General features: G+C 36.3%; 2 protein-coding genes and 1 pseudogene across 2 annotated transcripts; all 3 read right to left on the minus strand.

The window, feature by feature from the left end:
- Positions 1-15,016: 15,016 nt before the first annotated feature.
- On the minus strand, positions 15,017-17,000 carry LOC109790756 (class V chitinase CHIT5). The gene is made up of 2 exons (XM_083063423.1): positions 15,705-17,000; positions 15,017-15,218 (listed from the first exon to the last, which is right to left on the minus strand). The coding sequence occupies exons 1-2, from the start codon at positions 16,864-16,866 to the stop codon at positions 15,196-15,198; spliced, it is 1,185 nt and encodes a 394-aa protein (XP_082919549.1). The 5' UTR covers positions 16,867-17,000; the 3' UTR covers positions 15,017-15,195.
- Positions 17,001-22,190: 5,190 nt separating this feature from the next.
- Positions 22,191-23,730, minus strand: LOC109790757 (uncharacterized; annotated as a pseudogene).
- A 16,584-nt stretch (positions 23,731-40,314) lies between these two features.
- On the minus strand, positions 40,315-41,049 carry LOC145952020 (uncharacterized). The gene is made up of 2 exons (XM_083064240.1): positions 40,817-41,049; positions 40,315-40,744 (listed from the first exon to the last, which is right to left on the minus strand). The coding sequence occupies exons 1-2, from the start codon at positions 41,047-41,049 to the stop codon at positions 40,315-40,317; spliced, it is 663 nt and encodes a 220-aa protein (XP_082920366.1).
- Between the last annotated feature and the right edge of the window lie 31,040 nt (positions 41,050-72,089).

Genomic DNA, 72,089 nt, shown 5'->3' on the forward strand with positions numbered 1-72,089 from the left:
ATTTTATATAAAAGAAATAAACAATTATTCAAAGTTGGTTCTTATAAGTAGAAGAAGTAGTAACTACTTTATTTGAATTTAGAATACTTTATTGATTTATTATTTGTTTAAATATGTATAATTATTTGACATTTATGACATTGTTTAATAAAATTAAAATTAAAAATTAAAATTTTTTTAAGAAGTTACTTAAACATATAATTATTTTTAAATTATCTAGATTTTTTTTAAAATATTACAAAATAGTATAATAATAAAATATATTTTTTTATTAAAAGAAATTTTTTTTCCTATTCTATATAATTTATAAAATATACAAAGTAAAAAAATTAATGTTAATGATGAGTATAAAAAAAATACTCACATATTATGAAAATAATAATTTTTTATTGTAATTATAATATTAAAATGTTATAAAATATTATTGTAAAAATAAATTTTTAAAATTATTACTTTAACAAATATTTTTTTAAAATATTACAAAATAATATTATAATAACTTTTGTTTATAAGAAATATAAGTTTGAGTTTTAAAAATGAAGAAGGGTGAATTGGAAAACGCAAGAAAAAATGAGAAAAATTGAATGGATTTGAGCGGGAATTTTTTTCCCAGCTTCTGTGAATCCTTATTTTATAAGTTTTATTAATAGTAAGATTAAGCCCCAAAAATAAAAAGTAAAATTCAACCATATATCATTCGCAAATTTTCAAACTTTAGGTGTATATATATCATAACCATTACGACCATTACCTTGTTCCCACCTTCACAATGCAATTTATGCATATTTGAACGTATCCTAACATGAAATTAAATTTGACTTTAGTTAGCTACTATATCTAGTTGCATATGAAAGTCCTCGTACATAAAAAAAAGTCAAAGTTGGTTTTAATAATTCGATTTTAAAACCAAGTGTATGTCAAAGCACTCAAAACCCTACATCTTATTTCAAAGCCCTCATAATTAAACATTTTAAAATTAGGCAATTTCATATTTCAACTTATATGGATATGTCAAGTTCTAGTAAAAGTCAATGCAAAAGGATATTAAAAATATTGGGGCATAAGATGGCGGAATGGATCGACATGGAAATTAAAGAACAAAACTTAGTTGTTGACAGTTAGTATTTTTATGTTGTGTTTAATTAAAATTGAAATTGTCTTAATATTTTATTAATATATCTATATTTTAATTGAGAAACAACAATAAAATCATATTTTTATTAATAAAAAAAATTACAAAAATTACATCAAGGTGAGAGTCAATCCAAGGATGAGATCAACACTATCTTTATTTTAAGCCCTTTAAAAAGTTATATTAATGTTTATATAATTTTTTTTATAAAATTTCATATAATTTTTTGCATTCTTAAAAATTTACCTTAAAAGTCTTATCTCTAAAAAAAATATATAAATATAATTTTTTTTCTAGATCAATCTTTATAAATCTTTTAAAAACATCTCACTTTAAATTTTAGACCTAATAATGTTTTCGACATCAAGATTCGAAAATGGCGTATAATAAATACTACACAAATTTTTTGCTGAAGAAAAATAACACAAAAGTGATATCCTTTACTAGCATTTGCATGTGGCGCCTTTAACCTGCTTTGTGGAAATTGCAATTTTCTAAAAAGATGTACTTGGTAGACCGTAGACCTATATTTCCGTTACTCAAATATAAGGCTAGTAAAGCTTTTGGTAGATATTTTGAAAATTATGGAGAAAAGATACATCTAAAAAAAATTATTAATTATTAATTATTTTTAATAAACTATTATTTTGTGAGACTTGTACAATATGTTTGGTTGCAAGGAAAAAAAAGGGTGAGAAATAAAGGGAAGATAAATAAATAAAAGAAAAATAAAAAATAGAAATAAATAAGAAATGGAATAAAATTAAGAGTGTTTAGTTTTAGAGAAGTGGGAGAGAAATAATATTATAAAGTTATTTGACATGAATTGAAAGTGAATAGAAAAACTAAAATAATTAAATTACTATTTTGACCATTATTTATAATGACTCAATTGATTGTTTAAGTGATATAATCCATTATAATAAATTTTAATTTGTTGAAGATTTCACATTAACTATTGATAAGACTAACAAAGTTTATACAAGTAAAGAGTATTTTTTACTTAACAAGTCAATTTTGTAAGATTGAGTTAGTCATATAACAGATTTTCTAAAATAGTATTAAAACATATATGTATATATAAGAGCCTACATCCTAGCAATTATATTGTTGTTAGGTTATTGTGTCACCTATTATCAGATCACTACAATTGTTTAGTCTTACTAATTTTACGCTTAAGATATTTAATTATTGGTATGAAGGGATGTCTTGGAGATCCCATGTCAACTTATGGTATGACTATATAAGTGTATATAAGTAGGAAAAAAAATTCACCATACAAATCATTTTTTAAGGTTGAGTTAAACTAAAACCCACTTTCATAATATTGTATCAAAGCAAATAAGAGTTTATATTCTAATAGATATTGATTATTGTTGAATCTATCGTATCATCCACTATAAAATTATTATCGAACCACCCGCATATATTTAGTCCTTAATGCGAAAATGTATGTTAGAGATCTCATGTTGACTAATGATATGACCAACAAAGTGTATATAAGTGTAGATTAATCCTTATCTTACAAGATGATTTTGTGCGGTTAAATGAAGTTCCAATCCACTTTTTAAAGGCAAATATACATTTTTAATCAATTGAACATTTGCATAACCAATTACAATAGGAGCATGTCTTTAGATAAAAAAAACTTCTACAACTCATTAACACTTTTTGGAAGGTCAAACCTCTTGTCTGTAAAAAAAAAAAAATTCTCCAAAATATAATTTTTCAAAAATCATTTTTATCTCACTTTTTCACAAAAACATTTTCATGGGAATTGGAAATAACCCAACTTTTTTGAGTTAGGAAAAAAGTTATATATATATATATATATATATATATATATATAATTACAATATCCCTTTTTAAAATAAAAAAGTCTCTCCTTCTATTTCTCCTTCTCCCTCCCTCTCTATCTCCTTCTATTTCTCCTTCTCCTTCTCTTAGACTCTCACTCCCTTTTTTTTTTTTTCTCTCTCTCTCCCACCCATGTCTCTTTCTCTATCTCTCTCTTATATCTCATTACTTTGTCAATTTTAATAATATTATTAAAGTCTATTTTACTTTTACAGTTTAATTATATTTGTTAACATTTTTTGTTTTTTCATTTGAATAAAATAAAATAATATATTTTTATCCTTTTTAATAATTATATAGCATTTTCTTTGTTTATTTTTTTTGTTAAATTATGTATTTAAATAATATTAACTATAAGTTTTCAACTTTTTAAAATAGTTTAATGTCATATTTGTAATAAGATTTGAATAAGTAAATATATCTAATGAGTTTATTTTAATAAAGAATATTTTTGTAAAAAATATTTATATATCTAGAAACATACTATTGTAACCATAAAAATTTCTTTAATTATTAAGAATCTTGTATAAATATTCCTAAGAATCTCTATGAGTAACCAAACAGATTTTAACTATTTATGAATCATGATTTTTAAAATTTGTAATTCTCAAAAATCATGATTTTTGAGTACGGAAAAACTTCTTTCCTATTGAATGCTCCTTGAAAATATGAATGTTTTCCTTCAAATGATGGTTATAATGTTGATTTTTATAGTTATTATAAAATGAATTATTCATCAACCCATACCTATATAGCTATTACAACGTTTCAAAATTTGTGATAAAATTTTATTATAAAAAGAATTCTTATCATCTATAATTTAAATTTTTAAAACCATACTAGGTAAAAACCACCCCCATAATCATATTTCCATTCATAAAAAAAACTACACCATAGTTATATATTCATCCAAAAAGTGGTCGAAACTACATACAACTAACATGAAGGAAAAGTCTTATTTTAATACAAATTTTTCCTTCTCACTTATACTAATAGGTTTACATCCCAAGTTGCTATAGATTTTATAACACCTATTTATATAGTTCTTAAATTTAATACTAAATATATATTTCTTATAATTTATTAACGCAACTGTAGAATTAATAATATTTTATATAAAGACGATGAAGATTTTGTTAACTAATGTATATATAGTTAGCTTATAATTACATTACATATCATTATAAAATATTTACAATACATACTTATTTACGTACTATATATTCTCTACTTCTACTACAATATTTACATATTAGGTTGAAATAAATTTACAATTAGGTTAACATGATTGGCTGGGGTAGTAGAAGGTAATTATTATAGGGTCATCAATAACAGTGAGAATTTCTTGGTTTTGAGAAAAAGTAAAAGTTGATAATGTTACACCGTGAAAAGTAATAGAATTGGCAACTGCATTGACACTCCAATTCATTCCAGAAAATACGCCTGATATAACTGAAGGAAAAGGGTCAGGTATGTCGGATAGATCCGTCTATTTTGCATTATAAATGATTTAATTTTGAAACAAAGAAAAATAAGGAGTGAGAACAATTATCCAATAATTATCAATAATTAAATAAAATGCATAGAAATATTTTTAACCAATATTAAGTGAATATATAAATCCTTCTTGTTATAATAAAAATTTGAATTATTCTTGTCATGATTCGTCAAGATAAATGAGCTTATCATAATATCAAACAATAAAAGGATAATTCACCTTAAGTTCTTTATTCATTTAAATCTCCAAGGTCAAACCTCCAACTACAAATTAATTCAAACTTTCATTCTTATGGTCATAGATTAACATTTATCTTTAATGAATAATGATATAAGATGAGATTAAGAAAAAATTAACAATACTAGATTATAGTTAGAAAAAAATAATTAAGTTAAATAAATTTACTTATTTAGAATTTATTATAACATAGTTTACAAAAATGGGGTGTATTAAAGAATATTAATCTAGTAAATGACAGTTATAAACAACATGAAATAATTAAATAACACAAATTAGAAATACCTCATTAATTATTTAGCGTAAAAAATATCATAGTTTAAGCAAATAAATGAGGTTAAGGGTACCTCACTAAGTAAATACGCATAGATATAACATAAAATAAATAAATATAATAATATAAAAAAATTAGAATAAAAATCTTCTCCCCTTACCTTAAAATTGTAGAATTATCGAAAGTTAACTGCTAAAATTTTCACTTTCCTTCCTTACTCTTTCTCCCTCTTCTTTATTTTCTTTCTTTCCTACGTACACTCTCCCTCTCTTGCTTATTTTTTTTCTCCTCTGATGGTCCCCCCTCCTCTATTTATAGGCCCAATTTTATCATTAAAGTGTTATTCTAAAAACATTTATATTTAAAAAAAAAATTATTATAATGTAATTGAATTTTATATGTTTCCAAAAATTTTTTTATAACATTAAAAATAAAATATTATATTTCTATTTATTTTTCAAATACGGTAACTAAATATTTAGATTATTATTAAAAAAATAAGATAATAATAATAATAAAATTGAGTGTATTATAATATTATACCAAAGGTTTGGAATATTACAGATTTACTATTCGGTTAACGTGATTGGCTAGGGTAGATATAAAATAACCACTATTTAGTCATCTATAATAGACTAATAGTAGGGGTTTGCTAGGTTGGTGAAAATACAAATGATGATACTCATATGTCCTAAAAAGTAATGGAATTGGCAGATGCATCAATGCCCCAACTAGTACTCATAAAAGTAGTCGTGATAACGGAATTGAAAGGGTCTGATATTGTTGGCAAATCCATCTATTTTACATTATAATCAATTTAATTCTATAACAAAGAAAAATAAGGAGTGACAACAATTATTCAAAAAATATTAATAGTTAAATAAATTGCATAAGAATATATTAACCGATATTAAGTGTATATATTAGTTCTTCTTGCTAAATAAAAATTTGAAATATTCTTGTAGTGTAGTCAGAATAAATGAGCTTTATCATAATCTCAAATAACAAAGGATATTTCACCTTAAGTTCTTCACTCATTTAAATCCTCAAAGTCAAACCCCAGACTACAATTTAATTCAAAATTTCATTTTTATTATGGTCATAGATTAACATTTGTCTTTATAATGAATGTTAATATAATAATAAGAGCGTAGAAAAATTAAAAAAAATAGATTTTAAAAATAATTAAACTAAATAAATTAGGATATTTTTAATTATTTAAGATGCATTATAACATAGTTTACCAAAATGAGATGTATTAAAGAATATTAATCTGGTAAATGACAGTTATAAAAAATATAAAATAAATAAACAACATAAATTAGAGACACCTCATTGATTATTTAGAGTAAAGAGTGTCATAGGTTAAACACGTAAATGAGATTAGGAACACCTCACTAAATAATTATACATAGATATAATATAACATAAAGTAAATAAATATAACAATATAAAAAAAAACTTAAAAGAGATAAAAGTCTCATCTCTTACCTTACTACTTGAAGTGCTACTATGAATAGATTTGAATAAACAAAATAAATTTCTCCAATTTGTATTCCCTTTCTCGCAGCTCTCTCTCCTATCCTCTCACTTTCAATCTTCCAAAATTCCTATGTCACACTCTTTCTTCACATTTCTATTTATAAGCTATTTGTAATCATTACATTGTTAGTTTTTAATGAAAATTTTTTCCTTTTACTTTTGATCTCAACTATTCTTGATGCATATGAATCACTAGTACAAAATAAACATTTTACATCTGTTATTTTAGGGATTTTACGTCGTAAAATAGTTTGACGTTAATGCGGGAGACGTAAATTTACGTCGATTGAGTTAACCGACGTAAATTTACGAATCCGGATGCAACGACGTCATTTTTGGTGGCAGATCTTAACGATAACGTTGCGTTGAAGTGGCACGTACTGACGTGTGGGGATTGTGCGGGTCGTGGCAAGCTTTGCAGCTTCATCAGAGACATGATTCTTCAAGTTGGATGCTTCCTTGCTGCTACTACTCCTTATTAAACAAGTTCATGCAAGCTCTCCAATGGGAGCAACAACAAAACAATTCTTAAACTTAAACTCTCTCAGCCCAACACGATTCATACACAATGGAAAGAAGAAACCCTAAACTCATTCACATATATACTAACCTCAAATCATCCAAAACTCAGAAAATATCCAATCCAATCAATCAGAAAGATCTGGAATCACCCACGGATATCAAGAAGTCATTTACTGGAAAGCACTGTAACATCCCAAATTTTATTTAATGAAAAGAAATATTTTTTTATGTATTTATTATGTGAATAAGTATTTTATTTATGTATTTTACTATTTACGTATACGTATTTTACTATTTATGTATACGTATTTTACTATTTACATATACGTATGTATGAATAGTATTTCACTATGCAATTGCACAGTGAAGGGCGGCTGCACGAGGGACGCGGGTTCAAATTTTATAATAAATTTGAATATAATAATGAATAGTGCATAGTAATTTATAATATTATTTTAATGAATAGTGCATAGTGCATAGTAATTTATAATATTATTTTAATGAATAGTGCATAGTGCATAGTAACTTCAAAAATTCTATAAATAGGACTTAAGGTTTTGAAAATTTAGAATTCTAGAGAGAAGGAAATTCTGGAGAAATAGAGAGAGAAAGTAAGAGAGAGAGAAGGAGAAAGAAAAGGAGGTTCTGCTCTAGTGTCTTGTTTAAGGAGAAAGAGGAAGAGATTCTGCCCTAATTCCGATTCCTTTTAAGGAAAGATAGAGAGGAGGAGATTCTGCCCAAATTTCTGTAAACCCAGGTAAGGGGGGAGTGGGAAACCTCGCTTGGGGGTGTGGGAATAATTGTTAAATAGTTTGTTTGTTGGATTGGCTCCCGATCCCTTGCCTGTTGTTTATTTCTTTGAATATGTATTATTGATGTGTTTTGTTTTATATCTTATTTATTTACATATTAGAATCTGTTATTTGAATGGAAGGCTAAGCCTCCTAAGTATTTATAAATTTGTCATCTATTATTTAAATGGAAGGCTGAGCCTCCTTATTATCTTATATTACCTTTTAAGCTTCCTACTTTACTTAAAAGATCTTAATATATTATTATTGAAAAATATGATACCTAAGCAACCTCTGGACTGTTGGATTGTTGGACTGTTGGACTGTTGGACTGTTGGACTATTGGACTATTAAATTGGATTATTGAAATAATTCTTAATTATGAAATATGAATATAATATGTGTAACATGCTAAAGGTTGAGTCTGTGAATGTATGACATGCATCATATGCACATATTACTCCAGGTGTGCCGCTGAGGCCGCATACCCACGACTAACAAGGTGTACCTTTGGGTCACCCACGATATGCTAACGAGGTGTATGAACACCAATGATAGGTGTACCTTAGGGTCACCGACAATTGTATAGGTGTGCCTTCGGGTCACCAGTGATGAATTCTGCAACTTCCGTATGGCGCCACATGCATACATTAGTGAGTCAAGTCAAGAAAATCATTATACATAAGCATATATGTGAGATTGATTATTGTGTGCTATTTAACTTTTATTTCTATATCTGCAACTGAGTGAGAAGTTTCTCACTCCCTTGTCATTTTTGTGTATATTTAAATTATGATGCAGATAATTAGCATGAGGCTGAGGATGTTGGTGGTGAAGCTTAGGCTTCTGTTTGGGTTTCGCTCTGATAGGATGTGACATCGGGATTAGCTAGACTTATTGTTAAATTATTATTATTTTTCTTTTGTAATTTTTATGTTATTTATGTTGAAAGTGTGTATTTTTGTCATATTATAATTTTACTAAAAGATTATAAGTTAATTTCTAACTAGGAGGCCCTGCCACCTTTACTGGGATTAATCTATAATCTTTATTTTATTATTTCTTGACAATTTGATACTTACAGTTGAAAATTATGAATGTGCATCTTTTACCCAATGATACTTGAGATAATTATTTTATATTAGACTAAGAAAGAATTTATATATAGATGGTTTATATCTATTGTAATTATGTTGGGGTAGAGGGTGTCACATTTAGTGGTATCAGAGCAAGTCGATTTTATCAACCGTGTGTGTTATGTGCTTATCATGACTCTGTTGTGTACTCTGACTATGTCTTGTTTGTTGTGTACTATGATGATGATGTTCGTCCTGTGTTGATATTGTTGAGTTTGAGATTGTTAAGTTAGTTTGTAATCAGAGGAATGATAATCATGATAGTGTTAGCCAACTCGAATTATTAGAACCTTGGATGGGAGGTGATATATTGAGTGTACTAAGAGTTTATGATTGGTGAAGTTTCTGACATCTATAGTTGTAGCAGGTTGAATCTAAAGGTGGTTGTCTCTTTGGTGAGAGATCGAAATGATGTTAATTCCCTTAAGTGTTATTATTGGTATGTTAATTATTTATGGTTTAGGTAGCATGTGAGTTGTTTTGATTGAGAAAAGTAAGGAGAGACTTGAATGAGAAATTAAGTAGTGAATTTGGAAAAAGTTGAGGTATTTTGTGGCATTAGATATATTGATACATTATTGCTATTTGGTGTCGAAAATATTTTCATTATAGTTTGTTATGATAGTATGAGTATTATATCGACAAAATTTATATTTTGAGGTCTTTATGAAGAATATGGCTTTAGATATTATCTTTTCAATAGAACTAGGATAAGATGAAACAAAAATCTAGAACTTCAAGTTATGACTGCCTTGGTGATTAGAAATTTAGTAAGCACTGAATTTATTAGTGGTGATATTTGAATCTTTAACTAAAGAGATGATCTCTTGGAAATCTTATGTCTTCATAAAGAGTTGTAGCTTATTCACTTAACTTTCGTTTGAGATAGGTTTGAAATCATTTGGACGAATACAACTCTGTGTGTCAGGTAGATATATGCTATCATGATATTTTGAGTTGTTAGGCATAAAAATAGATTTAAACTAGATTGTCTAAGTATGAATTTGGATTGTATGAGGTGAGTATTTTAGACCATGAAATTTCTTGCGGAGGAAGATCTACCTAAGTTGTGCTTAAGTGAGAGATACTTGAGTCAATTAGTAAAATCAGGAGTCTTGTTTGATAGTTTATATGAAAATTCAGTGAGTAATTTTTTTTTTAACAGCTGTTCATGGTTTAAACTGCTCTCACTATAAAAATTGCTTTTGCCTTCGTTTCTTTGGTTATTAAGATGTTTCAGTTCACTAGGTTGTTTCTTGCCTACCCTTGGAATCAACCGTAAGGATAATCTATAAGGAATTCTTGAACCTATGTATATTTTTAACTACCCAAATCATTTCGTTGCTTACTTCTTTGAATTACTTACTATTACCTTTGACTGAATTGACTAGAAAGGAGTTACATTAGTATGGGATAACAATTGAGGAAGTAGTTTTCAAACTCTTAAGGAAAGATTGACTAGTGTTAATATTACTAGATTTTAGTAAGATTATTGTGATATATAAATATGTCTCTGAAAATAGGTTTAGGAAGAATATTGTGGCAAGAAGAAAAGATAGTAGCTTATGTTTCTAAGAAATTGAAAATTCATGAGAGAAATTACCTTACCCATAACCTTGTTAGCGACTTTGTCATTTATACTAAGATTTGGAGACACTAACTATATGATTCTATGGTTGAGGTATTTAGTGATCATAAGAACCTTAAATATATTTTGACCAAAGGGGTTGAATACAAGATAAAAGAAATAGTTGAAATTTCTTAAGGAGTAAAATTTTGATCTTATTATTTGGCTAAAGCCATTGTGGTGATTGACGTTTTGAGGAAATCTTTATCTTTCATTATGATTAGAGAGATGAATCTTTTTGGCTCAAATTAGAAATTTAAGTTTGGATTATAAGGTTACTTCTAGTATTGTGAGATTAAGTATGAATAACGAATGGATTGTTGAAGAAAATTATAGGAGCATAATTAGTTGATTTATTTTAGTAACAAGTTATAAGGCTATAGTTTAAGGTGATGGATATGATTATGACTTGGGTGAAGATGAAATGGTGAAACTAGAGAACTGATATGGATACCGAGTGTACATTATGCTTAGGTACCTGATCTTTAGAATTGATCATAGAAGAGTTTGAATTGGTTGTAGAAAGAGTAGTAAAATTAGTGATCTGATATGTGTATCTAATGCTTAGGTGTTGATGTTGTGGCAAATATCTGGATTACAATGATAACCAAATTATTATTTTGATGATTTAAGGATTGAATTTGATTGCAGAATTTAGAAACTTATGCTTGATGTGTAAGATTACCCTAGTAGCATTGAATTATTTATGTTGGAAGTAACTATCAGATTAATAGATGAGATTAGAGGAACTAGGAGTTAGATCTTTTATTAGTGACCCAAATAAGCAAGAGATTAGAAAGGACACAGTTGGATGTTTAGTTATAAAACTTGAAAGGACATAAGAGTACTCTTAACATTTATTTAGGAGTTACTAAAATGTATCAGAGTGGCGCAGGGGAAGCGTGATGGTCTAATATGGAAAGAGAAGTAGAGAACTTGAATCAAGATATGGAGAGTGAGTTTAAATTTGGAGTGGATGGAGTTTTGAGATTTAAGGATAAGTTGTGCATTCCTAGTGTGCTAGAATTTAATAAAGCAATCCTAGAAGAAGGTCATAAGAGTATCTTTAGTATCCATTCAGAAACTACTAAGATGTACCAAAATCTTAAGAAGATATTTTGTGATCTAAGATGAAGAAAGGAGTAAAGCAATTGTATATTTATGGTTAGCATACTAGAAGTTTTTAAGAATCTTGTAGCACTTAGATGCTCCATTTTGGAAGTAAGATGGTGAATAGATAGACCCTAGTGAAAGATTTGTCTAAGACGCTTAAGAAATTGATTTTGTTTGTAAGTGGATAAATTCGTCAAGATCTTTCCCTAAGCAAATCCTTTGAGGAAATTGATAAAAGTTGTACATCAACAAGGTAGTGATGTTGCATAAGAATTAGAAGTAAGAATGCAAAGAGTTTACCATTGCAAAAATTTCGGGGACGAAATTTCTAAAAGGAGGGGAGAATTGTAACATCCCAAATTTTATTTAATGAAAAGAAATATTTTTTTATGTATTTATTATGTGAATAAGTATTTTATTTATGTATTTTACTATTTACGTATACGTATTTTACTATTTATGTATACGTATTTTACTATTTACATATACGTATGTATGAATAGTATTTCACTATGCAATTGCACAGTGAAGGGCGGCTGCACGAGGGACGCGGGTTCAAATTTTATAATAAATTTGAATATAATAATGAATAGTGCATAGTAATTTATAATATTATTTTAATGAATAGTGCATAGTGCATAGTAATTTATAATATTATTTTAATGAATAGTGCATAGTGCATAGTAACTTCAAAAATTCTATAAATAGGACTTAAGGTTTTGAAAATTTAGAATTCTAGAGAGAAGGAAATTCTGGAGAAATAGAGAGAGAAAGTAAGAGAGAGAGAAGGAGAAAGAAAAGGAGGTTCTGCTCTAGTGTCTTGTTTAAGGAGAAAGAGGAAGAGATTCTGCCCTAATTCCGATTCCTTTTAAGGAAAGATAGAGAGGAGGAGATTCTGCCCAAATTTCTGTAAACCCAGGTAAGGGGGGAGTGGGAAACCTCGCTTGGGGGTGTGGGAATAATTGTTAAATAGTTTGTTTGTTGGATTGGCTCCCGATCCCTTGCCTGTTGTTTATTTCTTTGAATATGTATTATTGATGTGTTTTGTTTTATATCTTATTTATTTACATATTAGAATCTGTTATTTGAATGGAAGGCTAAGCCTCCTAAGTATTTATAAATTTGTCATCTATTATTTAAATGGAAGGCTGAGCCTCCTTATTATCTTATATTACCTTTTAAGCTTCCTACTTTACTTAAAAGATCTTAATATATTATTATTGAAAAATATGATACCTAAGCAACCTCTGGACTGTTGGATTGTTGGACTGTTGGACTGTTGGACTGTTGGACTATTGGACTATTAAATTGGATTATTGAAATAATTCTTAATTATGAAATATGAATATAATATGTGTAACATGCTAAAGGTTGAGTCTGTGAATGTATGACATGCATCATATGCACATATTACTCCAGGTGTGCCGCTGAGGCCGCATACCCACGACTAACAAGGTGTACCTTTGGGTCACCCACGATATGCTAACGAGGTGTATGAACACCAATGATAGGTGTACCTTAGGGTCACCGACAATTGTATAGGTGTGCCTTCGGGTCACCAGTGATGAATTCTGCAACTTCCGTATGGCGCCACATGCATACATTAGTGAGTCAAGTCAAGAAAATCATTATACATAAGCATATATGTGAGATTGATTATTGTGTGCTATTTAACTTTTATTTCTATATCTGCAACTGAGTGAGAAGTTTCTCACTCCCTTGTCATTTTTGTGTATATTTAAATTATGATGCAGATAATTAGCATGAGGCTGAGGATGTTGGTGGTGAAGCTTAGGCTTCTGTTTGGGTTTCGCTCTGATAGGATGTGACATCGGGATTAGCTAGACTTATTGTTAAATTATTATTATTTTTCTTTTGTAATTTTTATGTTATTTATGTTGAAAGTGTGTATTTTTGTCATATTATAATTTTACTAAAAGATTATAAGTTAATTTCTAACTAGGAGGCCCTGCCACCTTTACTGGGATTAATCTATAATCTTTATTTTATTATTTCTTGACAATTTGATACTTACAGTTGAAAATTATGAATGTGCATCTTTTACCCAATGATACTTGAGATAATTATTTTATATTAGACTAAGAAAGAATTTATATATAGATGGTTTATATCTATTGTAATTATGTTGGGGTAGAGGGTGTCACAAGCACAGTGACTAGAAACGCCCACACGTAGTCGACGAACCCTCGCCGAAAATCGCACCACGAATAAAAAGCTTCCTTTGTTGTGTAAACCTCGCGCGCGCTCAGAAGACAAAGGCGCTGGAGGGGAAATAAAAAGCTCTTTTACGTTGGACTACACTATGGCCGATGTAAAAAAGTTTGCTTTATTTTCAAAATTATCACCGCGTCTTTTTTACGTTAGATATTTTTATGTCTGATGAGAAAATGTTGACGTAAATTTTATATTTTGCACTAGTGGATAAACATTCCCTACAATGAATCTTGATTTTTACACGGAACTTATCCGTGCATTTAATGCATGAGATTTTTTTTAAACTATAAACATTTAAAATATAAAATTTTTAAATATTTAATTTCATAATAATAATTAAAATATTATTCTAAAAAATATTATAAATAGTATTTTAAAATTTTATAATGTAATTACATATCATATATTTCAATTTTAGTTTACTAAAAATATTGTAATAAAAATTTTAATGTATTATAAAAATATTGTACTTAATCTCTATTTATTTTAAAATATGATAACTAAAAATTTAGACTAATATTTTAAGAATAAGATAATAATAATAAAATTAAGAATATTATAATATTGTATAGAAATTTATAATATTTGATCAATAATGTATCCTATGTCGCAGGTGTGATTTAAATTTAATTAAAAACTTAAAAAATCACGACCAAGTTAATATTTCTCATCTTTTGATGAATCTCAGTTCCTTCAATGAGATATAAATGTTATTCTTTAAAATGAAACGCTTTAGAAACTTGAAAAAGTGCAAATATGAAATCTTAGTTAAAGAAACCAAAGTACTTAATGGGTGAAAGGAGGTTATTAATATATCAAAGATTATTTTCATTCTATACTTAAAATAAATCACTAATTAACTAAATTCATTAATATTTTACAATAAGTCCTTGAAACCATAAATTCGAATTACCTATTATGCGGTTTGCAAAAGGCAACGAATGAGTCAACACACTACGAAACTGCATTGTTTTATTTTATCCCAATGCCTTAGCGACTCGTGCATAATGCTTTTTATTATTCTTTGTTGCTACGTAATCAAAGTACTCAAGTATGTCACAATCGTATTCTTATTCAAGTATATGGCGCCACAATTACTCCGAATACAAGGTTTTTTTTTTTTTTTCTTTTATATCAATTACTAAGGTTTGAGGATGACATGAAATTCTGACTTTATGTAAAATTGTAGCTACTCAAAACAATATGAATAAAAATGAACTCTGTTTAGCCCTCAATGTCCCCATGCATTCGAAGCTGCCAAAAAAACAATAAAGATTAGATGTTATGCTTAAAATTAATCACCTTACACACGATGGTACCAAAATTAAGAAACAAAGAAGATGAAAATATACAAGAAACATATATAAATTACATTAGGATTTAGAGTTAAGTATGATTAATTATTATAAATATGACCATCATGGTAATGACTTATTAAAAAAGTAATTCATTAACTTTGATCTTTATAACATTGGTAATTTTTAAAATAATCTCTATCACCATCTACTACCCGTCATACATTTGATCATGACATGTTTGTATATAATCAATTTAAAATAATATATAATGTAACATAATCAAATCAAACTTATATTTAATATTAAGTAGGAAGAGAAATTAAAATCATATAAATTATATTTACAAAACTAAAACACGTTTTATTTTAAAAATAATTTTACTATATCTTTAAGAAATTAATTTGACTACTTACAAACAAGTCAACAAGTGTGGGTGGATTACCTTGTCTTGAGATGGTCCAATCCTTATCCTTCCCAACAGCCCAAAAGAAATAGCCCTTCAAGCCCAATGACTTAGCAAACTGAACCTTCTTTGTTATGGATGGTCCATCATCATACCCGATCCAAGTAGTACCCGCATAAGAGTAGAAAGACACAGCTACATCATCATACACAATAGTGGCACCATTCTCTTTGTTAAACACCAAAATTTCATCATAGTCCAAGGTGCCATCAGTATCAGTGGCAGCCCCAACCGCTTCTGCTCCAACCCCATGAACATTCGGGTCTTTCAGTGCCCATGTCCGGCCGTATAACGGTAAACCCATAACCAACTTTCCGGCCGGCACACCCGACCCGATCCAAGACCCGATCCCATAACGGGTACTTACATTGGACTTTGGATCATCCAATGCAGCATTGAAGCCCGTGAAATTAGCCCATGCCCCATTGTAGTCAAAACACATTGGACTAGCCCAATCTAAGTAGTCCTTAATGGCTTGGGCCGGATACGACCTCGGCCCATTACCAATAAGTTTGATGGTGGAAGCATAATAAACCGCGGCTGTTAAAAGCAGTCGCGGTTTTTTACTGACTTTAGCTTCCACCACCGAGGCTTGGTGCCACTCTTGAAACAAGGCACCAAGGTTGGACATGTCAGCTTCATTATCCGGGAACTCCCAATCCAAATCAAGACCGTTGAACCCGTAACGGCGCGCCACGTGGATGGTGGAGTTAATGAAAACTTGGCGGGTGCGTTTGTCGGTAGCCATGAGGGAGAACGCGGTGGAGTTGCTGCCACCTCCGCCAATAGACAAGAGCGTTTTCACAGGCGGGTAACGGTAGCGGAGCCCGTTGATGAACCGAGGAATCCATTTTTTGTGGAATTCGGTGACATTAAGGTAGAAGAATTGTGGGTGTTGTTGGATGAAGGCGTAGTAGATGTGAGTGAAGTATTTTGTGTCGATGGAAGAGGGTGAAAGGTCATCACCCGCAGGCCAATACGCAGCTCTAACACTTGCTGTGTTTGGTGCATATTTCCAATTAGAAGACTCAACATGTGCATGAGAATGGACCATAACCATACTCATGATGAATAGAACCAAAAGGGGTGTGAAAATGAGCCTGTGGAGGGACATGTTTAGCATGAGAGGTTGTGAATGCATCCAAGAGGTAGTTAATTGAATGTGTATTTATATGTCAACTCGCAGGATCCATCGACATAGTATTATATGAATGGGTATTTAGATTTTCGGTCGCGTTGGAATGTTGCGTTCAAACTCTTGTGAGGTGGGTTTGAAGTTTGAATCTTACTCTAGGTATATTTAATTCGGGAATAAATCAAACACAAGGAAACAAAATTGGACATGATAAACAATATAATAAATGTCAACCCATCTAGAATCATAAAGTTGCACACCACGAGGTTTGCTTCGATAATGTCAATATTGTTAAAGTCGTTATTACATTCGAGAAATTGTGTATGTACCAGAAATTGCCTCCTCCTCTGTGTGAAAGGTGCCTTTGTTCGTGACATATCCAGACAAAATTTAAGATATAATATTATATATATTATAGGTATTATGTTTTAATTTCAATCGGCGTTTTATTTTAGTCATTACTGCCAACTGTAAATTTTAGTTATGAAAATGAAATATTCTATAATTATCACGAATAAAATAGTAAAATAACTTATTTTGTGTGTGAATATTCTCCGTACAAATAATTTCGCCACTTTCCACTCAAAGAAATGTCAAACCCACTTACTCAATGGAGCAATGACACAATTTGATTCACAAGAACACATTGTTTTTTTTGGTGGTGTAACCGTGGAAGTTGCAGTAAGTGCATTCGTTCTATGTCCACTGATGTTGCAATCCAGAGACAGATTCATGGTGTCGAAAATATCCTAAATAGATCTTTTTTTTTTAGTGGAATTCGTCAAACGAAAGAAGTCGCATATGCCACTATAGTACTGTGCCCAAATTAAAGAAAGCAATAATATTCCCCCAACAAACTGGCCCTACTCTTTTATCAAAATAAGTACAACCAAAAATTTTAGAAGAGAAACAAGCATATAGACATGACAATAAGAAAAAACAATGAAGAACGTACGGTAACTCAAAAAAGAAACATAAAGACAAGCAATGAAGAAAAAAAAAATAGAGGCATAACTAACACACCCATGTTTGAAATAATTTAAACTAGATGGAGTTACTTTACTAGCTAATTGATTGTTCACTTCTCCTATTAAGGATGACAAATAAACTCGTACTCATAGGTAATACTCAAACTCGTCCCGACTTTGACGGGAATATCCAGTTTGATCGAGTACGTATACGAATACAGGTATGGGTATATACTTACCCACCTCGTGCTCGTCTCCATTCCCAGTTTAATACCCACCCTCGATTTAATTATATTAACTTTAATATTTTATTATGTGTGATTATTTATTATAATGTGAAATATTTATAATTATTTAATTATTAAGAAATCTATGAAATAGAGAAACAATCTAATTATAATTGTAATATAAAAAAAATAATTTAAAAATATTGTGTATTTTTTTTTTTTGTAAAAGAAAAAAATTTGACAGATACAGATATAAGTACAAGTATACCCGATACCCGACGAAAATGAGGATGAAACGAAAATTATATATCCGACGGGTATAAGTACGAGAATGAGGATGAATTTGAGTCATATAAACAAGAACGGATATTATGAAATTCGTACCCGACCCACCTTGTTGTCATCCCTACTCCACGGTTTATTTATGGTGGATAATAAAAATTGTTTATGATTTGATATGTTACTTGGAATGGGTTGTGGACATATTATATGTTGCAACTCGCAATGTATTTACCCAAAATGTTGTCTGATACACAACTATGTTAATCATTTCGAGAATTTTGACGTGAGTGAAATGATTCCTCGTATTTTGTTGGAACAAATTTGTGCTAATGAGAGAAGAAGTCTAATAAAACAATAGCCAATATTGTGGGGCAGGGTGCTGATAATAGTTGATCCAGGCCCAAACGAGTGAGTCATGAGCCCATGAGGCTGAAGGATTTCAGCCCAAAGTGAATTTTATTACGTTTCTAATTTCTTTTATTTACTAGTATTTTAGCATGTTTACACAAGCTAAATATTTATTATATTTAATTAAAATTTATGATAAATTATATGTAAATAAATACTGTATTTGAATATAAAAAACTTTATTTAAAATTAATATAAATGGATATTTTTAAATATATAAATTATATTTTATATTTAAGATAAATAATTATATTATTTTAATTATTGATTGTTTGTTTTAAAATATTAAAATTTAATTTATAAATAAATGTCATAAATAAAAATTAAATTAGATGAAAGTTAAAAAAATTTCTTAAACCGTTCTCATCGAATAATAATTCCTAAAAACGCTCTCGTGCAAGATAATTGTTTACATTTAATATATAAAGGTTGATGTGTCAGCTGTTTTTAGATAGTTGTTAAGGTTTCACTCTTTTCTTAAACGGCCTACCTCTAATAGGTTAAAAATCTTTCCTTATCTAAATATAAAAGTTCGACGTTGGTTGTTCTTCAACTTGTTACTAAGATTCCTCTAACTCTTCAAATTAAGTTGTCTGATCTTCAACTTCAATGTCTTCTTTAGATCTGATTTCATGTTTCTTAAAAAAAATTTTTTACAACGAGTCTTAGTTGTAGTAATCCATATTCGTCCGGAAAATGTTAAATTATAAAAGAAAAATAGTAGTAAAAAAAGGATTAAAAAAAGAAAAGAAATTAAAAATTCAAAAAACCATTGAAAATCTTGCTCATTATTTTTCCTACAAGCCACCCTACCCATCTCATGTCACTCGTAGTGCGTGTTTGGATTTGCGTTCAGAGAATTGATTTGAGATTAACGTGATTTTATATGATTAATTTTAAGTAAACTTGATTTTAAAGTAACATCATTTTTGTTTGAATACATTTATTAGAAAATTGATTTTCATATTAAATGATGTTTAGAAAATAGTTATCAAAATTGATTTTAAGTGTATAATTACCAAAATAGACCTTAGCTAATTGTTGATGTTTTTTGTATTGTAATGTATTATTTTTTAATTGTATATTGACATGTATATTATTAATGGTTAAAAATAATAATTAATATATTACCTTATTATATAAATGGATGTCTATAAAAACAAGTAAAAAAGTTAAATTAAATTAACAATATATAAAGTAGCAACACTACAACATAGGAAAAAAGGAAAATACTTTTTAATGCAATAAAACATTAACCTACAACATCAATACTAATGTTTGTTCTTCAATTGTACAATTTCATCTCGTATTGAATCTCAAACTTGATCCATTTTGGATGAAGAAATAACATTTAGAACTTGATTTTTCTCTAAGTTAACTGTACTATGATAATTACCATATGATTCAAGGGTTATGTTCTCATCTTCATAACAGCTAAAATTAACATCACTTTTTGCATTCCTTCTAATAAAATTATGTATAGCCATTGTTGCACATACAATTTGCACTTGGGTTTCCAGTTTATACTTAAGCATGTGTCGCAAGATTGCAAATCTATTCATCCATACCCCAAAGGTTCTCTCAATTGTACACCTTAAACTTGAGTGGTAATAATTGAAAACTTCATTATTAGTTTCAAACCCATTCTTACATCTAAAATCTGGTAGATGATAACGTTTGCATCTATAGGGACCAAGATATCCTACTGGTGTTGGATAACCAACATCTACCAAATAATATTTACCTATTAAAAAAGTAAAAAAATGTTAATATAATTTAATTGAAATTGGAATTCAATTGTATTGATATAAATAAATAATACCTTAAGGAGGATGTGAAAAATTCAAGTTGGCAGTTGTGAGAGCTTAATCGAAGATTCGAGCATCATGCACAGTACCTTCCCATCCAGCTAGTACAAAAGTAAAACACGTGTTCCAATCACAAACTGCCATTATATTTTGTGTTGGAGTACCCTTTCTCCCAATAAATCTTGCTTGGTCACTAGGAGTAACCGCACATGGAATATGAGTTCCATCAATTGCCCTTATTGCATTCTTAAAAAAAGGCCAGTATCGTGTATCGTTTTTTATTTTGGCTTGACTATCATGAAATAGAGGATCTTGTGGCCTAATATACTCTACGCATAACTTAAGGCAAGCATTTAATACCTTATGGATATGTCTACTAATAGTCTATCCAGAATGTTGAAACCTCTCTTGAAGCACCCTATTTCCTACCCCATGACCAACCATGTTTAAAAAAATTGCAACCATTTCTTCAAGTCGCATGTGCTTAGAGGCCCTTAAACCACAATCAACTAATTTAGAGCAAAGATTGTAAAAAATATGTTTTTTCATACAAAACATCTCATAACAAAGAATAGGATGACCTTGCAATATTTCGTGCACCCATGCATGACCTATTTGTTCACTTGTTCTACATGGCTCTTTACATAGATGCTTTATTGCATATTCACCAATAAGCACACCCACATATAATGCTTCTTCCATAAATTCATCATCTTCATCATTGTTTGATTCTAATTGCAGAAACTGCTCATTCATTTTTATCCACACACAAAAATATAAAATAATATCATGCTTTAATTCAACAAAATAAAAATATCATTATTTTTCATAACAAACAAGAAAATATAAAATGAATACCATAAGCAATAACCAGATTATTTACTAGTACATGATAACCAAAGCTAACCTTAAAGACCCCACCAAGACAAATTACGTACATGGTAACCAAATTATTTACAATTACATGGCAAATAGTAGCCCTTTAAGATCACATATTACCTTAAATGGAAAATTATGCTATTGAAATCTCACATATTATGTAGAAATAAATTGCAGCTCACAATTTAAAGACCCCACCAAGATAAATTGATTATGATTCAATCACCTTAAGATTAGGACTTATATCCCCTGCCAACAAATCCAACTAACTAAATACATGTTTCATAACCTTGAGCACATTCTAGCACACACTCAATTGCAAACAAAATAATGTATTTACTGTCAACCTCTCGAAACCAATAGAAAAATTAGCATGTGTAATATGTTACGCATATGAGGTTAATAGCCATGACAGACAAGATATCTAGAGAAAAAAATATGATTGTTACTACTTTAAGCAAAACTTGTGTACAATAATGTATTTACTGTCACCAAATAAAAATACTCATCCTTTTTATAAACATCGAGCACGTTAAAATAAACTAACTTCATAACAAAAAAAAGGAGATTCATCCACCAATTAAACATGTAGTCGGAATAATTTCCTAAAGCACTAGATTAAATTCAAATGACAAAACAATGAAAAGGAACAATTACAACTTACACATTTAGAAAGACATAACAAAAACTTAATAGACACATCTAAATCTATAAGAACAACTCCCTAAACTTAATACAAGATAATTTTAAAGTAATAAACAAGGATTTAAGTTGAAAACTTAACAGACACGTCTAGTTATTTCCCTTAAATAGTAAAGGATTTTTCACTGCATCCCTAAGCCAATGCATCCTTTTCTCATCTAACCCCCGTAAAGCAACAAACATTTCTCTTGCCGGTTTGAACAACATCAAGTTGCAACATTGTGTATGAAAGACATCATCATTTTCTAATTCAGGTAGTGTCTTAAGCTCATTCACCACTTCCTGAATTGATGTAGTTGCTATAACTTCATTACGTGACATACATGTGTCCACTAGCACACTAACTACATCGGCTATTCTTACAGAAGTAGTTGTCTTCTTCTTACTAAACTTTTCAATATGATTGCTTCTTTTTCTCTTTTCTCCACTCTTTTGGCTACCAATCCCTTGGCTAATTGTTTTTTGTGAATCGTTTAAATTAATCCCCCCTAAAGCATTTGTAGCACCAACACTTGCATCTTCACTATCACCCGAGCCTTCCTTTACATCTAAAAATATTCCCTCTAGACTTGGACGATACACATCATTCATATCAACCCCAAGATTAAGAGGCAACACTCTAGATGAGGGACTCCATTCGTACTATCCATTAGCAACTACATCCTTAAAAAGTACAGTTAAATTGTGAGCAAACATAAGTCCCTTGTTTCTAAACTTTATGTATAGAGGACTTTCCTACACATTCACAATTTATAATAGGATAAATACATTAAAGTAAAAGCTTACAATTCTTATATATATGAAATCAATTACAGTAACACATACCAATTGCTTTCTCTCCCACCACTCATCATTTGCATCAACAGTATTCTTCACATTGTCCCATCCAAGCCCAGTTTCTTTACCAAATAATTTATACCATATCCTCCATTCCCTTCTTAAATTATCAAACCTATTTTTAAACTTTGTTTTTTCATAAACCTTTCTTGTTAACTCCTTAAATTTGTTTGCAATTCCAAACCATCCTTTCTTAGTAAAACTAGTACCCAACCATTCGCCGTTAGTCACTTGTTCCAAGCATGCTATGATAAAGCATTCAGTTGCTTTAAGATCCCAACAAACTTTTTCTTTCTCAGAACCCATACTTCTACATTAAAAGGTTTAACAAAATATAACTTAGCAAATAATAGCTAAAATTAACACTTAAAATAAACACACCATAATTGGCATTGGTATTCAAGCCAAATAACAGCAATTCCTCAACAATATATATTAATATGCCCAAAGTAATTATGGTGATCTTACCAACCCAATAATGTCAATAATGCCAAAGAAACAACCGAAGGAACAAATATGCTTGCTACCTGCAAAACAAGAGAATGGAACTTAAGTTCATATCTAATATTTCTTCAATCATTTATGGACCAATCAATTACTCACTGTAATACAATCAACAACAAAAAATAAAGAAAAATTAAAAATCAAAGAGAGAAATTGGTCCTAAATAATAAAGATGAATTTGAACCTCTTCAGGAAGCTCATGTGCCAGCAAAAACAAAGTTTTATACCAGCCACACCAACAGATCCATAAAGCATGAATGCACAATCCATCAAAATGAAACTTAAATAAAAGTTACAAATTAGAGAGGTTGTTGGTTAGCATTGAAGTAGAAAATAAATGGCTAATAAAATTTATGGTTCAAAATAGGTGCAACATGTACACACGCAAGGAGGAAAGAACCCTAAATCGGTGAAAATAAAATTCATGAGAAGAATCAGAACATTTATGAATTAGGTGAGGAGAAAGGGAACATTGAAGTTTCATGAGGACAAATGAGGAAAATCAAATATCCACTTACCAAAATCAATTTCCTCAAAACGTAGAAGCAATCTTCACTAGCTTTAGCCAAAATTGATTTTCATCTGTGGAATCATGTGAAGATGAAGAATCCCAAACATGCATCTAGAGGAAAAATCGCGTTTTTGAAAGAAAATATGTGCATTGCCCTAACACAACGCGCATCCAAACAATGCAGTAGCCTACAACCATCACAAGCCGCACCTACTACATTTGCAAGAAAGGGTAGCAACTTTTAAGCAAAAAAAAATGTGGATCTAGCTTTAGCCCATGGAGGGAGGAAGGGACTTTAAATTCACAAATCCACTCATTGCATGCAAAAGGAAAAAAAAAATCCCTCCACCTCCGTTCTTTCCTTTGATTACCATCTCGTTAGTGAAGTATGGTGAATATATTGAACCCTCCATGAGCCCAATAGTACAACTCCAACATTTGTAAACTACCATAACTTTTATCACAACTCCATTGTCAACCACAAAGATTTTAACAAAGGAGTTCTAAACTCTTACTCCTTGCCACCAATAATGTCTCATGAAATGACATGTCCAGAAATGAATCACCAACACAAGTCCAATATCTTCTCTCACATCCATGTTGCACTCGTGCTAAAGATCTCTCTCTCTCTCATTTCTGCTTAGGTATAGTTTTTAACCATTTGTTATTGTGTCGTCCAGGTCGGAATCCGACCGAGTCCCTGTGTGGGAGCTATCCCGACCCATTGGTCAGCCAAGCCCTTCCGCCTTGTAGGCTCAGGACTAAGGGGCAAGTGTGCCATCTAGGTCGGAATCCAACCTGACATTTTACACAGGACGGGTCGGATATAGCCTGAACCGATCCCCTATCTGGACGTTCACTTGGTCAACACCCCCGACCAGGTTTCTCTGTACAAGCCCGATCGGTCACGATCCTATCTCATGCATAAGAGCATACTCGGACGATGACCGACCTGCCCTCTCTACATGGGTATGCTCGGTCAAGAGCCGACCTGATCTCCCCACGAAGAAGTTATCCGATGGCAAAGGCAAAATCCCGCATTCATTTACCAAATATCTCCCAGATAAAAACGGTTAAGGAAATCCCCGCATCCTCGGGGCCTATGAGGCCCATGAACTAGAAACTATAAGACCTAAAACCATAGGGTTTGGGACGGCAGATTACACTTTTGAATGCTCTGGCTCTAAGGCTTAACCTAGGAAGAAACCCTAGTCCACCCTTTGGCCGGAACAGTTATATATATATTTTTTTGCATTACCAATATTGTTAGTAGTCTTTTAGCATGTAGTTAATTTTTTTACATCTTTTGCAAAGTGCTCCCTGTTTTATGTAAGTTTCCTTCCATAATCTCTTTCATTTTCTTATAATATTATGTGCTTTAAAGAATTACTTGTGTTTCATTTCGTTTGGGAATTTTATTACCATTTGCTTTTACAAACTCCTTTTACTTGTATACATGTTATTACACTTTTTTTTTATCATTTTAATATCATTAATGTAAACACCAATTTTGTTCCACTAATTTTTCTACTAATTTATTTCGCAAAATTTTCAAATCAATGATTTAAGAATAAAAATAATTTACATACCAGATTTAAACTCAAATAAAAATGTATACAATAATAATAATATAAAAAAAGAATAAAAAAAAGATAAGGAAAGAAGGAAACAATATCTTCCTCTGTACCAAAAATTAGGGGTGGGTAGATGGACCTGGGTCCGCGGACCGGTCCGTAAGCCCCTGATTTTGTGGATAACAGACCCATTTTTTATCAAATCCGTATGACTATGTTTGATTTTTGAGTCCGGCCCGTGAAGTCCGCGGACTTGGCGAATTTAATCCGTGGGCTCGCGGGCTAGTCCGTAGACTTCACTAATTAATATCTTTAAATATTATGATTTTAATATTAAGTTGTGTATTTAATTTTTTTAAAATTATTATGACATTAAAATTATGTTTAGTTGGTATGTATTTGTCATTTGAATTATTTTTATGACATTTTGATGCTTTTATTATTGAAAGTTTGGTACTATTATTTAAGTATTTATAATTATTTTTATTTTAATATTTTAAAATTTGGTATTTTAAACTATTTTAACTATTGATAAATTTTAGTATGATAAAATTTAGCTTATAAATAAAAAATATATTTTTTCTTCTAATTTTACGTTTTTTTATTTTTTAAAAATTTATTTTTTCAACCATTATTTAGGCCTGTGGACCGGTCCGTTATTCGCGGATTTTGGCGGGCCGGATACGAACTTAAAAAATAAGTCCATTTATTTTACGGACCGGACTTATCCGACCCGTATAAAATGCGGGTTTTACGGACTGAGCCTTAAACGAGCTAGACCGGTCCGTATACCCACCCCTACCAAAAATCCCTGTCATCCCACACTTTTTTGTTGCTCTTAAATCTCCTCCAACAAGCATGCTAAGCTTCTATCATAGCCACCAACACATTCCTAAGATCACGCTTCTGCCGTATATGCTTCCAAAAGCATGAACTTGAAACTAGCTGCCAAAGAAGGATTATAATGGTAGTGAGTCTATAAATATTGGAACATAACATGAACAAAAGGATTTTTTTCGAGAACAAAGAGAATCAAGAATAATAACCAATTTTCAAGCGAAGAGAACTCAAACAGAAGGTAGAAGAAGAGGCTAAAGTAGTGTGGGTATCAATTATTCTCTCCAATTTTATTTGGTATGTTGTTGCTATGATATAGTATGCAAACCAATTTCTTCCCTAAAACAAATTTTTTTTATGAATCTTTTACCATGGAATTGAAACCCTCTTTCTCAAACACCAGCAAAGTATTTAGCAAATAAAATTCAATTCTAGTAGGAAAAGATAATAATAAAGAATAAAAGAGAAGAGTAATTCATACCAATGCAACAAAAGAGTCGATTCCCATGTGTTGAGAAATTATTTTATAATTTAAAATTTAATTAAATATTTAATCTAATTAATTCCTTTTTATTTTAACGTTCCAAAACAAAAAACGGATATGTACGTTTTTTTTTCCTTCTTGACCACATCTTGTTTTGCTTTTAAAAGTGGTTAGTACATATCCACGTTTTTTGTTTACTGTTACCACGTACCGAAAAGGTTGCAAATGCACGTATTCATCTTTTGGAAAAGGCATCTAATTGTGCATATATAAACTTATTAATACGAAGGAAAATACACCGACAACAAGTTTATATTTTCTCTCCCTCAATATTTCCTCTACTACAAAATTATAATTTTGGAGTGGTGTTCTTTGGTTCGGGGATCTTTCGCTGCACTCGAACGGTCTAACGGGTTGACGTATCTTGGGAGAGGAGCGCACTATAAGGCTCAAAATTACCAGTGCAGTGGGGGCGTTTCTCTCTAAGGATAGCGCTCTGCGTGCTTCAACCCAGGCTACTCTAAACCTTTTATTTAACATTCTAATTTGCTCTTTGTGTTTAATTAGTTGTTATTGATTGCTCTGTTTTAATTTTATAATATTCATTGTGTTGTTGATATTGGTTCTATTGATAAATCTAAATATTTATTTTACTGTGCTCTATTAAATTTATTTATCTTTCTAACAATCTTAGAGAGAAAAATTCTTTTCTTTTGTTCAATATCAACATGTCTGCAATGGATATTTTAAATTCTTTGAGTAGTAAGCCAGAAAAATTTACTGGTGAAAATTTTTTATGTTGGCAACAACAGATGAAATTTTGGCTTACAGAGTTGAATTTATTTTCTGTTATTTTAAATGGAAAATCTGAAAATTCTTCTGAACGTGCCTTGGTTGAAGCTGGTTCTTCTAGTGATAAAGATATTTTGTGTCATGATCGTATTTTGAGTGCTCTGTCTGATAATATTTATAAAATATTTTGTCATACAAAAACTGCTTTAGAGTTATGGGAAGCTCTTGAACTAAAGTATGGTTCTGCTGAAAAGGGTTTAAGAAAATACTCTTGTGAAAGAATGATTTATTTTCAAATGGAAGATGGAAAACCTTTTTCTGACCAAGTTCATGAATTTGAAAATATTATTTATGATATGAAAATGAAAGAAATTACTTTGCCTGACATAATGCTTGTTAGCTTATTAATTTCTAAATTGCCTCCTTCTTGGTCTGAATTTGCAAGAAGCCTTAAACATAAACCTGATAACTTCACTTTATCTGATTTATTGGTTACCTTGCAAATTGAAGATAAACATCGTATTTCACAAAAGGTTTCTAATAAAACCCCTTTTCAGGCTAAGGCTCATTTAGTAGAAAACGCTAATAAGCCTAAACAAAAATTTTTCAAAAAATCTGGTTTTTCCAATAATAATAAATTTGGTCAAAGCTCTCATTTCTCTAAAAATAAAAACAAAGCTTTTAATAACAACTACAAACCAAAGAGTAAAATTGAAGGGAATGAGTCCTTTTGCTTTGTTTGTGGAAGAAACAATCACTTTGCTAAAGATTGTTTTCATCGTCGTCGTCAACCAAAAGACATTACATCTGATCCCAAATCATCATCTCAGCCTCAAGCTAATGTCATTACCGCTAATGCTAGCTCGGATTCCCCATCTAACAGGTATCATGTCACTAGCCCAGAGTTAAATTTTATTTATAACTCAAATGATTGGTGGATTGACTCTGGAGCTAATGTTCATGTGTGTGCTGATAATAAATTATTTTCTTCATATCAGGAATGTGGCACACGTACTGTAAGCATGGGGAATGGGAGCCTAGCACGCGTCATTGGTCTAGGCCGAGTAGAATTAAAATTATCTTCTGGAAATTGTCTTGTTTTAGATGAAGTTTTTCATGTTTCTGAAATTAGGAAAAATTTGATTAGTGCTGCTTTGTTAGTTCAACAAGGTTTTAAAGTTGTTTTTGAATCCAATAAAGTTGTAATTTCTTGACATGGTTCTTTTATTGGGAAAGGATATATTTGTGATGGTTTATTTAAACTTAGTATCATGTCTTCTTTTATTAATAAAAATTCTAGCATTTCTTCATCTTCTATTTCAAATGTTGAATGTTGTGATATTTGGCATGGTAGACTTGGACATGTTAACTTGAATTATATTAAAAGAATGATGACACTTGATCTTATTCCTAAATCGTTTAATGAATTGAAACAAAAATGTGAAGTTTGCGTTCAAGCCAAACAACCTAGAAAATCTTTTCAAAATTCTGTCCAAAAGGAAACTTGTGTTCTTTAACTTATTCATAGTGATATATGTGATAGTAATGGTGTTATCACTCGTGGTGGAAAGAAATATTTTATTACCTTCATTGATGACTTCTCTAAATATTGCTATGTATACTTGATTATTCATAAAAGTGAGTTATTTGAAAAATTCAAGGTTTATAAAGCAGAAGTTGAAAATCAATTAGAAAAGAGTATTAAAATTCTTCGTTCTGATAGAGGAGGGGAATATTCTTCTAATGAAATGGGTGAATTTTTTGAAACACATGGCATAATTCATGAAGTTACTCCTCCCTATGCTCCTCAATCTAATGGCATTGCTGAAAGAAAAAATCGTACTTTATTAGACATGATAAACGCTATGCTTATAAGTTCTGGTTTGCCTGATAATTTGTGGGGGGAAGCTTTGTTTACTGCATGTCACATTTTGAATAGAATTCCTTATAAAAATTCTGATAAAACCCCTTATGAACTTTGGAAAAATAGAAAACCAAATTTGAAATATCTCAAAGTGTGGGGGTGTCTTGCAAAGGTGAATATTCCTATTAATAAGAAAAGAAAAATTGGTCCCAAGACGATTGATTGTGTTTTTCTAGGATATTCTTTACATAGTACTACTTATAGATTTTTAGTTATTAATTCTGAAGTTTCTGAAATTTCTAATAATATAATTATGGAATCTAGAGATGCTGTTTTCTTTGAAAATATTTTTCCTTTGAAGAATAAATTGTCTAAACCTGTTTATGATACTTCTAGCTCTGTTTTACCTTCTAGTAGTACTGTTAACAAGGATTTTGAACCTAGAATTAGTAAAAGAATTAGAAAAGCTAAAGATTTTGGTCATGAATTTTATTCTTTCTTACTTGAAGATGATCCTAAAACTTATAGTGAAGCTATGAGATCTGTTGATGCACCTTTTTTGGAAAGAAGCTATTAATGATGAAATAGATTCTCTTAAAATCAATAAAACTTGGTTTTTGACTAACCTTCCTCCTAGTTGCAAGAGTATAGGTTGTAAATGGGTTTTTCGGAAAAAATTGAGAACAGATGGCTCCATAGATAAGTTTAAGGCAAGACTTGTTGTTATTGGTTATAAACAAGTAGAAGGTGTAGATTTCTTTGATACATACTCTCCTGTTTCTAAAGTTACTACTATTAGAGTTTTAATTGCACTTGCATGTGTTTATAATTTGGAAATTCATCAAATGGATGTAAAAACTGTCTTCTTAAATGGTGACTTGGAAGAAGAAATTTACATGAATCAACCTGAAGGTTTTATAGAACCTGGAATGGAAAATAAAGTTTGCAAGCTTGTTAAATCCTTGTATGGTTTAAAACAGGCTCCTAAACAATGGCATGATAAATTTGATCAAGTTGTTTCTTCATATGGATTTCAGTTTAATAATAGTGATAAATGTGTTTATGTGAAACAATTTGATGATAATTCATGTGTTATTTTATGTCTCTATGTGGATGATATTTTAATCTTTGGTAGTAATCTACATGTTATAAATGATGTGAAGTCCTTCTTGTCTAGTAATTTTGATATGAAGGATCTTGGTCCTGTTGATGTTATTTTAGGTATTAAGTTGATTAAGAATCATGATGGTATTGTTTTGACACAATCACATTATATTGAAAAAATATTAAAAAAGTTTAATTATTTTGATGTTAAACCAGTTTCTACCCCATTTGATCCTAGCATTAAATTGAAGAAAAATATTGGTGAAAGTGTCTCTCCTCTTAAATATTCTCAAATTATTGGTTCCTTGTTGCATTTGTCTAATTTCTCAAGACCGGACATTGCATATGCTGTTGGTAGGTTAGGAAGATATACTTATAATCCTGATCATTCACATTGGCTTGCTCTAGAAAGGTTATTTAGATATCTCAAAGGAACTGTTAATTATGGCATTCACTATGCATGTTATCCTGCTGTGATTGAAGGTTTTTGTGATGCAAATTGGATTTCTGATTCTAATGAAACTAAATCTACTAGTGGTTATGTCTTTACTTTAGCTGGAGGTGTAGTAGCTTGGAAATCTGCAAAACAGACTATTATTTCTCGTTCTACTATGGAAGCTGAAATAAATGCCTTAGATACTGCTAGTAGTGAGGCTGAATTTCTTAAAAATTTATTATATGACTTGCCATTATTAAATAAACCTATACCTTCAATCTCAATGCATTGTGATAGTCAAGTTGCCATTGCTAAAGTTACTAGCAAAAACTTTAATGAAAAAAGAAGGCACTTGAGAATAAGACACAAATCTATTAGAAATTTGATAACTCATGGTGTTATTTCTGTTGATTTTATCAGGTCTGAAAATAATCTTGCGGATCCGCTCACAAAAGGGTTGACGCGTCAACAAGTACTTGAATCGTCGAGGGGAATGGGACTAAAGTCCATCAACTAGTTGCAACAATGGACACCCGTCTCCACATAAATGGCGATCCCATAAATGGAGTTCAATGGGTAATAACGAAATTGTTTGTTAACTAAGTACACCATTATAAATTGCAAAATTATTGCATGTTCCATTCCTATGGCGAGGTGTACTCTAAAGTAAACTGTGACAGTAATAAGGTAGAGGTATTCAAATATTTATATTTATTGTGTTAAAATTAAAATACCTCTTAATGGACCCAATGACAATTGTTGTAGGGGTGGGTGTCACAGACCACCCTTGGAAGGGTTCACCTAGTGAGTGTGGTGGTGGGGCCGCCACTGTGAGATGTGGACAATCTCTAAATGACACTCACGAAACAAGATACATGCGCAAGGCCGTAATGCGCTCCACTGATTAGAACTCAAATGAACACCTTTATTATATGTGTTATGTTCTAAAGTTTGGTTAAAGGGATATGGCTCAAGACAATCATGTCTCCATATTTTCTCAAATGGAAGTTCATATGCACTAGATATAAGGCTCAAACCTGGAAGGTTCCTTGTACTGAAAAGATAATATATCATGCTCCATTAAAATATTTAAGTTTATATATATATATATATATATATATATATATTTATATATCAATTTGTTTTCTATATTTAAATTTTAAATTAGTGGGGGATTGTTGAGAAATTATTTTATAATTTAAAATTTAATTAAATATTTAATCTAATTAATTCCTTTTTATTTTAACGTTCCAAAACAAAAAACGGATATGTACGTTTTTTTTCCTTCTTGACCACGTCTTGTTTTGCTTTTAAAAGTGGTTAGTACATATCCACGTTTTTTGTTTACTGTTACCACGTACCGAAAAGGTTGCAAATGCACGTATTCATCTTTTGGAAAAGGCATCTAATTGTGCATATATAAACTTATTAATACGAAGGAAAATACACCGACAGCAAGTTTATATTTTCTCTCCCTCAATATTTCCTCTACTACAAAATTATAATTTTGGAGCGGTGTTCTTTGGTTCGGGGATCTTTCGCTGCACTCGAACGGTCTAACGGGTTGACGTATCTTGGGAGAGGAGCGCACTATAAGGCTCAAAATTACCAGTGCAGTGGGGACGTTTTCTCTCTAAGGATAGCGCTCTGCGTGCTTCAACTCAGGCTACTCTAAACCTTTTATTTAACATTCTAATTTGCTCTTTGTGTTTAATTAGTTGTTATTGATTGCTCTGTTTTAATTTTATAATATTCATTGTGTTGTTGATATTGGTTCTATTGATAAATCTAAATATTTATTTTACTGTGCTCTATTAAATTTATTTATCTTTCTAATACCATGAACGTCGATATGCGCCGCTGTCAGAAATGATTTCCGGTGGTGATGACGTTCGCCGTAAACACCGTCTTGCTCGACTGTCAGAGGCGATTTTCGGCAACGATGAAACCCTCTTTCATCTTCTTCCTTGCATTATGGTCATTATCATTGTTCGTGGAACGAAGCCGCATGCAGCAACCACCTTCTCCCCTTTCTCTCTCTCTTCCTCTCCTCACTGTCGTCACCTTCCCAATCCCCTCCGTATGGGCATCAGCCTCAACCGCGACGGTGTGATGATGCGGGTCTTCTTCCTCACGTCATCGAAGCGGAGTCGCACGTGCAGCAACCCTAATTGCGAGGCTTCTCTCTCATAAACCCTCACGTCGCTCATCTTCCCTTTGTGTTATGCGGGATAAGTTGTAGCAACGGCAACCCTAATGCCCCTTCCTCCTATTTTTTTTTAATTTTTCTGTTCCGTTATTTTCTTAAGCGTGTGGGCTAAGCCCCTTTTTATTTTTCTGATCCTTTTTGATAAGCACGTGCGCCAAGCCCTTTTTTATTTTTATGATCCCTTTGGGCAAGCATGTGGACCAAGCCCCTTTTTATCTTTCTGATCCTTTTGTTGGGCACGTGGGCCAAGCCCATTTAGCATACTAATGTATTAATATATACATATATATATATATATATATATATATATATATATATATATATATATATATATATATATATGTGTGTGTGTTAGATTCTCTTGTAATTTTAGTATGCTTAGATAATAGTAGGGGTGAGCATAAAATCGAGACCCGAACCGAACCCGAAAAACTTGATAAAAAAATATTACTTTTTGTGGGTTCGGGCGGGTTTTATGGGTAAATCGGGTTAAAATTTTAATTTTATACAGGTTATATTGGGCGGGTTCGGTTTTGAATTTTTAAATCGCTAAAAACCAAACCCAACCGAAAATGAGATAAGTTTAGATTTTTATTATTTTTGTATAATTAAACAACAATGATCCAAACTCAAAAGTCTTTATTTCAAGTATAATATAACCATCAATTTATAACTTATTTATTTTTCTATTTCTCATAACCTAGATGTTTCTTTTGTCTTTCCTTTCCTTATTCAACTTCTCAACACACTAGTCCATTTTTAGAGTGTTTTTTTTGTTTCTTTTTTTGTCTTTCTTTTCCATTTTCCTATCTCTATTTAGAGTACAACTAGTGTAGTTGTAATTTCTTATGGGTTTTGTAAGCTAACTTTAGATTTCTTTTGCATGTAACAATTATGAATTTTGTTATCTTTTGTTTTTGTTTCTTTATTTTGTGAATGTTTCATCTACGAATCTACGTACACCATCTATTGTCACCTTCATTCTATTTTTGTACACTATTTTAAAAATATTTTTTTCCCGTTTTAAGCTACAACTTCATTAAGATAACTTGGTCTAAAAAAAATCTTAAACCCGATTGTACCCACCCACTCAAATCCGAATCCGTTTCAACCCGAACTACCTCAAACTGAAAGCTCAGTCAATCAGATATGGGTCACATTTTTTCAAAGTCGGTTTACAACGGATTGAACATTTTTCACCCGAACTTGACCAAACCCACTCGTTGCCCACCCCTAGATAATAGTAATAATTATTATTATTTTAATAATAGTAATAATAATAGTTATTATAAATTGTAATTATAGTAATAGTAATAATACTAATATCAATAATAGTAACAATAATAATAGTTATTATAATTGTAATTATAGTAATAGTAATAATAATAATATCAATAATCAATAATAGTAATAATAATAAGTATGGGATTTTTCATCAACATTTATATTAATAATATCTATCATTTTAAAAAAGAATTATTTGAATGTAACATTCTCTTGATTCTACAACTTAAAGGTGCAAGTTGTGCCAATTTGTTATCTTAAAATCTTTATTTAAATTCAAAATATAATTAAATATAAAAAATTATTATCATAATATTCATTATAAATATTAGAAGTCATTATATCGAAGATTTTATTGGAGGAATGGTTAATTAGATATGATATCTTTTAACCTTTGAATTTAAGATACAAGTTGTGACAACTTGATATCACTAATTTTTTTCTCCAAAATAAAAATATTCAACAAAAAAATCTTTTAAGTATATACCATAATAATAATAATATCTATAACAATAATTATAATTAAAATTAAATATTTTATTGAGTTGACTTTGGTGTACACCTTAGTCAATTTTATATTTTAGGGTGAATGAGCTGAGACAGTTTAAGAATCCTAAATTTAATAAAAATAAAATTTAATTAAAAAATATCAACACTGTAATGACCCGATTGGTCACTACACACAGCTCAACACACCACACAGAAAAGATCAAGTATATACATATAACGTCTAGAATATATATATATATATATATATATATATATATATATATATATATATATATATATATATATATATATATATACAAGGTCTAAATCTGGATAAGGTGTCAGATTATACAAAATACATCCAACAATGCTACACAAAGTAGCTAAAAATAACAAAAGAATAAAACTCCATCTGCCAGCTGCAGACCCTCCTCAGCTCACCAACCTAACCCTACTCTGCTCCCATACATAATATGATCATCGCAGTCCAAACCACGTGGAAACAACAAAGGGTAAGCTAGTGAAAAGAATCAACATACATATGTATAAATACATGAATGGTAAACAGCTACAACTATCAGCACATCAACCAACTTAACAACATCAGCTTATAATATATCACAGCATTCAACAATAACAGCAGTAAACACACAATGCGTCGTCACGCATATTAGTTAGTATTGGTCGCTTGTAATCGGTATAGCTCGACCTGGCCCCTATACCGTGGTCGCTTTGTACACGTGTGCCTCGACCTTGCCCACACACGGGACCAATAAGAACTTAGAGGAGAACAGCAAGTTACCACTCCAAGGGTCAGCTTTCTAGGGAGAGTTTTCAACAAATTGGGCTCTAAGAGCACCACAGCCGCTCAATCCACACAATGGGATGAGGTAAATTTCGAAAACATCTCTTCTAGTCTTAGTGATCAACAGCTTACGACCTACAACAGCTCCTATCAGCACGGAGCACAGCACTGCATATCAACAATAACAGCATACAGCTCAGCATTATACAGCTCACAGCACAGCAAAGCACAGCTAACAACTTACAGCACGACAACTTACATCAACTACGTCTTAACACCATAATTCAGCATTATCAACTAGTCAGCACAACAATATTTAACATCTACAACTCAGCAAATTTCAACTAAATCCAACACACATCAACTTATTAGTACACATCACATACGTGCCCGACGCACTCATGGTCGCGCCCGGTGTGGCACAACCAGAGAGCACCAGGGACCAGCGCGCCTGGCGCAAGAGTGCTCGCGCCCAGCGTGGCAGCACCAGAAAACCCAAAATGTGTTACACACTGATATCGCGCCCGATGCGGTCCAAGTCACGCCCGGCGTGGGCCATCCAGAGGCTCACACTCTCAAGCTCACACGGCGCATACACCACTGCATCCGGCGGGCTTGCCCAAATGGAGCGCTTTGGTGGTCACACGCCCGGCGCGAAGAACGGCGCCCGGCGGGATACCTAGCAGCAACCCTCAAACTTTCGAAAATCATGCCCAAAACCTGCAAAATTCACATTTCCTGCACATGCAAACCAACCAAAATGCCACATTTTCACCAAACATTCTAAAAACATCACCTTTTTCAACATGCAACCATCAAACAAGAAAAATACAAATTTCACACAAAACCTCGAAAACCCAAAAACGAATTTTCATCACCACAGCTCATCAATCAACAGATAGTCAGCCACACCATGAGTTCATGAACTCATTTCCAACCCAAACAGCCATAGACCTAGCTTCCCTTACCTCGGTACGAAGAAATCCGAGCTCCGGGAAGAGAAAAGGCTCAACGGAGGAGAAGAGAACGGACGGAGGGAAAGAGAGACGGGGAAAGAAAAATTCTGAGTCACCTACTCAGCAGCACCACCACGAGTCCAAGAAGAAGAGTAAATCAGCAAAGTGAGAATTTGAGAGTCTTTGGGGAAGAAGAGAAGGGAATGAAGTAAGTATATGGGAAGAGAAGGAAAATAAGAATGGGGTCTCACAACCTCCCCAACAATAGGAGTTTTCGTCCCCGAAAACAGACTTACTTGGGAAAAGAAAAGGATACCGCTCTCTGCACTACTGCTCAACCTCCCAAGTACCCTCATCAGTAGCTACATACCACAACACCTTCACCAGAGCAATCGACTTGCCCCTCAACTCCTTCAGCTTATGATCAACCACAACTATTGACAACTTCTCAAACGACAGATTCTCCTTCACCTGCACATTATCCAGCTCCACCACATGACCTGGGTCATGAACATACTTCCTCAGCTGGGATACATGAAATACATCGTGTAGGTTTGAGAGGGACGGTGGCAAGGCCAACCGATAAGCAACCGGAACTACACGCTGTATTATCTGATAGGGACCAACAAACCTCGGTGTCAACTTCCTTGCCTTCAACGCTCTACCCACACCAGAAGTCGGGGTTACCTTCAGAAACACATGTTCCCCTTCAGTAAACTCCAAAGGCTTACGCCTTTTATCAGCATAAGATTTCTGCCTACTCTGAGCAGTCTTCATCCTCTCCTGAATCAGCTTCACCTTTTCAGTAGTTTGTAGGATTAGCTCCGGTCTCACCACCACTGACTCACCATCTTGATACCAGCACAGAGGAGTCCTACATCTTCTTCCATACAAGGCTTCAAACGGCGCCATCCCAATACTAGCATGAAAGTTATTATTGTAAGTAAACTCAACTAGCGGTAGGACCTCCTCCCAACTTCCCAAGTGGTCTAATACACAAGCCCTCAGCAAATCCTCCAAGGACTGGATTGTCCTCTCTGACTGACCATCCGTTTACGGATGATAAGCAGAACTCAGCTTCAGCTTCGTGCCTAAGGCTTGGTGTAGACTCTGCCAAAATCTGGAAGTGAACCTCAGATCTCTGTCTGAAATAACACTAGAAGGCACCCCGTGCAACCGTACTATTTCCCTCACATACAACTGTGTCAGCTTCTTCAAGGACCACTTGATGTTGACAGGCAAGAAATGTGCACACTTGGTTAACCGATCCACAATTACCCAGATAGCATCACTATTCCTAGCTGACCTAGGCAACCCCACAATGAAATTCATAGTAATGCTATCCCACTTCCATTCCGGAATCTCCATCAGTTGCATCAATCCACTCGGCTTCTGATGCTCAACCTTTGCCTTCTGACAGGTCAGACAGGCCGCCACATATTCTGCTATGTCCCTCTTCATACCAGACCACCAGAGAGTCTTCTTGAGGTCTTGGTACATCTTAGTCATACCAGGATGTATGCTAAGTCTGCTCTTGTGGCCTTCCTCCAACACATCTCTCTTCAGCTCAACATCATGAGGTAGGCAAATTCTGCCCTTGAACCTCAAGATTCCATCTCCGCCCAGCTCAAAACCAACAGCCTTCTCGGTACCCAGCAACCCAAGAAGCTTCACCAACTCAACATCTTGTAATTGTTTCTATCCAACCTGCCTCAAGAACTCACTAGTTATGGTAATCATTCCACAACTAATGTGATCCTGAGCTAACTCCACACAGAGGTTCAGATCTCTGAACTCCTCAACCAGCTCTAGCTCTTTCACCATCATACTAGACATGTGGATGGATTTCCTACTCAGTGCATCCGCCACAACATTGGCCTTCCCAGGATGATACATCAACTGGAAGTCATAATCCTTCAGAAACTCTATCCACCGCCTCTGCCTCATGTTCAGCTCCTTCTGATCAAACAGGTACTTCAGACTCTTGTGATCACTGAAGACGCTGAACTGAGCACCATACAGATAATGTCTCCAAATCTTCAAGGCAAACACAACTGCTGCTAACTCCAAGTCATGAGTGGGATAATTCCTTTCATGGTTCTTTAGTTGCCTTGAAGCATATGCCACCACTTTCCTGTTCTGCATCAGCACACACCCCAAACCCTAGTGAGAGGCATCACAATACACATCAAAAGGTTCACCAGAGTCGGGCAACACCAGCACAGGAGAAGTAGTCAACCTCTGCTTCAGCTCATCAAAACTCCGCTCACAGGCATCAGTCTAAATGAATGACTGCTCCTTCCTTATCAATTGGGCCAGAGGCGCTACTATCTTGGAGAATCCCTCAATGAACCGTCGATAGTAACCTGCTAGACCCACAAAACTCTGAATGTCAGTGACAATTCTTGGACGCTCCCACTGCAACACCGACTCCATCTTAGCTGGATCAACAACAATCCCCTCTACTGAGATCACATGTCCCAAGAACTTCACCTCCTCCAACCAGAACTCACATTTTGAAAGCTTAGCGTACAGCTGCTTTGCCTTCAAAATCTCCAGCACCATCCTCAAGTGCTCTCCATGCTCCTCCGGGGTCCTTGAATAAATCAGGATGTCATCAATAAACACCACCACAAATTTATCCAAGAACGGCCGGAAGATCCTGTTCATGTAATCCATGAACACTGCCGGGGCGTTGGTCACACCAAACGGCATCACAACATACTCGTAGTGACCATACCTAGTCTTGAAAGCAATCTTCGGTATGTCACCCTCTTTCACCCTGATTTGGTGATAACCTGACCTCAAGTCAATCTTAGAAAACATCGATGCTCCCCTCAGTTGATCCATTAAGTCATCTATCCGGGGAAGTGAATATTTGTTCTTAATGGTCAACTTGTTCAACTTCCGGTAATTCACACAAAGTCGACTACCTCCATCTTTCTTCTTCACCAACAACACAGGAGCACCCCACGATGATACACTCGGCCGCACCAACTGCTTCTCCAATAGGTCCTCCAACTGACCTTTTAGCTCAACCAACTCAGCAGGAGCCATCTTATAGGGAGCCACCGACAGTGGCCCCGCACCTGGAACCAAGTCAATGCTAAACTCCATCTCCCTAACAGGAGGCAACCCAGGCACCTCATCAGGGAACACCTCAGCAAAATCCCTCACCACATCAATCTCAGCAATGACCCTCTCGGTCTCCACACTCATAGCAGCAAGCAGAAGACAACACTCTTCTCCATCCCTCAACAATGATTCAGCTTGGCCAGCTGAAATCAACAGCTCATCCTCCACCTGAGGAAAGATCAACCGCCTATTGGCACAATCTAAAAGGATGAGATTGGAAGACAATCAATCCATCCCTAAGATTATGTCAATATCCACCAAAGGTAAACAGATCAAGGTCACCTTGTACCTCTTCTCATTCACAACAATCGAACAACTAATACACAGCTCAGAAGCAACTACCGAAGCAGAAGCAGGTGTCAAAGCAGTCTCAACCCCAAATCACACACCGGCACACCCAGCATAGCAGCACAAGCATAGGAAATAAAAGAGTGAGAAGCACCAGAGTCGAAAAGAAGCATCACATCCTTACCAGCAGCTCTACCCTTCCCCTTCACAAGATCTGAGGAAGTAGAAGCTTCAGCCCCAGTCAAGGCGAATACTCTACTAGTTGTAGTAGGTCTGTCACCCCTCTGAGCATTGCCTCTCTGGGCACCACCCCTCTGATCATCTCTCTCCGGTCTATTTCTAGCGGGACAGTTGGTCGACTCATGACCCATCTGATGGCACTTGAAACACCGGCTCTCCGTGTGTGGACAATCCTTGACAAAATGGGGTCCAGCACACCTGTAACATCTAAGAGTGGCACCTCCACCCTGTCTCCCTCCTGTAGCAGCCTCAGTACGTTGCCTAATGACAGGACCCCCTTGCTGTGGTTGGGGCCTATCATATGGCTTCCTCTGATTTCCTCCTCTCTTGGACCCAGCTGGTCCCTCAGCAGATCTAGTCACACGGTTGCCACCTTCTAATCGCTCAACAACTTTCGCCTTCTCCACCAAGGCCGGAAACTCAGTAATGGCCATAGGCACCACCACCCTCTTCAACTCCTGTCTCAAACCCTCAGCAAACTTCCTGCATTTCCAGACCTCAGATATAGCTTGCGAATAGAAACGAGCCAGGTGCTCGAATCTCATCGCATACTCCGACACTGTCATCCCACCCTAGTGCAACCGCATGAACTCAGCCTCCTTGGCGTGCCTCACGCTCTCCGGAAAATACTTCTCCAAGAACACCCTCTTAAAGCACTCCTAATCAACAACAACACCTCTGACAGTCAGCATATGGTGAGTACCCCTCCACCAATGCTCAACCTCCCCAACCAGCATGTAGACAGCATATGCCAGCCTCCTCTCCTGAGAACACCCCAACACAGTAAAGATCTTCTCCAGCTCATAGATCCAGTGGTCAGCTACCTCTAGGTCTGCATCTCCCTTGAACTGTGGAGGATGACATTTCCAAAACTCAGCTAAATCCCGGCTCTCCTGTGACCCCACGGGCCTTGCTGCACCAGCCGCAACTCTATCAGCTTCCATCCTAGCAAAATAAGCATTTTGCTGCTGCATAGCCATAGCCATCATCTCCATGGCACGTGCTATCTGCTCATTGGTTCTAGTCGTTGTCTACAAAAGTAATAGCATCTATAGTATACAATAACTAAACCAAAAAACAATTAATAGCACAACAATCAACAAAGAAATCAGCACAGCACAGAGTTCAGCAAAACAAAAGCCTAAAGGAACCACCCCCAAAGAGTGTCCACTAGACTCGAACTGCTCTAATACCACTAAAGTGTAACGACCCGACTGGTCACTTCACACAACTCAACACACCACACAGAAAAGATCAAGTATATACATATAATGTCTAGAATATATATATATATATATATATATATATATATATATATATATATATATATATATATATATACAAGGTCCAAATCTGGATAAGGTGTCAGATTATACAAAATACATCCAGCAATGCTACACTAAGTAGCTAAAAACAACAAAAGAATAAAACTCCATCTGCCAGCTGCAGACCCTCCTCAGCTCACCAACCTAACCCCGCTCTACTCCCATACATAGTATGATCATCGCAGTCCAAACCACGTGGAAACAACAAAGGGTAAGCTAGTGAAAAGAATCAACATACATATGTATAAATACATGAATGGTAAATAGCTACAGCTATCAGCACATCAACCAACTTAACAACATCAGCTTATAATATATCACAGCATTCAGCAATAACAGCAGCAAAAACACAATGCGTTGTCACACATATCAATTAGTATTGGTCGCTTGTAATCGGTATAGCTCGACCTGGCCCCTATACCGTGGTCGCTTTGTACACGTGTGCCTCGACCTTGCCCACACACGGGACCACTAAGAACTTAGAGGAGAACAGCAAGTTACCACTCCAAGGGTCAGCATTCCAGGGAGAACAAATTGGGCTCTAAGAGCACCACAGCCGCTCAATCCACACAATGGGATGTGTAACACCCCAGTTTTTATTTCACTTTTTATTTATTTATTTTAATTGAGGGTATTTTGGTAATTTTATAAAGGTTATAGGGGTGATTCAGTAGCTTGGAACGGGCTGTTCCAGAATTGGAACAGTTCATTCCAAACTACCAAATTGTATGTGAGGTAATAGCCCAGAACGACCCTTCTCAAGATGGAACGGGCCGTTCCGGACTATTAAATATGCCATTAACCCTAAATGGGAACGGGCTTGGAACGGGGCGTTCCCAAAATTATGGCCGTTGGGTGTAATTAATGCACACTATAATGGACCGTTCTGGTTTTGGAACAAGTCGTTCTGGATGTGATTTTTAGCCATGGTTTAAGGGTCCGGAAGGGCCGTTCTGGCGCAGAATGCCTATATATAGAGCTGTTTGCCACTCCCAAAAAGGCACACCTGTCATTTCTGATTTCTTTTCTTCTGCTCTCTCTATTCTTTCCTCTACTTTCTGCTTCAGACCGAGGGGAACCCAACGAGGGAGATCAACCAGATCTAGTGTAGATTCAACTTCTACATATCTAGATTCAGCTTCTTCATATCCAGGTACGGGGAAAAGAGAATTATTTATATGTAGAGTTACATGAGGAAATTGGGTAGAGGAAGAACCCTAATTTTATAATTATTTCTGTTTGAAGAATTATTGGTCTTATTCGATTATGTATGTATTTAGGAACATGGATATATGATTAATTGGTAAAAATGATGCTCTTGGAGAGAAAACGAAATTATAGAAAAGTGCATGTAAGTTAGGTTGTGAAAAGTTGGATGATTTCTGTTTGAGGAATGGATGATCCCATTAGATTCAGTATGTGATGAGGATTATAAATATGTCAATAATTTGTAAGAATGATGATCTGGGAGAGAGAACGAAATTATAGAAAAGTGCCTGTAAGCTAAGTTTTGAAAAAATTAGAATATTTATGTTTGAGAAATTAATGATCCCATTAGATTCTGTGTGTGTTGAGGATTAGAAATACATATTTAATTTGTAAGAATGATGACCTGAGCACAGTGTTATATCAGGGGTGAGCACGACCTGAGATTGTTAAATGGGTATCGTGACCTTGGTTAACATGTCAGGGGTGAGCACGACCCTGGGATAGGGATAACGTGACCTTGGCACAATGTTATATCAGGGGTGAGCACGGCCTGAGATTGTTAAATGGGTAGCGTGACCTTGGCATAGTGTGAAGTGCAAGATTTGTGATGATTTGGGTGATTGAGAATTATGACGTGATAACGATGCATGATTGATTGAAATACGATATGTTGAAATAATTATGAATATTAAGTTATAATGAGATAATATGTTGTGTTTTCTTATGTGCTATATATATAGATATTTTCTTTTCTCACCGTGCGATTTGTGGATATTTTAGGTGAGGAAGATCCGGCTACGAGTGGCATCTAGAATGCCAACGGTTGAGTTGTGGGTATGCTCTGATATTGTGACATCGGGGCAGAGGATTTTCTTTAGGACATAGATTTTTATATGGAATTGGAATTGTAAATATTATTTTTGAAAACAATTTGTAAACTCTTGCGTTTCATTTTTATTATTGTGATTATTGAAGAATAATTTTGAAGATTCTCATGTGAACCCTTTTTACCGAAAAAAAAAATTATTATTAAGTTTTCATTATTACAATATATGTGTTGGGGTCGTAAGGGTGTCACATTTAGTGGTATCAGAGCAGGTCGATCCAATCGGCCGTGAGTTATGAGTCTATTATGCTTGTTTGGTAGATAATTGATGGAATGAATTGATTGTAGAATTTTTTGATATCTTAGTACTATGATTGATTAAGTTGGTTGTTTACTTATAGTATAATTGGTAACTTTTCTGGTGATCAGAAAAGTAATGGCAAGAGGTAGGAACGATCGTGCAATCGCTGATGCTCTTCAAGCGATGGCTCAGGCTCTGGGTAATATGAACCAACAACCAGAGGTAGATTGGCTGGAGAGATTCCAGCGAAATAATCCACCAAGCTTCCGTGGGGGTTATAATCCTGATGGAGCTGCTGACTGGATTTTTGAAGTTGAAAAGATATTCCAAGCTATGGGATGTCCTTTGATACAGAAGGTGACTTTGGCTACCTGTTAAGTCTTAATTTTACTTCTTTTTGGACAAGGCTTAATGAGAAATTCCACTCATTCTTTGAACCATTGCAATATAATTGTTCTCTTTTTGGTTCATTTTGTGTGCAGATATAACTAACCCAAATTTAGCTAACAATACCTTAATACACCTCATTTTTTGTGTAGGTATTGAGCTAGAGAATTGAGGATTGAAGACCTTAGGATTAGAAATCTAAGGAGCTAAGGAGCAGAGCAGAGTGGCTGCGCCGAGCGCAAGATGACCCATGCCGGGCTTGAGCAGAACAGAGTGTCTTACCTCTGCAAGTGACACCTGCGCCGGGCGCGAGACTACACGTGCCGGGCGTGATCGAGGCAGAGAGTAGCTCAAACTCTCTAGAAGACATTGCGCCGGGCGCAAAAGGAAATTGCGCCGGGCGTGTCCTGAGGCAGATAGTGCTCAACTTCTCTGGAAGGCCCTGCCCCGGGCGAGAAGACTTACGCGTCGGGCGTGAAACCCTAATCTGATCTCCCCAAGCTCGTATTTGAAGCCATTTTCGAGGGTTTCTCCCTCATTCACACATTGGGCGCGTTTTAGGAGCTGTGGAAGGGATTCCCGGAGCTTGGAGCCGTTTATGTGTGGGTCTTTCCTTCGGTTCTTCATTTCTCCTTTCATCTCTATTTTGTATTTACCCTCATTGTTGAGTGGTTCTACCCATTTTTTGTGGGGTTAGATGTAACCAACGAATTCTAGTGTAATCCTCACGTTTTCAATGATATATATGTTGTTCATTCATTGTTGTATTGTTTCTATTCTTAATGCTTGCCTTGGATTGATTCTCCTTGCATGATATAGGTTCCATGGGTATTGGAAAATAACCTTTGACACTAGCTCTGAAACAAATGCCTAGTGGGAAATGTATCTAGGATTAGAGCTTGGCCCATTAGTAGTCTTAAACCCTAGTCCGTAATGCGGGTGTGGATATTGGGTACTCAAGGGATTGATATTCAATGTCCGCACCTAGGCTCTTGCTCTAAGGGATTAGGTTTGAGTAAACTTATGGGTTGACTAAGCAATGCATGTAACAAGTGATTAAGGATTCATTAGTTTAACGTTTGGTGAAATCTGACCCCACAATCTCACAAAAACCACAATACCATTTCCAACCTTTTCCACTCACAAACAAATATTTTTATAGCTTTCATTCCAGTAGTCATGCTCTTTAATTCCCATACATGACAAACTACAATTTGGAATTATTCTTTAGTCATGAATAGTCAATAAATGCTTATTTTACCTTCTAATCCCTGTGGATACGATATTTTTACTACTTGAACGGCTGGTATACTTGCCGTGTTTGAGACCGTTGACAAAACAATAATAATTTAAAGTGATAACAAAAGTGGTTTTAACGGAAATCTCAACAAGTTTTTGGCGCCGTTGCCGGGAATTAGCAATGCAATTTAGTATTTATAGCTATTTGTGATTTAATCCTTTATTGTTTTTGTTATTTTTATGTTAGCAATGAACTGTTGGAGCTAACCTGTGTACTCTAGTCTTCAGCTTTCTCTTGTATGCAAGGTACAGATAAAATTAGATTGACCAATCCTTCTGAGCCATTATTGAGCAATCATGAGGTTGCACACTAGGCAAGGAGGAACAATAGCAACAGGAGGAGAAGGGGAATCAGAGTAATTCAAGTTGGTCACTGTCAGGCTCGGGACAGTAAACAAGCGCTTCCTGGGAGGCAACCTAGAGATCTGAACTCTAGTGCATATGTTTTCAGTTGCTTTAGTGTTTTAACTTTTATTGTGATTGTGTTATAATTGTATGCTATACTTGTTTTTGGGACTTGCTTTGTGATTGTTTATGTTCTGTGATATGTATGTTGTATCGTATTATATGTGTTTTGTGTTAGGTATTAATTGTGTGAATCTTGCTTGAGTGGGTTAATATAGATTAGAATATGTTAAGAGTGTGAGGAGTAGAAAATCTAGGTGAAAGCTTCACAGAGTTAACCACGCCGGGCGCGACATAGTCACGCCCAGCGCACCTAGAGTAAATTGGTCTCTGCCAAGACCCACGCCGGGCGCAATTCCTATTGCGCCCGGCCCAGCCTTCATTAAAGCCCCTGGAACGACCAAGCCCGACGCATTTATTGGGGCGCCGGGCGCATTAACTACTAGAAGGTCTGAGCCTTAAATACGCCGGGCGTGTGTCTGCCCAAGCCCGGCGCATTGAATGTTTGAACGTTGTAACCCTAGTTAAGCCCGGCGCGAAACGGCAGCGCCCGGCGCCACACTAGATTAGGGTAACCTTTGGGCTTCTACTAATATAGCACCCGGCGTGGAAAATGGCACGCCCGGCGCGCGTACCCTCAGATGCCTTAACCTCCCAACTTCTTCTCCCACGTTCCCACTCTCACATTTTTCTTTCAACTTCTCAACTCCCACACACTCTCAACGCCACTCTGCCTCTTCCACTGCTTCCATCCCCATCCTTCTTCCTCACTCACTCTACTCTTTCAAATCCCTCTACTCCCAAGTTTCTCAATCTCTCGCGCTCCACTCTCCCCTCCATTCTCTTCTTCCCTCACTCAGCCACCGTTTCTTCTTGAGGAAGCTAAGCACGCGCCTGTTCTTCCTCCTCTCCAAGAACCCTTCATTCAAGTAGGTTTTCATACTTGTTTTATTTTCTTTTACACCTTTTTTTTAGTTTTTTTTTCTTGTTTTTGGGGTTCCATGGGTTCTTGTAACCCACATTGGGGTTTAAGGCTGAAATGTCTTCACAAAAAGCAACCCTAGGTGCAGTCAAGCCGGGCGCGATGAACGCTTTCTGTCAAAGCTTCGAAACGGCCCGTTCCAATTCCAGAACGCCCCGTTTCGGACTTTGGAACGAACTGTTCCAATTCCAGAACGGCCCGTTTCGAACTTAAGAACGGCCCGTTCTGATCTTGGAACAGCCCGTTCTGGGCCATTTAAAAAAAAACGTTTACTTGCGTACGACGCAATTCATTTTTACGCCCGACGCGGTTGGTTCCAAAGAGTCCTCTCTACTCTCTGCGCCCGGCGCAATTATGTTTTGCGCCCGGCGCATTTGCTTCCAAAGAGAGCTATATGCTCTCTGCGCCCGACGTACAAGTTCAAGCCCGGCGCAAACACCTCTGCACCCTTGTTTTTGTTGTGTTTTATTTTCTTTTAGGCTCCTGTTCAGTCTAAGGCTAGTTTTCAATTTGAGTTACCTAAATTGGTCATCCTGGTCTCTTTTATTATGCTCATCTATCTGCCTGGTATTTCCTTGGTTAATTTTTGCAGATGGCCTCCTCTAGCAAGCGACCCCGTGCTGGCCAATCGGGCGAACCTCCACGCAAGCCTCGCAAGCCATATTCCAACCTCTTCTTCACCGAGAGGAACGAAAAATATTTTGAGTCTGTCAGTGGGAGGAAATTCATTCTGGAGCGACGGGTGGAGTTAGAGGAAGACGAGGCCCCAGAGTTTCAGGCGGAGTTACGCAGGTACAGGTGGGACAAGCTTGGTTCCTACCCACTCCCGGCCAACATAGATGTGGTCAAGGAGTTCTACGCCAATGCTCTGAGATAGGAGGGCATTGAGCCATTTACCAGCTATGTTCGGGGGGTGCGAGTCCCCTATGATGCCCGGATGATTAATCAGTTTCTGGGGACTGCGCTGAGGGCTGATGAGGTGAATGAGTATGGCAACTACTCCATTGACACGATGGACCCTGCGGACGTAGAGGCTGCCATCTGCATGCCTGGACTGGGGTTCCACAGGAACCGATCTCAACAGCCTCTCCACGTCAAGCACCGGGATCTCCTTCCAGTGGTCAGGATTTGGTCTGCATTGGTGCATGCCAACATCCTCCCGTGCTCACATGTCTCCAACCTGCACTGGACTCGGTCCATACTCATGTACTACATCATGACATAGAGGACCGTGGACCTGGGATGCATCATTTGTATGGAGATCTCTAGCTGTGCCAACTCGGCTCCTTCCTCCGCCCTTGGACATCCGTCACTCATCACTCAGCTATGCCAGCTCGCAAGCGTGGATGTCCACTCCCCACCTTTTGAAGGTCCTGGCAGGGCCATTGACAACAGATACATTTCTGCCTATTGCCAGGACCGCGCACCACCCTCAGCACCAGAGCCTATTCATGTCGTTGCGCCTCAGGAGAACATACCCATGGAGGATGTTGCTGCGCCAGGCCCTCCACTCACTCTCCATCAGCGTTTTGACGCACTGGAGGGCCGCCTGGAGACTTATATGCAGAGGTAGGAGGACCGGATGGAGTCCCTCCACCGCAGGCAGATGTTCATATTGGATACCTTCAGGAGTTTCTCCCTGCACTCCGCCCCTACCTACCAGTTCCCCACCACTGATGCCTATCATGCTTATACTGGTTGACCTGGGGACCAGGCTCCTTTCTTTGGGGGGGTGGAGCTGCTGAGGATGGTGGAGCTGCTGATGTTGGAGATGGAGCTGGACATGATGATGACCAGGCCCCGTGATGGATGCATATGGAGCCTGCCTTAGGCCATTTTTATGTTTTTGTTGCAGTTTATATTTAGTTTGTTTAATTGTTCTTGTGTTTGAACTCTATTATTATATTTAGTTCTTTTTGATGATTACTTTGTTGGTTCTTTTTGTGAATATTCTGCTGTAGCACGGTTTTTAATCTCGTTGATTCTCGCTTTGCTTGTGATCGATTCTGGATTGTGGTTTTCTTGATATTTGTGGTGCGTGTACCTTAGACATTTTCAAGTCACGTTAGATCTTCAGTTCATGACTAGTTGCATACGGGTTTCAATGTTGATCATAGAACTAAGCTGAGTTTGATAGTTTGTGGATGCATAGCCGGGTGAGGTTTGAGCCTAAATACTGATGAGTGAACTACGCTTAAGTCGCATGATAGACTTTGCTTGAGTTTCCCTGGTGGTTTGCTTATGTTGTGCATTTATATGATCAAGGCATTCATATTCCTTTATTTTGTTAACCTTCTAAGCCAAAAAGCCATCTCCACTTTTCACTTGACCCATATCTTCCTAAGCCTAAACACTACACCTTCCACTTGTCCCAAACCATGAAAAATTAACCATAACCTTTGCTTTGGTTAAGAGAGCAAATTGATAACATCAAACAAGTTTGGGGGAGTTGAAGAATGAGGAATTTGGGAAGAAGAAAGTATGAGGTCAGCCATTCAAAAATAATAAAAAATAATAATAATAATAATAAATAATATATATATATATATATATATATATATATATATATATATATATATATATATAAAGAGAACAAAACAAAAGCAAAAATATTAAGATGCAAAAGTGTAAATATGCATCACATAAAGGCTAATGGCTTGGATCCGGTTAAGGGCATGTGCTAAATTGTTGTTGGGGTGTAGAGAGGGATATCATTGTAGAAATCTCAATTGCTCTCTTAAGCCATAGCACCTTCAATTCTTGAAAAACCATAACACTGCTACTGCTTGACCCTGCTTAACCCAGATTGCCCTAATAAAGACCTTGTGATAAGTGTCTGCATTAGTTTTACCACTGGTTCCATTTGGAAACGAAGAACAAAGTTGAATCAGGTGGCGTGAGTAGTAGACTAGAGAGAAACACTCACCCTGATACACTAGTGTGCATAAAGAGAAACACATTCCTAGTGAGGATGTATACACAGATAGTCATTTCTCTTCTCAGCTCTTTGATCTCTTTTTAAACCTTTGTTTGCACCTTGTCATGTTCTATTGCAATAATTGTGACTGGAGATCCATCTTAGGTTCATGCTTGCGAAAAGAAAATACAAGTGAACTGGGATGTAGAATTTGACACACATGCATTGCCTGTTATCTGCTAGATTAATTACCTTTTGTTTGAGGACAAGCAAGGTTCTAAGTTTGGGGGAGTTGTTAAGTCTCAATTTTACTTCTTTTTGGACAAGGCTTAATGAGCAATTCCACTCATTCTTTGAACCATTGCAATATAATTGTTCTCTTTTTGGTTCATTTTGTGTGCAAATATAACTAACCCAAATTTAGCTAACAATACCTTAATACACCTCATTTTTTGTGCAGGTATTGAGCTAGAGAATTGAGGGTTGAAGACCTTAGGATTGGAAATCTAAGGAGCTAAGGAGCAGAGTAGAGTGGCTGCGCCGGGCGCAAGATGACCCGCGCCGGGCTTGAGCAGAACAGAGTGTCTTACCTCTGCAAGTGACACCTGCACCGGGTGCGAGACTACACGCGCCGGGCGTGATCGAGGCAGATAGTAGCTCAAACTCTCTGGAAGACATTGCGCCGGGCGCAAAAGGAAATTGTGTCGGGCGTGTCCTGAGGCAGATAGTGCTCAACTTCTCTAGAAGGCCCCGCGCCGGGCGAGAAGACTTACGCGCCGGGCGCGAAACCCTAATCTGATCTCCCCAAGCTCGTATTTGAAGCCATTTTCGAGGGTTTCTCCCTCATTCACACATTGGGCGCGTTTTAGGAGCTGTGGAAGGGATTCCCGGAGCTTGGAGCCGCTCGTGTGTGGGTCTTTCCTTCGGTTCTTCATTTCTCCTTTCATCTCTATTTTGTATTTACCCTCATTGTTGAGTGGTTCTGCCCATTTTTTGTGGGGTTAGATGTAACCAACGAATTCTAGTGTAATCCTCACGTTTTCAATGATATATATGTTGTTCATTCATTGTTGTATTGTTTCTATTCTTAATGCTTGCCTTAGATTGATTCTCCTTGCATGATATAGGTTCCATGGGTATTGGAAAATAACCTTTGAAACTAGCTCTGAAACAAATGCCTAGTGGGAAATGTATCTAGGAATAGAGCTTGGTCCATTAGTAGTCTTAAACCCTAGTCCGTAATGCGGGTGTGGATATTGGGTACTCAAGGGATTGATATTCAATGTCCGCACCTAGGCTCTTGCTCTAAGGGATTAGGTTTGAGTAAACTTATGGGTTGACTAAGCAATGCATGTAACAAGTGATTAAGGATTCATTAGTTTAACGTTTGGTGAAATCTGACCCCACAATCTCACAAAAACCACAATACCATTTCCAACCTTTTCCACTTACAAACAAATATTTTTATAGCTTTCATTCCAGTAGTCATGCTCTTTAATTCCCATACATGACAAACTACAATTTGGAATTATTCTTTAGTCATGAATAGTCAATAAATGCTTATTTTACCTTCTAATCCCTGTGGATACGATATTTTTACTACTTGAACGGCCGGTATACTTGCCGTGTTTGAGACCGTTGACAAAACAATAATAATTTAAAGTGATAACAAAAGTGGTTTTAACGGAAATCTCAACACTGCCTTCATGCTTTCTGGTGAGGCTTGCATCTGGTGGCAAGGTACTTTACAAAGAATGATAGCTGCAGGTACCCAAGTGAACTGGGAGAATTTCAAGCGGCTATTCTTGGAGAAATACTTTCCCCGAGATGTGAGACATAAGAAACAGGTGGAATTCCTTGAATTGAAGCAAGGAGATGATTCTGTGGCTGAGTATGTGACAAAGTTTGAAGACTTGGTCAGATTTTGTCCCATGTATGATGGTGTGGGCAATAAGGAGGACAAATGTGTGAAGTTTGTGAGTGGTCTTCGTCCTGAGATTAAACAAGTTTTCAATTATGAAGGGATCACTCACTATCATGAATTGGTAAACAAGTGTCGAGTATATGATGAGGACAACCGTGCTAGGGTAACTTATTATAAGAGTGGAGGACCCATGAGGAATAATAAGTTTGGTTCATCTAATAAGAGTAAACCTTACATCAAGTCTGCTGGGGACTCAAGTTCTAAGGTGAATAATCAAGGTTCTATGCAACAAAGAAGCCAAGTTCCCACGGCTAGCCAAACTTCTAGAGGAGGAAGTGTGGGTTCTGTTTCACACAACAAACGCTACAATTGTGGGAAGCCAGGTCATAGGGCATATGAATGTTTGTTGCCTAGAGAAATAACGTGCTTCAAATGTCAAGAGAAGGGACACAGAGCTCGTGATTGCCCTAAGAACAAGACAACAGAGGTTGGAGGGAGTGCTAGCAAACCTCGAGCGATAGGAAGGGTGTTTGCCTTGAGTGGTGCTGAAGCTTCACAATCCAAAGACTTAATCCAGGGTATGTGTTTCATCAATGGAACTCCTCTAATTGTTTTGTATAACTCTGGTGCGACTCACTCTTTTATATCACAAGCGTGTGTGTCCAAATTAAAATTACCTGTTTCTTCCTTGTCTTTTGAATTAATAGTAGAGACACCAACTAGTGGTTCAGTGTCTACTTCTGATGTTTGTTTAAAGTGTCCTTTGATTATTAATTGTAGAGATTTTATAGTTGACTTAATTTGTTTGCCTCTAAGTCAGCTATATGTTATTCTGGGTATGGACTGGTTATCTTCCAATCATGTCCTTTTGAATTGTGCTGATAAATCTATTGTCTTTGGTGAGTGATGGAAGTACTTGGAGAGGATTGATATTCTTCCAAGCTTCCATGCAAGGACCGAAAATGCTCCATGAGGTTATCACGTTTTGACCTTGGAATTCTCCTTTGAAAAAGCTTCAATGGAGGAGAAGCACCTCTGAGGAGGTTCGGTTACCTCTTGAAGAAGTGGAGAAGCTTGAGGAACCAAGCTTCTAGGAGAAGGAACCTTGAGAGAGAACTAGGAACTAGGTTCTCACGAAATTGACTCTTGAAAAATGAGAGAGAATTCTGAATTCTTATTCTCATTAATGTCCAAAAGTGATTACAAGAGAGGGTTTTACAAATATATAGGGGAGGTAGCTTCTAGGAGAAGCTAACCTTAACCATGGTTCACTAGGAACCATGGTAAGGTGTAGCTAACCATCCATGGTTTCTAAAACTTGTAGGAGAAGCTATCCTTGACCATGGTTCACTTAAGAACCATGGTAAGGTCAGCCTAACTTACAATGGTTTAGAAACTTGGAGGAGAAGCTTCAAAAACTAGAAGGAAAACTAGTAATTTTCGGCCATGAACAAGAGAGAATGCTAAGCGGCCTTGGCTCCAAATTGCTCCAAGATTTATTTCAAAAATATTTGATTTGGTTTAGTTAGGTTCATCATATGATGATAAGACCTAGCTAAATCAAATCTATGAAAAATTAGGAGCAAAATGAGTCCAATATGCAAAATTTTGCCTAGGCCCGGTTCTGGCCCAATTACTAGTCACACCCTCAAGTATTGCTAAATGTCACCCCCTTTTCTATACTGAAAAAAATACAAAATGAATGTATCAACTAGGGAGGTTAAATGGAGTTAAACTCTCCAAGTAGCCTACCTTAAAATCAATATATAAACACTAGAAAAAGCAAGTAAAGTGCCTCACAAATACAAAGGCAAAAATAACCTATACAAAAGAGCTACTATATGTACAAACATAAGAAAAAGGTCTTTAAGATCATCCCATTCCTCTTGGTTCTTTTAGTATATCACCTCTTGGATTCCTTGGCCTTGGCCATAGTCTATCATCCCCTCCCTCTTGAAAAGGATTTGACCTCAAATCTCGAGGGTCCTCATGATTATTGGCCATACCTACAAATATATAATAAAATTCATTAGAGGTGATATTTTCATCAAATAAATGTGAAAGGTATATCCTAGAAGGAATCCTTCATGGAACCTAAAGAAATCTATGATACTAGACCTTTTAATGTAATGAATAGGATTCTCTCCTAAACATAGACTAGGTATATTACTAAATCCTAAAAATGTGCTAAAACTAAAACTATAGCACACTAAAGACTTAATCCTAAAAACTAAAACATCTTGCCTAAAGTACCCTATGTGGTAACCTAGGCATTTTCTCGAAAATAAGGAAAATACTACTAAGAAATTTCCTAAACAATTTTGGATTATATTATTTGTTGGATAGTTATGAAAAGAATTTGTCACAAGGAACCTTGAAGGTTCAGATGTTATATCCAACAAATAATATATTCCATAAATTGGGTGCATTATTGACACAACTAAGGTAGGAAAAGTCCTACACAAAGGAAGGCTATTTACCTTGGACACCATCAAGGAAGTAGCATGAGAAGTAGAACTAAGTGAAGTCCACTTCTCCTTCACCAAATCTTGAAGTTGAGACTCCTTTTCTTGAAAAATAATGGATTTATGAATCTCCTCTTCAAGACTAGTGGCAGAATTAGGGCAAGAGTTAAGATCTTTATAAAAAAAGAGAGAATTTTTTTCATAGGAGTTTTAGTACTAAAACAATTCTCTTTAGTCACAAATCCTTTAGAGGATATTTCTTCCTCTTTACTCTTCCCAGCACAAAGTTCTTTATTTTTTTCTATTTCTTCTTTTCTTTTGATTTTCATTTTTCTTATTCTTTTGTGTTTTCTCATGTCTTCTTTCAATTTTTCTTCTTCTTGTTTAAGAATTCTCAACTTCTCATCTAGGATAGCAAGTTTGGCCTCTCTTTCAATTTTCTCCTTCTCTTTTTGAAAGGCCTCTTGCTTCTTCCATAGTTTAAGTGATTTTAGCTCTTTTGTTAAGTAAGAAATGTTTTTAGGAGAGCTATCACTTCCACTATAGTTGGATTGTTGAGACATTTTAAACAACAAGATTTTTCTCTTCACACAAAAATAGATTTTAAGAAAATAATATTTTTGGAAGTGCTAGACTTGGCACTTGGAGGTCTAAGAGTACAAATTGAACTTTGGAGGGAGGTGAGCTACTATCGAGCCACTTAATAACCAAGCCTCTTCAAGTAAAAATCTCTAAACCCCCTTGTACGTTTTCCTTGCACAAAACAATTTTCACAAAAATATTTTTCAAAGAAAAATAACAAGCAAGTGCCTAAAGTGTACAATTAATCAATACTTGAAAACATAAATGGCAAGAAAACATAGATTGCTTGAAAACTTAAATTGCTGAAAACATAAATTGCTTAAAACATAAATTGCATGAAATCTTAAAGACAAGAAAACATAAACTAGGCTTTGAAAGCAATTAAACCTATGTGAGAGCTTAAAAGGCACCAAAGACCTTCAAGGACCCTCTCACAAGTACTAAACGAAATTACGACGAGAACACTTAAGGAGAGATGGAGATACACCAAAGGCACTCCAAGACACTCCTTAATAAAGGCCTTGTACAAAAATTTGGAAATTAAAAGATTACAAAGATGAAATGTAAATTTTACACCAAATGAAATGCAAATTCACATTCAAATGAAATGCAAATTCACATTCAAATGAAATGCAAATTTACACCAAATGAAATGTAAATTCACTTAAAGAAAATTTAGTGGTTGCACCAAGAATTTTAGAAACAAAAATCAGCCACTAATTTAGTGACAACTCTAGTGACGGATTTGGTATTGAAATTTTTGAAGAAAAAATTTCCGTCACTAAATTTGTTACTAAATTCTTCACAAAATTTTCACAAAAATTTTGCTCCTTCTTTCTCCAATTCAGCCACCTAGCTTGCAGCCTCTCAATGTGTTTCACTCCTATTTAGAAGCAACCTTGATGATGGTTACTCCTAGGTGTTTGAATTTCCAAGAATCTAATCCAATGAGAAACAAGCTCCTAGGTCACCACCAAAGTCCTTCAATATTGGCTAACCTTGAGCTTGGCCTTCAACACCTTCCAAGAGGCACTCAACACACCTTAAGATTCTGGAATATTAGTTCAAAAACTGAAAAGGAACAATTAGGAACAGCTACACCAATTGGTGGAAGAAAATGAGACAAGACTAGAAGGAATTTCACAAAAATGACAAGCAACAATTAAGGCTAATTTGGAAAGCTCGCACACAAAAGATATCCTATCAAAGGCACGAGAATGGATTACAAAACAAAAGCTAAGATTAGAAACAAAATTAAGACTCAAAAGATTGTATATGTGGCTGGACAGAAAATTGAAGATAAGGCACACAAAATGTTACCAAACCGAGAGCACTATTTTGCTAAAATTTTCACTCCTTGGCTTTTTCTTGTGTTCTTTTCTTTTGTTTTCTTTTGTGATTTCTTTTGTTTTTTTTTGTTAACACAGGAGTTTAATGCCTTTTAATCAAGTATTAATCTCGGATTTAAGCATAAAAATCTGCTGTAGAAATTTTCACACAAAACAAGAGGTGTTCACATGCAATGTTCAACTAGTGCTTCACAATTTTGTACTATTTTTTTGTCAAATTTTTAAGCACTCTTTCTCTTGTTTTTCTAATGTTTTTAGAACACAAACACCTCTGTTTTGTCTCTGTTTTAATCGCCTAAAAAGTGTTAAAAGTTTCAGCCACAACACAAGACTCAAAGAAACCTAATAGGAATTAGTGTTTAACAATTTTTCTTGACAAACTTTTAACTAGACATAAAGGAAACCTAACTCTAAGAAATTTGCTAGAACTAATAGCAAATCATGAACTCAAATATGTAAATCAAAAGAACATATAGGTAAGGTTCAGATTTAATAAGAAAATACACAAAAAATTTCGGACACAAACAACACACAAAAAATTAGGTCAACAAGCTAGTCTAGGAATTTTCAACATGAAAAGGACTACACATGACTTCTATGACAAAACAAGTGATTCAAAAATAAAACCAATGCGATATGAATGTTGTCCAATCACGGAAACATGTTAAGGAATGGAGAGACTCAAGAAAATACAAAAACGCACAAGTTCAAGAGTAACTAAAAGCACAAAACCGAAATTGATTCACAAGAATAGGAACAAGCAAACATGAATCAATTACTTCATATGAGACATATAGGATCCATCAAAAATTGTATTAGAACTAGATCCATGCAGCAAACACAAGTTTAAGACATAGAAAAAGAAGAATAGACAACACGGATTCAAGTAGGAAAAGTTAGAAATAAAAACCTCAAGAGCACTAGGCTCTAGATACCAAAACTGATGGAAGTACTTGGAGAGGATTGATATTCTTCCAAGCTTCCATGCAAGGACCGAAAATGCTCCATGAGGTTATCACGTTTTGACCTTGGAATTCTCCTTTGAAAAAGCTTCAATGGAGGAGAAGCACCTTTGAGGAGGTTCGGTTACCTCTTGAAGAAGTGGAGAAGCTTGAGGAACCAAGCTTCTAGGAGAAGGAACCTTGAGAGAGAACTAGGAACTAGGTTCTCACGAAATTGACTCTTGAAAAATGAGAGAGAATTCTGAATTCTTATTCTCATTAATGTCCAAAAGTGATTACAAGAGAGGGTTTTACAAATATATAGGGGAGGTAGCTTCTAGGAGAAGCTAACCTTAACCATGGTTCACTAGGAACCATGGTAAGGTGTAGCTAACCATCCATGGTTTCTAAAACTTGTAGGAGAAGCTATCCTTGACCATGGTTCTCTTAAGAACCATGGTAAGGTCAGCCTAACTTACAATGGTTTAGAAACTTGGAGGAGAAGCTTCAAAAACTAGAAGGAAAACTAGTAATTTTCGGCCATGAACAAGAGAGAATGCTAAGCGGCCTCGGCTCCAAATTGCTCCAAGATTTATTTCAAAAATATTTGATTTGGTTTAGTTAGGTTCATCATATGATGATGAGACCTAGCTAAATCAAATCTATGAAAAATTAGGAGCAAAATGAGTCCAATATGCAAAATTTTGCCTAGGCCCGGTTCTGGCCCAATTACTAGTCACACCCTCAAGTATTGCTAAATGTCACCCCCTTTTCTATACTGAAAAAAAATACAAAATGAATGTATCAACTAGGGAGGCTAAATGGAGTTAAACTCTCCAAGTAGCCTACCTTAAAATCAATATATAAACACTAGAAAAAGCAAGTAAAGTGCCTCACAAATACAAAGACAAAAATAACCTATACAAAAGAGCTACTATATGTACAAACATAAGAAAAATGTCTTTAAGATCATCCCATTCCTCTTGGTTCTTTTAGTATATCACCTCTTGGTTCTTTAAAATTACCTGTTTCTTCCTTGTCTTTTGAATTAATAGTAGAGACACCAACTAGTGGTTCAGTGTCTACTTTCTGATGTTTGTTTAAAGTGTCCTTTGATTATTAATGGTAGAGATTTTATAGTTGACTTAATTTGTTTGCCTCTAAGTCAGCTAGATGTTATTCTGGGTATGGACTGGTTATCTTCCAATCATGTCCTTTTGAATTGTGCTGATAAATCTATTGTCTTTGGTGAGCCTGTTGAAAAAGTGAGTAAGGATTATTTGACTGCCAACCAAGTTAAGGTATCTTTACAAGAGGATGTTCAAGTGTACATGTTGTTAGCTTCTTTGAATTCTGAGAGTAATATTTTGGTGAATGAACTGCCTGTTGTATGTGACTTTTCGGATGTCTTCTCTGATGATATGTCTAGCTTACCACCTAGAAGAGAAGTAGAATTTTCCATAGACTTAGTACTAGGAACAAGACCTATTTCTATTGCACCTTATAGGATGCCACCCGTAGAGTTAGTGGAGCTTAAGAAACAAATAGAAGACTTGTTGGAGAAGGGGTTTGTGAGGCCTAGTGTATCACCTTGGGGAGCACCCATACTATTAGTTAAGAAGAAGGATGGTAGCATGAGGTTGTGTGTAGATTATCGCCAGTTGAACAAGGTAACCATTAAGAATAAATATCCATTTCCTAGGATAGATGATCTTATGGACCAGTTGGTGGGTGCTTGTGTATTTAGTAAAATTGATCTTAGATCGGGGTACCATCAGATTAGAGTTAAGGATGAGGATGTACCTAAGACAACATTTAGGACTCGTTATGGACACTATGAGTATCTAGTAATGCCTTTTGGTGTAACAAATGCTCCTGCAATTTTTATGGATTACATGAACCGAATTTTTCATTCGTACTTGGATAAATTTGTAGTTGTCTTCATAGATGACATACTAGTTTATTCCAAGACTAAAGAGGAACATGAGGAACACTTAAAGGTAGTACTTCAAACTCTCAGAGAGAGATAACTTTATGCCAAGTTGTCTAAGTGTGACTTTTGGCTAGAGGAAGTGAGTTTCTTAGGACATGTGATTTCAAGTGGGGTATAGCAGTAGATCCATCTAAAATTGAGGCAGTACTTGAGTGGGAGACACCTAAGTCAGTTAGTGAGATTAGGAGCTTCCTTGGATTGGCTGGATACTATAGAAGGTTCATAGAGGGATTCTCTAAGTTAGCATTACCCTTGACAAATTTAACTAGGAAAGGAGTTGTGTTTGTATGGGATAGTAAATGTGAGAATAGTTTCTGAACTCTTAAGGAGAAGTTGACTAGTGCACCTGTTTTAGTGTTACCTGACCTTAGTAAGACTTTTGTGGTTTATTGTGATGCTTCTAAGATGGGTTTGGGTGGATTGTTAATGCAAGAGGGAAAGGTCGTATCTTATGCATCTAGGCAATTGAAAGTACATGAGAAGAATTACCCCACCCATGATCTTGAATTAGCAGCTGTGGTATTCACACTTAAGATTTGGAGACATTATTTGTATGGTTCAAAATTTGAGGTGTTTAGTGATCATAAGAGTCTTAGATATTTATTTGACCAAAAGGAATTAAATATGAGGCAAAGGAGATGGTTAGAGTTCCTTAAGGATTATGATTTTGATCTTAGTTATCATCCGAGCAAAGCCAATGTGGTGGTTGATGCTTTAAGTAGGAAATCTTTGCATTTGTCTTCTCTTATGATTAGGGAGATGGACCTTTTGGCTCAATTTAGATACTTGAGTTTGACTTGTGAGGTGACCCCTAGTAGTGTGAGACTAGGTATGACTCGGGTGACTAGTGAGTTGTTGAAGGAAATTGGAGAAGCACAGTTAGTGGATTCATTTCTAGTGGCTAGGCGTGAAGCTATAGGACAAGGTATTGGAGTGTAGACCCCTAAAATTGTCCGGGTCGGAAATAAAGCTTGAAGACTCTCGAAGACTGAAGGAAGATCCGCCAGAAGGACTTCCAGAAGGCCCAAGGAGGGTTCTCTATAGGTCTAGAGGTCTTAGGATAGCTAAAATAAGAAAAGTGGGAGGAATGAAGCCCAATACGGCCTCCCAGAGGTTCAGTACGGCCGTATTGAACATTTTGAACTTCAATACGGCCACACTGAACTCAATACGGCCGTATTGAACTTTCTGAACTTCAATACGGCTGCATTGAATTCAATACGGCTGCACTGAACTTCAATACGGCTGCATTGAATTCAATACGGTTGCACTGAACTTCAATACGGCTGCACTGAAGTTCAATACGGCCGTATTGAGGTTTTTGAACTTCAATACGGCCGTATTGAATTCAATACGGCCGTATTGTAGTTCAAAATTTCAATGTGGACCGTATTGACTCCCAGAGACCGTATTGAGCCTTTTCCCTATAAATATGACGTCAATGGGACGTCATTTCACACTTTTGGACTGAGTTTTAACCCTCTTCTTGAGTATTCTGGGTTTTTTTGAGCAGTGCTCTGCCTAGAAATCACTTGGAGAGTTGATCCGACGAAGTTCTTGAGCCACGAGCTATTTGCTTGAGTCTCGAACCTAGTCGAAGCGAAATCCTCCGGATTTCCATAGTTAAAATTTTATAGGAGGGAGCGAGCGGTCTTGTAGAGGGAGGGAACGCCAAAACGCTTCCCAATTTCTGTCAAGATATATAAGAAAGCACGCTTCAAAGGTTTATCTCTTTAAAGTCCCTTCTTTTACCGCTTTCTGTGTGTACATATTTAAACTGTCATCATGTAGATAGTTAATTTATCATTGCTTAGAATAAATAGGGGTAATTTAGTAATTTTGCACTATTATTTTTAAATAATCTGTCATAGGGAACCCGAAAGGGGCGCTGTGGGGTGCTAACACCTTCCCCACGCGTAACCGACTCCCTTACCCGACTCTGGTTGTAATGGCCGAAGTCGATTTTTGAATCGATTGCCTTAATTTTCTTTTTCCAATGTTTTGAGTAAAACATTGGTGGCGACTCCATGAACCCTTCCTTTTTATGAAAACCGCTAATCCATGGAGGGTCCCGCTTAGGATTAACATGGATTGGTGAGCCTTTTAATAAAATTGCTCGTTTGACGAGGTCTCAGTTTGAAAATAAGTCATTCTAGCAATCCATATTTTTAAACAAATAAAAGAGTCCAACCATCCTTCGCGAATGCCGAAAGCCCGTTTCGGGCCGGTGGCGACAGATGGCGACTCCACTGGGGAAGCTTCGAGAGTCAGTCCCATTTAGTGACAGATTATTTTTAACAAATAATAGTTAAAATTACTTCATTACCCCTCGTTTGTATGATAACATGCTTTATTTATATGGCTTTAATAACTGTTGTATGTTTAAATTTTCGCAAATGTTTGAAATATAAATTGCACACAAACCTTTGCACACAACAGTTCCCTCTATACCCGGGGGCATGAGTGGTAAGCCATAGGGAGTGGATGTTAGTACGGCCGGTTGTCGAATGGGTCTATAGGTGCCCGTAGACCGTTGTCGGAAAGCATCACTCAAGGTGATAACCATGAACTCGAGTCCGACAGTGCGTTGGAGCTTTCCATCGACTTACGACGAGAGGAATTGGGTCCCTATAATGGGGGCACCTTGGGGGCCTTGGACTGGTGAGAACAGTTAGAACCACCTTGAATATGCACCTTTCTGCAGGAAACCCCTACCTCGTGATTCGCTCGTGACTGTTCGTGGATGAGTGAATTGTTTGTGTAAATGCTTATGTGCAATTGTTTGTGCATTAATAAATAACCTCGCGATAAGGTCTAAAGAATAATCCCCATGCATGAAAATGTCATGACATGAGAGGAAAAACCAATGTGTGAAAATATAATAAAAGTGAGGAGCATGTGCATCATTACCAATAAGATATCATGCATCCTCATAAACCATGCATTCTAGGTTCACCAATACCTCTTGACATGAGTAAAAGAGACCCATAATTTTCGAGATTCTCCGTTGGGGAGGGATCATAAGTCAAGGAGGGTGGTAACACTCCATTTTAAAAAGGCAGCGCCTTAAAAATGGAGGGTTATCAAGCTCATGTCAAGAGCGTATTCATCCCATAAATAAACTAATTAAAATATTCATTTTAGAAAGTGGCTGGTCATCTCTCTGTCCTCACACGCGCGCAGAAAATCAAGAAAATGGAAGCGCTGGAAGAGCAAAATAAAAAGCTCACAACCGAGCTCTCTCAGCTCAAAGAACAGATGGCGCAAATGATGGAGCTCATGCGTCACCACAATATCCATGGATCACACCACAGTGACCATGAGTCCCATCATGGAGAGGAGGAAGAGCACGAGGAAGACCCTCCGCGAGCTGTACCCCTTGGGGCGGGGATTACGATTAGAGAGCCTGAAATTTCAAAAGACCAATTCCACGCCCTAGAGGATCGGTTGAGGGCTATGGAGGGGCATGATTTTGACATTAAAGATGCCGCCGACATGTGTTTAGTGAGGGACATCCAATTCCCTCCTAAATTTAAAGTGCCGGATTTCCCAAAGTACGTGGGATCGACTTGCCCCAAGAGTCATCTCACCATGTACTGCCGAAAGATGGCTGCATATGCCACAAACGAAAAGCTCTTGATCCACTGCTTCCAAGAGAGCTTGGCTGATACCGCGCTCAACTGGTATATGCAGCTAGATGGAAATCTAGTACACACATGGAGGCAGTTGGCCGACGCCTTTCTCAAGCGCTACAAATACAACATCGACCTAACACCCGATAGGTCAGATCTTCAAGCCTTGAGTAAAAAGAATGATGAATCTTTCAAGGCGTACGCCCAACGATGGAGGGAGTTGGCGGCACAGATAGAGCCCCCGCTGTCGGATAAGGAGACGGTGTCCTTATTCATCAACTCGTTGACTGGTCCCTATTACGATAAAATGATAGGGAACACAACGACACTCTTCTCGGACATCACCACCATTGGGGAGAGAGTGGAACAAGGACTTAAAAGTGGGAAGCTGGCTAAGCCTTCCCAATCATATGAAGCTAAGAAGGCCTTCGGGAAGAAGAAAGAGGGAGGAGTCAATGCCATAACCATTTATTCATCTTCTTCCACTTCGAAGTCAGGAAAGCCGCAGTATAACTCTGTGAAGAAGTTTGATAAACTTCCGACCACATATAGCGACCTCCTGCCGAAGTTAGTGGAAGCTCATCTTCTAGCTTACATTCCACCAAGGAAGATGGATCCACCTTATCCCGAGTGGTACAAACCACAAGATAAATGCCTATACCACTCGGGGGCACCAGGACACTCAACGGAGAACTGTAAGGCTCTCAAATACAAGGTCCAAGACCTTATTGATGCCGGGTGGGTCACCTTCGATTCGACAGCGCCCGACGTGAGCAAGAACCCTCTGCCAAAGCAGGAGTAGAAAGAAGGGCAAGCCACGATAGGGCCCCTCCTTAATTTTCTTTTTCTTTTTGGGACTCGTGATCAGTACCCGAGATCATGAGAACCTTTTCATGTAAATAAGGGTTTTTGTACAGTTTAATACATATCAATAAAGAGGCATTTTTCACATATCATTCTCTCTTTTGTTCTTTTCTCTCTTCCCTCATTAATATTAATAAATTCTAAACCTAAACAGAACCAATAAAACAATTATGTCTGTGATTGTTCGCTCCAACCGGGATCCGAAAGTTGAGGATGAATGGGTTGAGTCGGACAGTGATGAGGAGACCATTTCTCCGGACTTGCAAAGATTGCTAGATCAAGAGGCTCGTCTACTCCAACCGCATCAGGAAAAATTGGAGACCGTGAATTTGGGGCAAGGCCAAGAAATAAAAGAGGTCAATATTGGAACCCATATCAGTGATGAAATAAGGAAGCAATTAATCCAGTTGTTAAAGGAATACAAAGATGTATTTGCATGGTCGTACCATGATATGCCCGGTTTGGACTCTAATATCGTCGAGCACAAATTACCACTGAAAGAAGGGTTTCGACCCGTCAAACAAAAGCTCCGACGACTCAAGCCCGAATGGTCTTTAAAGATCAAGGAGGAGGTAGAAAAACAATTAAACGCGGGGTTCCTGATTGTATCCCAGTATCCCGAATGGCTGGCTAACATAGTGCCGGTCATTAAAAAGAATGGAAAGGTTAGAGTTTGTGTTGACTATAGGGATCTAAATCGTGCCAGTCCAAAGGACGATTTTCCCTTGCCACACATCGATACACTTGTGGATCACACAGCCACAAACACACTCTATTCCTTTATGGATGGGTACTCTGGGTACAACCAAATCAAGATGAATGTGGAAGACCGCGAGAAGACTTCCTTCATTACACCCTGGGGTACTTTTTGCTACAGGGTAATGCCTTTTGGACTCAAGAATGCGGGTGCCACCTATCAACGAGCGATGGTGATGTTATTCCACGATATGATCCACAAAGAAATTGAAGTATATGTGGATGACATGATCGCAAAGTCAAAAGATGAGATGGGCCATGTCCAATATTTGAGAAAATTATTCAATCGGCTTCGCAAGTATCAGCTTAAGCTAAATCCGGCTAAGTGTACTTTCGTAGTCCGGTCGGGTAAGCTTCTCGGGTTCATCGTCAGTGAAAAGGGCATAGAGGAGGACCCCGATAAAGTAAAGGCAATAATGGAAATGCCTACTCCTAAAACTGAGAAAGAAATTAGAGGATTCCTCGGCAGGGTGAACTACGTCGCAAGGTTCATCGCACAGTTGACTGACACGTGCAAGCCAATATTCAAGCTGTTGCGCAAGAATCATTCCGAAGTTTGGGATGAAAATTGTCAACAAGCTTTTGATAAGATCAAACAATGCTTGGCCAATCCACCGGTATTGGTGCCACCTGTCGAGGGAAGACCATTAATCCTCTACTTGACGGTGCTTGATGAGTCTATGGGGGCTGTGCTGGGACAACAAGATGAAACAGGAAAGAAAGAACAAGCCATCTACTACCTGAGCAAGAAATTTCTTGATTATGAAACCCGCTATACGCCGCTAGAAAAAACGTGCTGCGCGTTAGCATGGGCAACGCAAAGGCTCAGGCAGTACATGATTAGGCATACTACTTGGTTGGTTTCCAAAATGGATCCAATTAAGTACGTGTTCGACAAACCCATAATCACTGGGAAGATCGCCCGATGGCAAGTACAATTATCAGAATTTGACATCATACATGTCACTCAAAAAGCCATCAAGGGTAGTACCCTAGCTGATTACCTAGCACACGGGCCGACCAACGACTACCAATCCCTTCAGGATGATTTCCCCGATGAGCACATAATGCATCTACAACATGAAGAGCTTAAAGATGATGCATGGACCATGTATTTTGATGGAGCCTCCAACATGCTTGGACGAGGGATTGGCACAGTGCTAATCTCTCCACAAGGAAAACACATTCCCATAACGGCAAGACTCAACTTCGATTGTACAAACAATATGGCAGAATACGAGGCTTGCGCGTTGGGAATCCAAGCAGCCATCAACAATGGTATCCTAAAGCTCAAAGTGTTTGGTGATTCGGCCCTAGTCATCTACCAATTACGAGGTGAATGGGAAGTCCGAAATCCCAAATTGATACCATATGTTGAGCACATCAAAGATTTGACACAACTCTTCCAAAGTGTCGTCTTTGAATACATTCCAAGGGAGGAAAATCAGTTTGCTGACGCTCTTGCTACACTATCATCAATGTTCGCCTTGGATACTGAGCATGAAATGCCCATCATCAATATCCGGAGGCATGATAAGCAAGCGTTTTGCCTTCTGATAGATGAAGTGGTTGATGATCATCCATGGTTCCATGACATCAAGCAATATTTGACAAAAGGGGAATATCCCGATATGGCCAGTGATAATGACAAGAAGCATATCCGAAGAAGGGCCATGGGATTTTTGCTAGTCGGCGAAACCCTCTACAAGAAAAATTATGACTCGGTCTTGTTGAGATGTGTAGACCAAGTCGAAGCTCAAAACATGATCAAAGAAGTTCATGAGGGGGTTTTCGGTACCCACATTCCCGGGCCCGCAATGGCTAAAAAGATCCTCAGGGCGGGATATTATTGGTCGACCATGGAAAAGGATTGTTACCAATATGTGCGAAAATGCCATAAATGTCAAGCATACGCCGACAATATTCATATCCCACCAACCCCACTCAACGTATTGGTTTCGCCTTGGCCATTCTCAATGTGGGGCATGGATGTTATTGGACCCATTGAGCCGAAAGCATCCAATGGGCACAGATTCATTCTTGTGGCCATTGACTATTTCACCAAATGGGTAGAAGCGGCATCGTATGCTCATGTGACCCGAAAGGTGGTAACATCCTTCATCAAAAAGAATATGATATGCAGATACGGTATTCCTGATAAGATCATCACTGATAATGGATCCAATTTGAATAACAAAATGGTGGGAGAGCTGTGCCAAGAATTCAAGATCCAACACCACAACTCTTCCCCATATCGGCCAAAGATGAATGGGGCAGTCGAGGCAGCCAATAAAAACATCAAGAAAATAGTGCAAAAGATGGTTGTCTCATTTAAAGATTGGCACGAGGTGTTACCCTTCGCTCTCCATGGTTATAGGACTTCCGTACGCACATCTACCGGAGCTACTCCATTCTCCCTTGTCTATGGGATGGAGGCAGTTCTACCCGTCGAAGTCGAGATACCCTCTCTGAGGGTAATCATGGAAGCAAAACTTTCCGAAGCAGAATGGGTTCAAAGCCGGTATGACCAGTTAAACCTTATTGAAGAAAAACGGCTGAACGCCATATGCCATGGTCAAGCCTATCAGAGAAAGATCAAAAAGGCTTTTGACAAGAAAGTCCACCCTCGAGTCTATCATGAGGGAGAACTGGTAATGAAGAAGTTGCTACCAGCTCAAAAGGACAAAATCGGAAAGTGGGCCCCAAATTACGAAGGACCATATGTGGTACGGCGAGCCTTCTCAAGAGGAGCACTGATCCTCACGGACATGGATGGAGAAGAACTTCGATACCCAGTCAACGCTGACGTGGTAAAGAAGTACTACGCTTGAAGACGTTGCTTGCACAGGCCCGCTAGGATGAAAACCCGAAAAGGGCGTCCTAGGCAAAAGTTAGGGCAAAATAAAAAGCCCGCCAGTACAAGGGTACTAGGCAAAACAAAGGCAAAATCACCCCCGCTAGGATACGTCCTAGGCAAAAGTTAGGGGCAAAAGAATAAGACATAAAAATAAAGCAAGCGACGATCACTTGAATCGAAAACCGAAAGGCGATTCATATGATTATCTTCTAGAAGCAAGCGTCTTGCAGTGTCTACACTCCTGACTCAGGCATATCACCCAAAACAACTAGGAGAACGTACGGAGCAACAATTACAGATATAATTGTTAAGCCCAATGTAAATAGCCTACCCAGGCCAGCCATTCTTTAGAAAATCCTTCTGTATATCTTTCTGTAAAAAAAAAAAAAAAAACACTTGTGAATATCAATAAAATATCTATTCATTTCTTTTCTCTCTTGACCATGTGATTATGTCTCTAAATTGGTATTTCTAAAAATTGTATGAAATTGCTTAATAATCGGTCAATAAAGAAAATTGGAGGGGTTCCTATAAAATCCATAATCTCCTGCATAAAAGGCTCACAAAAATATTCCCTCACGTCGATGACAGAAATTCCTCCAAGAAAAGGAGGATAGGGAGAGCCATTCATTTTTCTAAAAACATTAAATAATAAAACTTGCATTTGTGCATCACACACATTAGTTGCACATTCAAAGACCTTATCATGAGGCAATTGCATAAAATAGAAAATAGGAAAAATTGCTTGTGTATGGCAGCGGTCAACAGAAAAAGCCGCAAATCAACAGAAAAGGCAAAAAATACAGAAAAAGCCAAAAACGACAAAAAAGGCAAAAGATTTAGAAAATCAATCGCCTCGTACAGAATAACTGAGCCTGGAGAGGCTTGCCGAAATAATACTCCCACAGAATAATTAAGCCTGGAGAGGCTTGCCGAAATAATACTCTCCAAAAGACGTCTCAGCTCGCATTCTCGGGCTGAACAAAAAACCAATTCATCATACAGAATAACCGAGCCTGGAGAGGCTTGCTGAAAAAATACTTTCTCAGAATAATTGAGCCTGGAGAGGCTTGCCGAAATAATACTCCCACAGAATAATTGAGCCTGGAGAGGCTCGTCGAAATAATACTCCCCAGAGATATCTCAGCTTCCACTCACGGGCCAAATTCCCCAGTGAAAGCTATCAAAGCGAGATCAGCAAAATTCCCCAACGGAAGCATGATCCAAACAAAATATCCAAGTCAAAGGACTTAAACTTCTTCAGTGGAAGATAGCTTTCCAACTCAAACGAAGAGTGAAGCTAAGCCTGAAGAGGCTTTCTAAATAATACTCTGGGATACATAAGAACTTCAAATCCCCAGTCGCCTACACAGAGGCATTCCTACAAAAAGAGAAAAAATCAAAAGATCAATAATCATTCCCCAAGTGGAATCCGGCTCTTAGCCAAACATCAAACATCAAGATGATTTGCCTAACAGAAGAGGTCAATCAAAAAATCAACATCCAGAATCCCCAGCGGATAACAGCCTACACAGAGGCAGCAAAAATCAGAAAATCAAAAAGAGTCACCCGAATAAGGATAACCGGGATACTCCACCACCGTCAAAAGGACGTCAGCCAATCATAAGGCACCGCTCATCTCAGAAAGAGCATCTTCGTGTCTACAACCCAAGGAAACAGAAATTCCTCAATGGGCACCAACTACGCAATGGAAAGTTGGGACACAAGAACCTATGAGTAACTGCACATCCCCTAGACGGATCCCTGCGTTATCCAGCCCTCAGTGGCACAAAAATCAAAAACAATCGTCGAAGCAGCATCGTGGACTGTGGAGACAAAATCATCACAAATCCCTGGAGAGGAAAAACTCACGCTACCCCGAGGTTGTCAAGAACACGGAGGTATGCAACTACCACGAGGTTGTCAAGAACACGTTGGTATACCCTGGAGAGGGAAAACTCACGCTACCCCGAGGTTGTCAAGAACACGGAGGTATGCAACTACCACGAGGTTGTCAAGAACACGTTGGTATACCCTGGAGAGGGAAAACTCACGCTACCCCGAGGTTGTCAAGAACACGGAGGTATGCAACTACCACGAGGTTGTCAAGAACACGTTGGTATAGCCTGGAGAGGGAAAACTCACGCTACCCCGAGGTTGTCAAGAACACGGAGGTATGCAACTACCACGAGGTTGTCAAGAACACGTTGGTATACCCTGGAGAGGGAAAACTCACGCTACCCCGAGGTTGTCAAGAACACGGAGGTATGCATGAGCCTGGAGAGGCGACGACTAATACTCACCCTGGAGAGGGCAAACTCAACCTGGAGAGGCTACTCAGCAATTTTCCACCGGAAGACACTACAAGTCGGAAGGATGGCCTTATTCCCCGGACAATTGGGTCAACTCCTTTACTTATCAACCGGTACACTAAAAGGCCGTTTGACTAAGTAAAGGGGGGGCAGCTGTAGACCCCTAAAATTGTCCGGGTCGGAAATAAAGCTTGAAGACTCTCGAAGACTGAAGGAAGATCCGCCAGAAGGACTTCCAGAAGGCCCAAGGAGGGTTCTCTATAGGTCTAGAGGTCTTAGGATAGCTAAAATAAGAAAAGTGGGAGGAATGAAGCCCAATACGGCCTCCCAGAGGTTCAGTACGGCCGTATTGAACATTTTGAACTTCAATACGGCCGCACTGAACTCAATACGGCCGTATTGAAGTTTCTGAACTTCAATACGGCTGCATTGAATTCAATACGGCTGCACTGAACTTCAATACGGCTGCATTGAATTCAATACGGTTGCACTGAACTTCAATACGGCTGCACTGAAGTTCAATACGGCCGTATTGAGGTTTTTGAACTTCAATACGGCCGTATTGAATTCAATACGGCCGTATTGTAGTTCAAAATTTCAATGTGGACCGTATTGACTCCCAGAGACCGTATTGAGCCTTTTCCCTATAAATATGACGTCAATGGGACGTCATTTCACACTTTTGGACTGAGTTTTAACCCTCTTCTTGAGTATTCTGGGTTTTTTTGAGCAGTGCTCTGCCTAGAAATCACTTGGAGAGTTGATCCGACGAAGTTCTTGAGCCACGAGCTATTTGCTTGAGTCTCGAACCTAGTCGAAGGGAAATCCTCCGGATTTCCATAGTTAAAATTTTATAGGAGGGAGCGAGCGGTCTTGTAGAGGGAGGGAACGCCAAAACGCTTCCCAATTTCTGTCAAGATATATAAGAAAGCACGCTTCAAAGGTTTATCTCTTTAAAGTCCCTTCTTTTACCGCTTTCTGTGTGTACATATTTAAATTGTCATCATGTAGATAGTTAATTTATCATTGCTTAGAATAAATAGGGGTAATTTAGTAATTTTGCACTATTATTTTTAAATAATCTGTCATAGGGAACCCGAAAGGGGCGCTGTGGGGTGCTAACACCTTCCCCACGCGTAACCGACTCCCTTACCCGACTCTGGTTGTAATGGCCGAAGTCGATTTTTGAATCGATTGCCTTAATTTTCTTTTTCCAATGTTTTGAGTAAAACATTGGTGGCGACTCCATGAACCCTTCCTTTTTATGAAAACCGCTAATCCATGGAGGGTCCCGCTTAGGATTAACATGGATTGGTGAGCCTTTTAATAAAATTGCTCGTTTGACGAGGTCTCAGTTTGAGAATAAGTCATTCTAGCGATCCATATTTTTAAACAAATAAAAGAGTCCAACCATCCTTCGCGAATGCCGAAAGCCCGTTTCGGGCCGGTGGCGACATGGAGGAGAATTTACCTTGGGTGTAGATGGAGTGTTAAGATTTAAAGATCGGGTGTGCGTGCCTAGTGACCCTACACTTAGACGTTTGATCCTAGAGGAAGGTCATAGGAGCAAGCTTAGTTTTCACCCAGGGGAAAATAAGATGTATCAAGACCTTAGAAAGATATTTTGGTGGCCTAGGATGAAGAAAGGTATAGTTGAATTTGTGAGTGCCTGTTTAGTGTGTCAGAAGGCTAAGATAGAACATCAAAAACCTTCAGGACTACTTCAGCCTTTGAGTATACCCAAGTGGAAGTAGGATAGCATTTCTATGGATTTTGTAGTTGCTTTGCCTAGGACTAGGAGAGGGCATGATTCCATTTGGGTTATAGTTGATAGGTTGACTAAGAGTGCACATTTCTTACCTATTAACATTAGGTATTCTCTTGAGAAATTGGCTGGACTATATATTGATGAGATTGTGAGATTGCATGGGATACCATCTAGTATAGTGTCAGACAGAGACCCTAGATTCACCTCTAGGTTTTGGGAGAGCCTACAAAAAGCTTTGGGGACCCAACTTAGACTTAGTTCAGCTTACCACCCTCAAACTGATGGTCAGACTGAGAGGACTATTCAATCTTTAGAGGATTTGCTTAGAGCCTGTGTGTTGGACCAAGGGTGTAGTTGGGATAGTCTTTTACCTTTGATAGAGTTTACCTATAATAATAGTTACCACTCTAGTATAGGTATGGCACCTTATGAAGCCTTGTATGGTAGGAGATGTAGGACCCCTTTGTGTTGGTGCGAGCCTGGTGATAATGTTATTTTAGGACCTGAGATTG

The sequence above is a fragment of the Cajanus cajan genome, chromosome 9, assembly GCF_000230855.2.
Source record: "Cajanus cajan strain Asha chromosome 9, NIPB_CcT2T_4, whole genome shotgun sequence".
NCBI lineage: Eukaryota > Viridiplantae > Streptophyta > Magnoliopsida > Fabales > Fabaceae > Cajanus > Cajanus cajan.

Excerpts from the sequence above, each read along its gene's own strand:
- LOC145952020 (XM_083064240.1), bottom strand. The coding sequence starts at position 41,049 with ATGACAGTGTCGGAGTATGCGATGAGATTCGAGCACCTGGCTCGTTTC. Across the intron at positions 40,745-40,816 it reads TCTGCTGAGGGACCAGCTGG|GCAACGTACTGAGGCTGCTA; the intron begins GTCCAAGAGAGG and ends TCCTGTCATTAG.
- LOC109790756 (XM_083063423.1), bottom strand. The coding sequence starts at position 16,866 with ATGCATTCACAACCTCTCATGCTAAACATGTCCCTCCACAGGCTCATT. Across the intron at positions 15,219-15,704 it reads TTGGACCATCTCAAGACAAG|CTTCGAATGCATGGGGACAT; the intron begins GTAATCCACCCA and ends TTTTTTTGGCAG.